This window comes from Ambystoma mexicanum, chromosome 11, assembly GCF_040938575.1.
Source record: "Ambystoma mexicanum isolate Mex_15411 chromosome 11, UKY_AmexF1_1, whole genome shotgun sequence".
NCBI lineage: Eukaryota > Metazoa > Chordata > Amphibia > Caudata > Ambystomatidae > Ambystoma > Ambystoma mexicanum.
The window spans coordinates 82,287,218-82,359,306 of NC_090934.1; positions in this window are offsets into that span (position 1 = coordinate 82,287,218).

Sequence of the window (72,089 nt, forward strand, 5' to 3'; positions counted from 1 at the left end):
ATGCACATGCCAAATCCCTTTGAAATACGGGACACCTCAAACCTAGGACCCCGCTGGACCATATGGCTCCGGGATTTCAAATTCTACGCTGGCGCCATAGGTTTAATGGACGATACAAGACTAAAAAATGCACTATTCATGGCAGTGGGACCGGCAGTTTGAGACATTGTGGGCGAATTGCTTAATGTAGACACCGTCACATATGGAGAACTTCATGCCAAATTGTCAGACTATTTCGCACCACACACGAATGTTGATTATGAACGCTACATATTTCACATGACCAGACAAGAAAAGGGAGAGTCCATAGACAATTTCGTAATGCGCCTTCGCATTAAATTGAAACACTGTGAATTCCACAAATACTCCAATGAAGAAGCGCTCAGATCGCAAGTGATCGCAGGATGCCTCTCACAACCATTCCGCAAACAACTCCTACAAAAGCAGAGGTCCCTGGAAGAAATCCTAGCACTGGCCCGCATGGAAGCCGCAGTTGACTCACAACTGGACAACCGAGGCAAAGTGTCCTTAAAACAACACGTCGAAAATACTGAAATAGTCAACAAACTGTACTCGAACCCTACTCAAGGAGGAAAACGCCCTGAGGCCACATACTACAAATGTGGGTACGAATACCCCTATGCGGGGGAATGCCCGGCCATAGGACAGCAATGCGCCACATGTGGGGGCATGGATCACCACAGGGCCATGTGCAAGAATGCACCGGTACATCTGCCAGAGCTCACCCAGGTCCAGAGGAGAGAGCGACCGAAAACCCACGAGAAGAGAAGACAGCGATCGGAAAATCCGCTACACTCGGGAGGACAGACGCTCATCCGAGGACACCAGACGCTCACACAGAAGGCGTTTCGTAAGATACATCGAGACATGGTCCCCCACCAGCAGCGACACCCCATCGTCAGAGGAAGATCAAAGGAAGAAGGGCTATGTGTGGGGCATAAACGACAACACCGCAGCTACCCAACACAGCCCCATACTGACGCTACATGTGAACGACACCCCGCTAAAATTTCTAATAGATACCGGAGCGACGGTCAATATCATCAGCGAACAAGCGTATGAATCGCTTGCACCGCCTCCAAAAATCAAGAAAGCCGCGGTGGACATTTACCCCTATGGCTCCACGACACCTTTGCCGTGCAAAGGCACGATCACGGATTGGTGCACTCATAAGGAACACACAGCAAGGATCCCTCTGCACATCCTAAAAACCGAAGCTAACAGCGGGTGCATTCTAAGTTTCAGAACAGCAGTAGACATAGGACTGGTACACATCTTATACCAGCTGATGGCTCATAAATATTTCGCCAAACCAGAAGCGATTGAACAAACTTTCCCGGAATTATTCACCGGCCTCGGGAAACTAAAGAACAGGAAGGTACACCTTCACATAAATCCACTCGTCAAACCCGTGGCCCAATATTACCGAGGAATTCTGTTCAATATTCAAAGGCAGGTGGAAGAGGAACTCGACAAACTAATCAAAATTAACGTAATTGAACCCATATCGGGACCCACACCCTGGGTGTCACCCATCGTCCCTGTCCCCAAGAAGTCACCGGATGGATCCATACGCCTGTGTGTCGACATGCGCAGTGCCAACATCGCCATTGAGAGAGAGAGGCACCAGACACCCAGGATCACGGACATGATCCATCTCCTCCACGGAGCAAGAAATTTCTCAAAGCTAGATTTGATGAAAAGTTACCACCAAATTGAAATCGCGCCTGAATCTCGATATATCAACACTTTTGTAACCCACCTTGGCCTTTTTCAATACAAAAGACTCTGTTTTGGCATCTCCTCTGCTACCGAAATTTTTCAAGAGGAGATTCATAGAATGATTCGACATGTCCCAAACTGAACTATTCAGACGATGTTTAGTATACGGCAAAACACAAGAGGAACACGACATGGCACTACACAGAGTGTGTCAGGCATTGGAGGAAGCAGGTCTAACGCTAAACAAAGCAAAATGTGAGTTTTTGAAGGGATCACTAAGATTCTTTGGCCACATTTTCTCGGACAAAGGAATGAGTCCAGATCCGGAAAAAGTCAAGGCACTCAATTCAGCCACCCCCGTAAACACGACGGACCTGTGCTCATTTCTGGGCTTGGCCAGTTACTGCTCCAGATACCTGAAGGACTACGCCACCGTGAGCAAACCATTACGCCTGCTCATGTGCAAGGACACACCATTCATATGGTCAAAGGAGTGCCAAGAGGCATTCGAAGCGATTCGAAGTGCCATATCGCAGGCGGAAGACATGGCATACTTCGATGCCAGCCGAGACACTGAAATAATTGTGGACGCCAGCCCCCGTAGGACACGGCGCCATACTTACCCAAAAGGACCCAGAAGAGCCACGCAACATCTACATACTGGCATATGCCAGCAGAAGCCTGACGGCCACGGAACAGGCGTACTCGCAAGCGGAAAAAGAAATCCTGGCAGTAGGATGGGCCTGTGAGTATTTTCATCTGTTTCTGTTCGGTAAGGAATTCACGATAGTCACCGATCACCAGGCACTGCTCACCATCTACGGTAACCCCAAAGCCAGGATGCCGCCAAGAATAACCAGATGGGGCCTGCGGGTACAAGACTATAAATTCACAGTAAAGCACCGACCCGAGAAAGAGGAAAACCCTGCGGACTACCTTTCCCGTCATCCTACGGCCTCAACCGCATCTCAACCATCCATAGCAGACGCATACATAAACTATGTCATACACCACCTACAACCACTGCCAGTCGGATGGGCAGAACTGTCGGTGCAGTCGGAATTAGACCCAGCACTCCGAATCGCAAGGCACTGCCTGCAGACAAACAAGAAGACCCTCATGAGACAGCAAGCAAGGGCAGAAACGGACATGACATGGGAAGACGTCAAGTGGCTCGTCCAAGTCTGAGAGGAATTAACGGTGGTAGAGGACAATGTACTGCTAAAAGGCTGCAAAGTGGTCGCCCCAAGAACTCTCCGGGAAAGGACAGTAAACCTGGCCCACGAAGGGCACCGAGGGGTGGCTGCCACGAAGCGCCTTCTTCGACAAAAGGTGTGGTTCCCGCAGCTTGACCGCCTAGTAGAAACCATCGTGGCGGGCTGCCACATCTTTGCACAGGTAGTCCCACCCCCACACCCAAATCCTTTACAGACGTCACCACTACCGAACCAAGTGTGGGAGGAGCTTGCAATAGACTTATTTGGACCGCTGAGCGATGGCACACATGTGGTTGTGCTCATGGATGAACACTCACGATATCCGGACGCTCAGATCGTGGAAAGCAGCGCAACATCAAGTGTCATCCCAGCACTCGACCGAATGCTATCAGCATACTGAATTCCCAAGGTCAGAAAGTCGGACAACGGTCCCACCTTCATAAGCCACAACTTCCAAAAGTTTGCAAATTATATGGGGTTTCAACATCGACGAATAACCCCTCGCAGGCCAGAGGCAAATGACATGGTCGAAAGATTCATAGCCAGTGTCAAGAGGACCTTACAAATTGCCCACGTTCAAAACAAACCATTTGAGCAGGCTCTCAACCAACTGCTCTGGGAATACGGACACACACCCCATAGCACAATGGGAATATGCCCCGCGGACCTGCTATTCCGGAGGCCGATCACCACGAGGTTACCAGAGGATCCAAGACCAAAAGAACCGACAATTATGGAACAAGAAGCAAGAGTCAACGATGAAACGAGCAAGGCAAAAACGAAGGAAATCACTGACAGGACGAGACGTGCCCGTGAGAATCTAATGCAACCAGGTGACGAAGTATGACTCAGACAACCAAAGAATCGAAAGGAGGAAACCACCTTCGCACCCACCCCCCTCATTGTAACACACAAGAAAGGTACCATGGTTACGGCACAGAGGAGTAACTGCTTGTCGGTGACCCGAAACAGCTCGCATTTCAAATGCGAGATAACGCACCAGGGAGATCGTTGGGAAATGGACAGAGACAGTGAAGAGGACAGAATCCATGAAGAACCCTACCACGGAGATGGGGAAGAGTCGGGAAGTGAAGCAAATACCTTGACGCCCGCGATGCAGAGGATGACCCCGGGCAAGTCGAGGCGTCCCCAGAGGAGCCGCATGAAACCACTTCGCCTCATAGAAGAAATGGGGTAAGAAGAAATACAATGGCCTTGCATGTTAAAAAGGGGGAGATGTTAGTTGGTCCACATCGTTGTGTGGGCGGGCCGCCGTTACGGCCTTGGCGCGAGAAGTCCAGGAGGTGACGTCAGGGGAAGGGGAGGGACGAGGGGAACGTTACGGCAGTTGCCGCCTGTAAGTTAATAAAGGAGGTTGTGTTCTGACCCCGGCTCCCGCGTATCATTGGCAGAGAAGCTGGCGCGCCGTGAGTCCCCAGGCGCGAACCTAACAGACTGTTGCCCAGAATGTAAAGCTAACACCAGGACTGGACTACCGCCTCGCCCAAACGGAATGGATGAATTGACATGTATGCCTTTTTAAACCTTGTAACATGCGTTTATTTCATGCACCGGGTGTCATGACTTAAGAGAGAAATCTCCCTGTGCGGAAATACTATTTTTTCACATGCCTTTCTCAGAAGCTCTACCTGCGAATGGCGTTTTTGGCCATACGTTTACCAATTTCTTCGCACGGGGGCCGTTCCTCTTAGCCTTCCCTATTTTCCACCCTCTCCTTCTTTCATTTGTTTTCATTTGACCCCTTCCCCCACTGCCCAATATATCTGTTTTAAACGGAAGAATTCTGGCAATGTTTTTCTGAAAGGTGTTTTTTAAATGCGATTTCCATACAATACTGAGAGAACCTGCTGGCAAAACCCTACTCAGAATTTGGTTAAAATGCAGCAGGTTTCAGGGCCCTGCTGCAGCGGTGCTCTAAAGCAGCAGGCCAAGCACTCTTCGGCTGGCTTCAAAAAGAAACATGGCCCAAGGCCTTCTGCAAGTCATGTGACTTTGGAAGGCGTACGTACATTGTTTCCAACCAGCAAGGGCGGCGTTGGGGCTTTTCCGATCTTTCTTTTGAAATGGACCCCAAGCTTGGGGGGCGGGTAGCAGCTTCGCCCCCCCCCCCCTCCACCCCCGTGTTGCGGCAATCTTAACTCAACGTACTTTAGATGTGTGCTTTTAGCACACAATTTACAGGCTGAGGTTGCTGGTGCCCTCGCGCCATCACCTCCCTGGGGACTCTTGGGGTGTGCGCTTTTGGCCTTTTGGTGTTCCTACGCACGGCTGGCTGCCGGCCCCGTGATAATCTGCTACCATTAACCCCCTTGCTGCATTCCTTTGTCTCCATTATAAATGAAGCACCCCACGGATGTCTTGCGCTGTTTTTTTCACACCTATAAGCATCGTGGCCCCTAAACATCAAGTTGAAATAGGCCTCTAGCATCCATGGCACATCTTCAGCCTGCCCTGCCAGGCAGCAATGCCTTTAACGTAAAGCGTGAATCATCAGACGGCGACAGACATACATTAAGGGGAGGTGTGAATAGCTCACATGGTCATGGCGGGGATGTGGGGGTGGGCTTGCATGGCGTTGGAAACCCCATGCAACCCCCATCCATAGCTTCACCACCCCACCTACTATGCCGCATGCCACGCGGCAGGCAGGCGGAATGTGCGATGGAAGAGTGGAGCTTCCGTTGCTATGGAGCCCTCGTGACATCGGCAGGGAGATACAGTGGTGTGGCGTTGGAAGTCTCCCCCTCCACCATACACCTTCAGCAGCAGCAGCCCAGCACATCTGCCCAAGGTAGCGCTAGTTCTGCAGCGCCACGAAGAGGGCCAACTTTCGATAACCCTTCCAGCGGCGCCCAGGAAACCCGGCTATCCGACTGCGAAAACCCTGCCACTCAGGTACATTAAGAAGAAGTTAGCCCATCCTGGGACGCTGAGCTCGGCTCTGCCATTTAGCCTTTCTCAGTGGTGTTGCTAGGCCTGGAAAAGACCCGGGGCTACGCTAATGTCAGAACTGTCAGGAATGGGGGCTAGCTAGCCTTATGGTTGTAGCTCCCGAGATTCTATCCGGGGCTACAACCAAAAGACCTGGGGCTATAGCCCCCTCAGCCCCCCCCTAGCAACGCCTCTGGCCTTTCTGTAGTCAATCTGTTGTGGACATGGGCTGGCTCATCGTGGGATGCCCAGATGTGGTCTCTCCTTCACCCTTGCTACTGTCTGGTCTTCGGTAACAGGCTTCAGCTCATGCCCAGATGTGGTTTCTCGTTCACCCTTGCTATTGTCTGGTCTTCATTAATAGGCTTCAGCTCATCCTGGGATGCCCAGATGTGGTCTCTCCTTCACCCTGGCTATTGTCTGGTCTTCATTAAAAGGCTTTAGCCTATCATGGGATGCCCAGATGTGGTCTCTCCTTCACCCTGGCTATTGTCTGGTCTTCATTAAAAGGCTTTAGCCTATCATGGGATGCCCAGATGTGGTCTCTCCTTCACCCTGGCTATTGTCTGGTCTTCATTAATAGGCTTCAGCTCATCATGGGATGCCCAGATGTGGTCTCTCGTTCACCCTGCTACTGTCTGGTCTTCAGTAATAGACTTCAGCTCATCATGGGATGCCCAGATGTGGTCTCTCGTTCACCCTGCTACTGTCTGGTCTTCATTAAAAGGCTTTAGCCTATCATGGGATGCCCAGATGTCATCTCTCCTTCACCCTGGCTATTGTCTGGTCTTCATTAATAGGCTTCAGCTTATCATGGGATGCCCAGATGTGGCCTCTCCTTCACCCTGGCTATTGTCTGGTCTTCGGTAGTAGGCTTCAGCACATCATGGGATGCCCAGATGTGGTCTCTCCTTCACACTTGCTACTGTCTGGTCTTCATTAAAAGGCTTTAGCCTATCGTGGGATGCCCAGTTGTGGTCTCTCCTTCACCCTGGCTATTGTCTGGTCTTCATTAAAAGGCTTTAGCCTATCGTGGGATGCCCAGTTGTGGTCTCTCCTTCACCCTGGCTATTGTCTGGTCTTCATTAAAAGGCTTTAGCCTATCATGGGATGCCCAGATGTCATCTCTCCTTCACCCTGGCTATTGTCTGGTCTTCATTAATAGGCTTCAGCTTATCATGGGATGCCCAGATGTGGCCTCTCCTTCACCCTGGCTATTGTCTGGTCTTCATTAATAGGCTTCAGCTCATCGTGGGATGCCCAGATGTGGTCTCTCCTTCACCCTTGCTACTGTCTGGTCTTCGGTAACAGGTTTCAGCTCATGCCCAGATGTGGTTTCTTGTTCACCCATGCTATTGTCTGGTCTTCATTAATAGGCTTCAGCTCATCGTGGGATGCCCAGATGTGGTCTCTCCTTCACCCTGGCTATTGTCTGGTCTTCATTAAAAGGCTTTAGCCTATCATGGGATGCCCAGATGTGGTCTCTCCTTCACCCTGGCTATTGTCTGGTCTTCATTAATAGGCTTCAGCTCATCGTGGGATGCCCAGATGTGGTCTCTCGTTCACCCTGCTACTGTCTGGTCTTCATTAATAGGCTTTAGCCTATCATGGGATGCCCAGATGTCATCTCTCCTTCACCCTGGCTATTGTCTGGTCTTCAGTAATACACTTCAGCTCATCATGGGATGCCCAGATGTGGTCTCTCGTTCACCCTGCTACTGTCTGGTCTTCATTAAAAGGCTTTAGCCTATCATGGGATGCCCAGATGTCATCTCTCATTCACCCTTGCTATTGTCTGGTCTTCATTAATAGGCTTCAGCTTATCATGGGATGCCCAGATGTGGTCTCTCCTTCACCCTGGCTATTGTCTGGTCTTCATTAATAGGCTTCAGCTCATCGTGGGATGCCCAGATGTGGTCTCTCGTTCACCCTGCCACTGTCTGGTCTTCATTAAAAGGCTTTAGCCTATCATGGGATGCCCAGATGTGGTCTCTCCTTCACCCTGGCTATTGTCTGGTCTTCATTAATAAGCTTCAGCTCATCGTGGGATGCCCAGCTGTGGTCTCTCCTTCACACTTGCTACTGTCTGGTCTTCATTAAAAGGCTTTAGCCTATCATGGGATGCCCAGATGTGGTCTCTCCTTCACCCTGGCTATTGTCTGGTCTTCATTAATAGGCTTCAGCTCATCGTGGGATGCCCAGATGTGGTCTCTCGTTCACCCTGCTACTGTCTGGTCTTCATTAAAAGGCTTTAGCCTATCATGGGATGGCCAGATGTGGTCTCTCCTTCACCCTGGCTATTGTCTGGTCTTCATTAATAGGCTTCAGCTCATCGTGGGGTGCCCAGATGTGGTCTCTCCTTCACCCTGCTACTGTCTGGTCTTCATTAATAGGCTTCAGCTTATCATGGGATGCCCAGATGTGGTCTCTCCGTCACCCTTGCTATTGTCTGGTCTTCATTAATAGGCTTCAGCTTATCATGGGATGCACAGATGTGCTCTCTCCTTCACCCTTGCTATTGTCTGGTCTTCAGTAATAGGCTTCAGCTCATCGTGGGATGCCCAGATGTGGTCTCCCCTTCACCCTTGCTATTGTCTGGTCTTCATTAATAGGCTGTAGCTTATCATGGGATGCCCAGATGTGGTCTCTCCTTCACCCTGGCTATTGTCTGGTCTTCATTAATAGGCTTTAGCTTATCATGAGATACCCAGATGTGGTCTCTCCTTCACCCTGGCTATTGGCTGGTCTTCATTAATAGGCTTTAGCTTATCATGAGATGCCCAGATGTGGTCTCTCGTTCACCCTTGCTATTGTCTGGTCTTCATTAATAGTCTTTAGCTTATCATGGGAGGCCCAGATGTGGTCTCTCCTTCACCCTGGCTATTGTCTGGTCTTCATTAATAGGCTTCAGCTTATCGTGGGATGCCCAGATGTGGTCTCTCGTTCACCCTTGCTATTGTTTGGTCTTCATTAATAGGCTTCAGCTCATCGTGGGATGCCCAGATGTGGTCTCTCGTTCACCCTGCTACTGTCTGGTCTTCATTAAAAGGCTTAAGCCTATCATGGGATGCCCAGATGTGGTCTCTCCTTCACCCTGGCTATTGTCTGGTCTTCATTAATAGGCTTCAGCTCATCGTGGGGTGCCCAGATGTGGTTTCTCGTTCACCCTTGCTATTGTCTGGTCTTCATTAATAGGCTTCAGCTCATCCTGGGATGCCCAGATGTGGTCTCTCATTCACCCTGCTACTGTCTGGTCTTCATTAAAAGGCTTTAGCCTATCATGGGATGCCCAGATGTGGTCTCTCCTTCACCCTGGCTATTGTCTGGTCTTCATTAAAAGGCTTTAGCCTATCATGGGATGCCCAGATGTGGTCTCTCCTTCACCCTGGCTATTGTCTGGTCTTCATTAATAGGCTTCAGCTCATCGTGGGATGCCCAGATGTGGTCTCTCCTTCACCCTTGCTACTATCTGGTCTTCATTAAAAGGCTTTAGCCTATCGTGGGATGCCCAGTTGTGGTCTCTCCTTCACCCTGGCTATTGTCTGGTCTTCATTAATAGGCTTCAGCTCATCATGGGATGCCCAGGTGTGGTCTCTCCTTCACCCTTGCTACTGTCTGGTCTTCAGTAACAGGCTTCAGCTCATGCCCAGATGTGGTTTCTCGTTCACCCTTGCTATTGTCTGGTCTTCATTAATAGGCTTCAGCTCATCCTGGGATGCCCAGATGTGGTCTCTCGTTCACCCTGCTACTGTCTGATCTTCATTAAAAGGCTTTAGCCTATCATGGGATGCCCAGATGTGGTCTCTCCTTCACCCTGGCTATTGTCTGGTCTTCATTAATAGGCTTCAGCTCATCGTGGGATGCCCAGATGTGGTCTCTCCTTCACCCTTGCTACTGTCTGGTCTTCGGTAACAGGTTTCAGCTCATGCCCAGATGTGGTTTCTCGTTCACCCTTGCTATTGTCTGGTCTTCATTAATAAGCTTCAGCTCATCGTGGGATGCCCATATGTGGTCTCTCCGTCACCCTGGCTATTGGCTGGTCTTCATTAAAAGGCTTTAGCCTATCATGGGATGCCCAGATGTGGTCTCTCCTTCACCCTGGCTATTGTCTGGTCTTCATTAATAGGCTTCAGCTCATCGTGGGATGCCCAGATGTGGTCTCTCGTTCACCCTGCTACTGTCTGGTCTTCATTAAAAGGCTTTAGCCTATCATGGGATGCCCAGATGTCATCTCTCCTTCACCCTGGCTATTGTCTGGTCTTCAGTAATACACTTCAGCTCATCATGGGATGCCCAGATGTGGTCTCTCGTTCACCCTGCTACTGTCTGGTCTTCATTAATAGGCTTCAGCTCATCGTGGGATGCCCAGATGTGGTCTCTCCTTCACCCTTGCTACTGTCTCATCTTCGGTAACAGGTTTCAGCTCATGCCCAGATGTGGTTTCTCGTTCACCCTTGCTATTGTCTGGTCTTCATTAATAGGCTTCAGCTCATCGTGGGATGCCCAGATGTGGTCTCTCCTTCACACTTGCTACTGTCTGGTCTTCATTAAAAGGCTTTAGCCTATCATGGGATGCCCAGATGTGGTCTCTCCTTCACCCTGGCTATTGTCTGGTCTTCATTAATAGGCTTCAGCTCATCGTGGGATGCCCAGATGTGGTCTCTCCGTCACCCTTGCTATTGTCTGGTCTTCATTAATAGGCTTCAGCTTATCGTGGGATGCACAGATGTGCTCTCTCCTTCACCCTTGCTATTGTCTGGTCTTCAGTAATAGGCTTCAGCTCATCGTGGGATGCCCAGATGTGGTCTCCCCTTCACCCTTGCTATTGTCTGGTCTTCATTAATAGGCTGTAGCTTATCATGGGATGCCCAGATGTGGTCTCTCCTTCACCCTGGCTATTGTCTGGTCTTCATTAATAGGCTTTAGCTTATCATGAGATGCCCAGATGTGGTCTCTCGTTCACCCTTGCTATTGTCTGGTCTTCATTAATAGTCTTTAGCTTATCATGGTAGGCCCAGATGTGGTCTCTCCTTCACCCTGGCTATTGTCTGGTCTTCATTAATAGGCTTCAGCTTATCGTGGGATGCCCAGATGTGCTCTCTCCTTCACCCTTGCTATTGTCTGGTCTTCAGTAATAGGCTTCAGCTCATCGTGGAATGCCCAGCTGTGGTCTCTCCTTCACCCTTGCTACTGTCTGGTCTTCATTAAAAGGCTTTAGCCTATCATGGGATGCCCAGATGTGGTCTCTCCTTCACCCTGGCTATTGTTTGGTCTTCATTAATAGGCTTCAGCTCATCGTGGAATGCCCAGATGTGGTCTCTCGTTCACCCTGCTACTGTCTGGTCTTCATTAAAAGGCTTAAGCCTATCATGGGATGCCCAGATGTGGTCTCTCCTTCACCCTGGCTATTGTCTGGTCTTCATTAAAAGGCTTCAGCTCATTGTGGGGGGCCCAGATGTGGTTTCTCGTTCACCCTTGCTATTGTCTGGTCTTCATTAATAGGCTTCAGCTCATCCTGGGATGCCCAGATGTGGTCTCTCATTCACCCTGCTACTGTCTGGTCTTCATTGTAAGGCTTTAGCCTATCATGGGAATCCCAGATGTGGTCTCTCCTTCACCCTGGCTATTGTCTGGTCTTCATTAAAAGGCTTTAGCCTATCATGGGATGCCCAGATGTGGTCTCTCCTTCACCCTGGCTATTGTCTGGTCTTCATTAATAGGCTTCAGCTCATCGTGGGATGCCCAGATGTGGTCTCTCGTTCACCCTGCTACTGTCTGGTCTTCATTAAAAGGCTTTAGCCTATCATGGGATGCCCAGATGTCATCTCTCCTTCACCCTGGCTATTGTCTGGTCTTCAGTAATACACTTCAGCTCATCATGGGATGCCCAGATGTGGTCTCTCGTTCACCCTGCTACTGTCTGGTCTTCATTAAAAGGCTTTAGCCTATCATGGGATGCCCAGATGTCATCTCTCCTTCACCCTGGCTATTGTCTGGTCTTCATCAATAGGCTTCAGCTTATCATGGGATGCCCAGATGTGGTCTCTCCTTAACCCTGGCTATTGGCTGGTCTTCATTAATAGGCATCAGCTCATCGTGGGATGCCCAGATGTGGTCTCTCGTTCACCCTGCTACTGTCTGGTCTTCATTAAAAGGCTTTAGCCTATCATGGGATGCCCAGATGTGGTCTCTCCTTCACCCTGGCTATTGTCTGGTCTTCATTAATAGGCTTCAGCTCATCGTGGGATGCCCAGCTGTGGTCTCTCCTTCACCCTTGCTACTGTCTGGTCTTCATTAAAAGGCTTTAGCCTATCATGGGATGCCCAGATGTGGTCTCTCCTTCACCCTGGCTATTGTCTGGTCTTCATTAATAGGCTTCAGCTCATCGTGGGATGCCCAGATGTGGTCTCTCGTTCACCCTGCTACTGTCTGGTCTTCATTAAAAGGCTTTAGCCTATCATGGGATGCCCGATGTGGTCTCTCCTTCACCCTGGCTATTGTCTGGTCTTCATTAATAGGCTTCAGCTCATCGTGGGGTGCCCAGATGTGGTCTCTCCTTCACCCTGCTACTGTCTGGTCTTCATTAATAGGCTTTAGCCTATCATGGGATGCCCAGATGTGGTCTCTCCTTCACCCTGGCTATTGTCTGGTCTTCAGTAATAGACTTCAGCTCATCATGGGATGCCCAGATGTGGTCTCTCCTTCACCCTTGCTACTGTCTGGTCTTCATTTAAAGGCTTTAGCCTATCATGGGATGCCCAGTTGTGGTCTCTCGTTCACCCTGCTACTGTCTGGTCTTCATTAAAAGGCTTTAGCCTATCATGGGATGCCCAGATGTGGTCTCTCCTTCACCCTGGCTATTGTCTGATCTTCATTAATAGGCTTCAGCTCATCGTGGGATGCCCAGATGTGGTCTCTCCTTCACCCTTGCTACTGTCTGGTCTTCATTAAAAGGCTTTAGCCTATCATGGGATGCCCAGACGTGGTCTCTCCTTCACCCTGGCTATTGTCTGGTCTTCATTAATAGGCTTCAGCTCATCGTGGGATGCCCAGATGTGGTCTCCCCTTCACCCTTGCTATTGTCTGGTCTTCAGTAATAGGCTTCAGCTCATCGTGGGATGCCCAGATGTGGTCTCCCCTTCACCCTTGCTATTGTCTGGTCTTCATTAATAGGCTGTAGCTTATCATGGGATGCCCAGATGTGGTCTCTCCTTCACCCTGGCTATTGTCTGTTCTTCATTAATAGGCTTTAGCTTATCATGAGATGCCCAGATGTGGTCTCTCCTTCACCCTGGCTATTGTCTGGTCTTCATTAATAGGCTTTAGCTTATCATGAGATGCCCATATGTGGTCTCTCGTTCACCCTTGCTATTGTCTGGTCTTCATTAATAGTCTTTAGCTTATCATGGGAGGCCGAGATGTGGTCTCTCCTTCACCCTTCCTATTTTTTGTAATTTTTTATTCTTGTGTTTAATCATTTAAGATTTTGAAGAAGAAACCAAGCTATTTTGTTATTAGGACACCACTTACTTAATCGAAACACAGTCTATTTTTAGAAAATCGTCCACAGAATAAGAATAGAAGAGTAAAAGAGGAGAGGATGGATCAAGGAGCTGATGTTTCTGGCAATGTCATTTGTTGTTTAGTCTTTTTGAGGGCCAGATCCAACAGTTTGGCAGTAGTCATGGTCCATCTAGCGTTTTCGCCAGCCATTAAGCATCTCCAGAGACTTCCTCTACCATGATGATCGAGTCTGACAAAAGTGGTGCTAAGTGTGCCGCTCTCTCCTTGCTCATTTGGGGACAAGACATGAGGATACTTTCTGGTTGTTCAGGAGTTTCACACATTCGACACTGGTTTGAGGTCACTGATAGTCTGATGGCCAGACTTCCTGAGACGGGAGTAAATTTAGGCGCGCTGTAATAAAAAACTTCCTCACGGGTTTGTCGTGGAATTTATCACAGTACTTCAAAGGAGTTTTTAGTTTGTTAAATGATGGAGGAAGATGTTTTAGCAGTTTATTGGCTATGGCTTTCTCATTTGTGATAATCCAATCTTGATTCTCTATTTTGGACTTGACTCTTTGAGGATTGCCAATAAGTATGTCTTCTGTGCAAGCTAAATCATTTAGTTTGTCTTGGAGGATCTTTACCCAGCCATTAAGAGCATTGCACCGGCCACTCTTAATTTCTGCAGCCACCACCTGGTATACTGGTAGCCTGTCCACCAGCAGAGTCTTTCTGTACAGTTGCATTGAGCTCAGCTCATCATTGGATGCCCAGATGTGGTCTCTCGTTCACCCTTTCTATTGTCTGGCCTTCATTAATAGGCTTCAGCTCATCATGGAATGACCAGATGTGGTTTCTCGTTCACCCTTGCTATTGTCTGTTCTTCATTAATAGGCTTAAGCACATCATGGGATGCCCAGATGCGGTTTGTCATTCACAGTTGCTATTGTCTGGTCTTTATTGATAGGCTACAGCTCATCATGGGAGGCCCAGATGTGGTTTCTTGTTCACCCTTGCTCGTCTGGTCTTCATTAATAGGTTTCAGCTAGTCATGGGATGCCCAGATGTGGTCTCTTGTTCACCCTTTCTATTGTCTGCTCTTCATTAATAGGCTTCAGTACATCATGGGAGGCCCAGATGTGGTCTGTCGTTCACCCTTGCTATTATTTGGTCTACATTAATAGGCTTCAGCTCATCATGGAATGCCCAGATGTGGTTGTTCGTTCACCCTTGCTATTGCCTGGTCTTCATTCATAGGCTTCAGCTCATCATGGGATGCCGAGATGTGGTTTCTCGTTCACACTTGCTATTGTATGGTCTTCATTAATAGGCTTCAGCTCATCATGGAAAGCCCAGATGTGGTTTCACGTTCACCCTTGCTATTGTCTGGTCTACCTTAATAGGCTTCAGCTTATCATGGGATGCCCAGATGCAGGTCCACCCTTGCTATTGTCTGGTCTTCATTAATAGGCATCAGCTTATCATGGGATGGCCAGATGTGGTTTCTCGTTCACTCTTGCTATTGTCTGGCCTTCATTAATAGGTTTCAGCTCATCATGGGATGACCAGATGCGGTTTCCCGTTCACCCTTGCTATTGTCTGCTCTTCATTAATAGGCTTCAGCACGTCATGGGATGCCCAGATGTGGTGTGTCATTGTCAGGCTGGTACTTAGCTGTTGATCTGCAGAAGCTGCTGAACCCCACCAGACCCTCAAAAGCGTGAGACACCCAACTACTTATTTACCAGCTAAGCATCGAACGCCCTCAGGGGTAAGGTGGAAGTGGAGAAAACAATAAAAGAACAGACTCCTTCCGGACCTCTGGACCATTAGGATGATCTGCAGTAAAGAAGGGAAGCCGAGATTAAGGCATACACCAAACAGACTTGGTACATTTCCAAAACATTCAACATTATAACTCCATATACCTGTTTATCCTCTGCACCAAGCCAAGAGGATTAATTAATTCCTGCACTGGTATTGTTGCTAATAGTTTTTCAACCGAAAACATCAGGTGTGCAGATTCACTCCAATAAGTCTGATACTTGACAAGTTCTATTAATGACTAATCCCCCACACTAACGTGTGATGGGAGGGAAATGCACAGTGCGAGTCTGCACTGGTCACGTGCCCGAACTCCTGTAAAAAGGAAAAAACGGAAACCATCGGGTGTTATTCCCAGAGGTGTAATATTATGATGCAATCTCCCCCAAGGATGGCGGGAAGGGGAATAAGGGGGAAAGGACTCTGGATAATTATCAATGCCCCGTAAATGTAAGGTTGAGAAAGAAATCTGGGACCACTGTCCCCTCAAACCCTGAGGTCTGAGTCATGTCAGGCTGACTGGCCACTAAGGGAATCAGGGGAAGGAAAAACTAAGCACATTGTCCATAGCAAAACAGTACTTATACAGTACTACGAACCCTCAGGTATACGAGTGGTGCTTATCACTACTACAAACGTTGTGTGGTTTGAGGTGTTCACTTATCGATCTCAGCAGGATAAAAGACTGATGTAGACCTTTCCAAAATTAGGAACCTGAATCAGTAGGATCAGCACGGATATGAAAACAGCACTCTATTTGCTGCACTATAGAAAAAAAATATATATTTATATATATATGTATAACTAAAGAGGTTAAGCAACGCTCATGAGGGTACAGAAGCCTGCTTGTACTCCTCGAGCAGAGGAGAAGTTGCAACACACTGTTAGATGGTTAGCTGAACCATAGGCCATGCTTTGGGAGGAAAACCATGGGGCAGGCGCCATAATGTTTATTTGGCAACTCGTCTATCTGATACCATGAAGTGTTTCCAAACACTCCATCCAAGTAAAACATGGTTGCTCAACTTGTCATGCAACAAACTGAACAGTTACCCTCGAGCTGACCCCGTCTCCACCAAAAACCAATAGAATAATGAATGTCCAATGGGACAAAAGTAGGGGAGAAAAACACGTCCCCACTAAAGAGAGCCTTAAGCCCTGCATACCTCAATAGAGGCATAACGCATCATCTTTTTTTCTTCCTCATGTTGAGAGAAAATACTGTAGCTTAATCAGCACGGGTATTGGGTGGAGCAATTGAGGTCGGGAATCAAAACCTAAGGAAAGGACTGAGTTGTCCTGAAACTAACTAAGGTAAAGGGCGACAGAATTTTTAACTAAAAGACGAAGGATAACATCAGAGAGATGGTTAGAGAGGAAGGTACAACCCCCCATATGGGTCTATTTACAACCACTTCCACACACTCTTTTCTTTAAAGTACTTAATAAATAAAGAATATATAATATATTAAAATATATAATATATCCAAAGAAGAGGGGTTACGCCCTCACAGGGGTCCAAACCCCCGGCCCTTATATAAGCTGATTCTCACTGAGCTATCTGGGCCACTGACAATTCTGAAAAATGCAAATGTGTTCCAGTCAACACTTAAACATATTGTTTATCAAAAAGCGTACACTGAGCAAGTGTACCTCAACTGCTCACCCCAGCAGGGTGAGGCAACCAATAGTACACGAGGGAGCACCTCGCAGTAGAAACCAGGCAAAGCCTGAAACCGAGCAGGTTACTGCACGCCTACAAGAATAAACGATGGCGTCAGCCATATGCCGCACCTAAACAAAGCTGCCGACCTTAAGGGAGGAATACACTGAGCAAGTGCACCTCCAACTGCTCGCCCGAGCAGGCCGTGATAATCAGCAGTACACGAGGGGGTAACCTCGCATTAGAACTCAGGCAGAACCTGAAACCGAGCAGGTTATGGTGCACAACAGTTAGGGTAATCACCCAAGTTGCCGACTTTAAGGGAGGAAACACTAAGCAAGTGTACCTCAACTGCTCACCCTAGCAGGGTGTGGACCCAGCAGTATACGAGGGGACCCCTCGCAGAAAACCCAGGCAACCTTGCCACCGGGCAGGTGACTGCACCTTTCCAGGGAAGATAATGACATCTGCCACCAGCAGCACCCAAACAAAAGAAAACTGTCAAGTTTAAGGTAGGATACACTGAGCAAGTGCACCTCTAAATGCTCGCCCGAGCAGGGCGTGATAATCAGCAGTACACGAGGGGGTAACCTCGCAATAGAATCAGGCTGAACCTGAAACCGAACAGGTTATGGCACCTACAGTGAAGGCAAATCCCCTAACTTAAGAAATAAATAAATAAATAAATAAACAAAAAAGATAAAAACTGCAGACTGGCAGTGCATCGGGCCCTTGCGCTGGATGGTCAGACTTTGACCTAACAAATACACAGTCTATCAGTATACATTCTTTCTTTCCAGCACTAAAGGTAAGGAAATGTATTGTGTCACCAGGGATACGAAATTACAAACATTAGACAAAACCACATTTTTAATATTAAAATGTTTGTGCTATAATCTTTCTCAAGAAGTTATGAACCAACCAAATGCACAGTAGGAAATCCATGCTCAACTGAGCGAAAAAGGTGACAATCAAATACCTCCATTGTAAAATATAAGTATTTAAAATATAATAATTAAAATATCTAATCTTAAAATATATATTCTAAAATACATAAAAACACGCTTTATTTGGTCGGCCACGAACCCGGGTCTTCCAGCATGGGAGACCTGCAGCTCTATCCTTGAGCTAACTTGCCTCAGAACTGAAACAGAGGCTTTTGCTACGAACATAAGCCACAGGGACAGGCCAAACCCAAAGCCTGCAGCACCTGGAATCCCCAGGCGACCATAAATCTCTCAAGGGGCATGAATTCAAACAAGAGCCCCGTGCACGCTGGGTCTCAAGCAACAGCTTCTTTCTGACCGGCGCGCAACGGGAGCCTAAAGGGCGTCACGCCCAATAAACTATTACGCCTGGAATTCACAGGCGAAACGAAAGAGGGAACAGTGTAAACAACACTGCTCACGCCGGGAGAGAAGCCGGGCTTCTGCTCGAACGACGACGCGTGCAAGTTCAAATGCCCCAAATACATTTTACAAGCCTAGAAACACCTGAGTTTACAAGCACAAGAGATTTTTAAAGAAGAAATAAATTAGATAGCTCCCTCGAACTCACGTCCTCATGGACTGTAGTACGAAGTTCAACCATTGCACCAATGCTTTAGCTAAAACATGAGGTATAAACGTAATACATAATTTCTTGCAAACATTCTGAAAGACACCAAAATGAAACCAACGGCCGCACGCAGCTATCCAGATACAATGTATCAAACATACAAATTCCTTTATAATAAAGGTAATTAACACATATTTACAATATATACCATATTTAAACTAATAAAGCCTACTACTGACAAAAAATGCGAGACACAACTGAAAGGGGTGACTTAACTCTGTGGTGCCAGCAGCAAAGAAAGAGGAATTGGGATTAGAGTAATGGACTTATATAAGGAAGGGTCCCTGCTCATTGGTCGCCTGCAGGGCATGACCTGTCCTCCATGATGGATTGGGGAGCTCCCCTACATTGACATTGAACTCTATTTAGTTCTGTTCTTTACAACTTTTTTGTTTGTAAAAGTTTTTTTGTTTGCTGCTGTGGTTTCAGAGTAAAGATTGTAATGCATAATATGAGCCTCCTGTCTTGCCATAGAATTGGCTTTTGGCATTTTGATTTCAAGTTCTGTTGTATGACTGTAGTTTTTCATTTATCAGACTTTCAAATGCCCTCAAGAAACAGTTGCTTCAAACTTGCCTTTAAAAGAGTTCATAAATCTTGCCCATAGTCTCATACAATTCCCGCTCCTGTCTCCAGTGATGAGTTATAGTCGCTGTGCAAAACTCTTTACACTCTCAAAACAAACAAAGTCTTGGTCCTTGCAGCCTGCTGCTGCTTTAATGACTTTCAAGAGTTTCTCCAAACAAGAACCGTAAAAACAATCTGGCTGCCTGCCTACTTCCCCTTTCAAACTTTAAATAAGGGAAGTTTAATACTTTCAATTACTTTTGCTAACAACTTGAGATGAACATAATAAAACGTTAATAAAAAATCCAGAGTTACAAGAATAACAGATTTCTAGTCTCTCTGCGATTAACATAGAGAGATACAAATATTTTTGGTGTGGGCGGTGAAGGCAACTAGAAAAATAAATTCAAGAAATCTCTCCGCAACGATTCAAGGTTGACGGAGAACAGCTGATCTCAGCTTGCAGCTCACTGCGGATACACACGGTAGAACTGAGTAAACAAAGACACGCTCAATTAGTACAGAGCAAATGTCTTCTTAAAAACAGTTGCGCATGCGGTGAACTAACAGAGATTGCCGGCAGTGACACGAGCTGACAAGGAACTCTCACTTCACTCAGACGCTCACGCTTTGAACACGTTACCTAATGAATTTTATATACAGTCACTTTCAATAAAGTTTTAACCCAATAAAGTAACACATTAAACTTCAATCTTACAGTCAAAGAAATATGTTTTCAAAATCAAAGTTCTGTAGCTCTTCCAAATTTTCACTATTAGAAATTGAAGGTTAAAAACGTAAATTGTACAACACTTAGCTTGCCAGTTGATTTATTCCAGTTATTATTCCTTCCAACTTCCCTGCTCTTTGTTTTAGTTCTTCGGTGCAAAATTCCCAGGAGAGATCTGAGTACTAGGCCCAAACTCAGGAGCTCCACAACACAGGAACAATTCAGCAGATGACAAAAGATGAAAGGCAGTTGAGAATTCCTTTCCTTTGAACAAAAGGACTTCTCAACCAATCAAATCTCTAGCAAGATCCTCCATCTTGGCTTGGACTGCTGTCAATGCTCTAAGCACAGTGTAAAGGCAAACCCTCATTAATTATTTCTGAAAACTCTACCAATCCCATAATAAACTTGCCCCTGCCCTAGCTACAACCCCGACAGTACCCCCTCCTTAAAGCCCTGTCTCAGGGCCTGGCTTGAAAGGAAACTTCTTATGAAACTTAGCAATTAACATTGGGGAATGAACATCATTGATCTCCTCCCAAGTACCCTCCTCTGGACCACACCCAGCCCAATCAATGAGATATTGTAATTTCCCTCTAGTTATCCTAGAATCCAAAATGTATTTTACCTCAAACTCTTCTACCCCCTCTTCAACCAAAATTGGACCCGGTGGAATCCTTAGCCTCGTCCCTTTTTGCACAGGTTTCAACAGACTCACATGAAATGTGGGATGGACCTTTAGACTAGCTGGCAACCTCAGTCTCACAGCAACAGGGTTTATCACTCTCTCTACCTCAAAAGGACCTACATACCTTTGACTGAACCTATTCCTCCCTTTGATTCTCAAATGTTTAGTTGATAACCAAACTAACTCCCCCTCTTTAAACTGGGGACTTAATCGTCTTTTTGCATCCGCAAACTTTTTGTACTTAACCTTACTCTCCCTTAAAACTCTTTTAGCTCTCTCTAAATTCTTAGTCATAGCCTGCAAACGAATTCCAACCTCAGGATTTTTCTCCTCCTTCTCAATATAATCAGAAAGGAACCGTGGATGAAAACCCCTTCCCAAGAAAAACAGAGACAAAGAAGTGGAATCCCTTTCACAGTTATTGTACGCAAACTCAGCCAACCAAATCAAATCCATTCACTCAGAATCCTCGTTTAAATAACATCTCAGATATTTTTCCAGCTTCCAGCTCTTGGTTCACCCTCTCAACCTGCCCATTCGTCTCGGGATGGTAACCTGATGTTAAACTAACCTCCATTCCTAATCCCTTACAAAAGGCTTTCCAGAATGTATAGATAAACTGAGCTCCTCTATCAGAAATGATTTTTCTGGGTAAACCATGCAGCCTAGCCACCCCTTGAAGAAAGTTCTGAGCCAGGGTTTCTTCTGTAACCTCTCCCTTTATAGGAATACAATGTCCCTCCTTTGATAAAAGATCAACTACTACCAAAATAGAAAAGCAACCCTGCCTGATTCCTTGGTAGATCAGAAATAAAATCCAAAGCTGCAGTGTGCCACGGCCGAGGAGGAATTGGAAGCGGTTTTAATAAGCCCATGGGTTTCCCAGTTGAATGTTTTGCCTGAGCACAAACTGAACAAGTTCTCAGAAAATTCTAAGTATCCTGCCGACTTCTTTCCCACCAAAACTCCCTTCTTACAAACTCCAAAGTCTTTCTGAAACCAGGATGTGCAGAGAGCATTGACTCATGACAATCTCTTAACACACACTCTCTCAATTCCAAAGAAGGTAAATATAATCGATCATCAAAGTATGGCAGGCCACTCCAAATGCTACGAACAGGATCTTGACGCTCCCATTTCTCCATCTTTTCCATTGACATCACTTTCTCAATTTCATCCGCCAGACTCCAGGCAATTTGAGTACCAGCCAAAACGAACCGCTCAGGAGCAATTAAAGGTTGAGGAACACTCTCACTCTTAATGGATTCACTTCCCGAGAATTGGCGAGACAAAGCGTCTGCTTTTCCATTAAGTTTTCCTGGCTTAAATGTAACTACAAAATCATAATCCGCAAAAAATAAAGACCATCTTAATTGTCTTGGAGTTAGTGTTTTGGCTGATTTCAGAAAAAGTAGATTACGATGGTCTGTTAACACCGTTACAGTGTGCCTTGCCCCCAGCAAATGATGATGCCATTCTTCGAATGCTGCCTTGATTGCTAAGAGTTCTCTATCTGAAATTGTATAATTAATCTCAGCTGCTAAAAGTTTCTTAGAGAAAAATGCCACAGGATGAAGTTGTCCCGTCTCAGAATGCCTGCAAGACAAAACCGCCCCCAATCAATCATAGGATTATGGTAAGTAAGCCACGGCATACCCAAAATGATCTTTAATTGAGGAGCATCTATTAGCTCAAAAGAAATGACCTCTCTATGTCCCCCAGCAAGAACCATGCATAATAACTCAGTCTCATGGGTGATTGGACCTGAAGAAAGTGAAGTACGATCTACTGCTCTCACCTGCTCCACCACCTGCTTTCTTTTTAACTGAATCCCCAAAGCCTTAGCCACTCACCAATCCATGAAGTTCCCTGTTGCTCCCGAATCTATAACCACTGGCCCAGAACCTTTTAGTTCAGCTTTCCCCAACAAGGATACATTCACAGTAATGTGTGGTACTGCAGCTTTCAGAGTATTCGCCACTTGCTGTTCATTAATGCCCGAAGAACCAGATCTTTTTGGAGTATAGGGGCAATTTCCTAAAAAGTGGCCACTCTTATTATATATATCACCAAAAGAAGAAACAGATTACCCCTCTCTCTGCCTATAAATATCGGGTTGTGTGGTAGTTTCTATCATACAATACAGAACATCATATTTTCTTCAACCACCAGACTGTATCACAATTGTCACAGAGCATACCAGAGCATAGTTAATGGAACTGATAAATCACTCTCCACTAAATTACTCATCACAAAATACTTTTTAATCAATCTTACAAAAGACATATTTATACATAAAAACGGAACAATTATTTCCAGAACACTTAATTAGACATAGTAAAAACACAGAAACATCTGTGATGGGGTTTTTTGTCACACATACAACACACCACATGAATTTATGGCAGTTCAGATGAAAGACTAGAGTTGTTTTTAAGTCTTTTACAATAGTCTACATGTTTCGTCCCTTGGGTAAAGTTGAGCACTATTCCTAGTGCTTGTCAAACCCTCGATTATATGGCCTTCTTCAGGACAAGTATATTTCTTCCAAGTAATATGATTGATTTTTATGTCCCCCAAATACAAGAATAGCATATATCTACAAAAAGACATTTAAAAACAACAACATTTTATCTTGTGACAGTGATTTCACAACACCAATGCATACCCTTTAAATTAATTTTGTTCATCAGTTAATTGATTTTTCTAACATGCTGGTATACATGTTTTATTTTATCTCCTAGGAGTAATCAAATTCAGACAGTCTACGTGGAAGACTAAGACACGATAAAAGAACAAACATTTACACACTATGTATTGGATTTACACAATGTTCTAACGTGCAAAATTTGTGTCTAAATGACACGTCTCTAAATAATATACACATATCACACAAACCTTACTTACATTTAAATATAGGCGTGAGTGCACCTCGGCTTAATTCTAGCCTGTGCTCCTTTCCAAATTTCAGAAATTGTAGTTCTTCAGTAACCATATAATTTCAAATCTTGGTTAAGTGCGTAGTTCCTCCCACAATCAAATTTCTTATGGCATCTATGTCTAGTACAGATCTGAATGGGGGTTTGGAGAGAGAGAATGGATATATCTCACTTATCACACTTTATTTTCTCAGAAGAATTCCACCAATACATTTTTGTTTTGGAATTACGTTTTTATCTATTTTTATCAGAGGCGAACTCTATATAAGTTCAGGGTTATATAGCAATTATTCAATTCAATTTAAGAAGACTTACCTTTATACATTTGTACAAAGGAAGTCAGACACATCTTGTGTTTAATAATCACACGTGGTCTCTCAACACGGCCAGGGGTAGGCGAGGCGTTGGTACGTAGTTCGGGCCCAATGCACCCCACTATAATAAGGACAAAATATAATGTCTTAGCAATTTCTCAAAGGAGCTTTTCTACATTATTTACGGCCCCATGCCGGCATTTCAATGTGCCGATCCCACAAGTATAGACTAAAGCAACTTTGAACAGTTGTGGTGCTTGTACGGCTCTCGCGGGATGAAAAATACCATGTATCCCACAGAATGATATTTAAAAACAAGTTTGGAGACATACTGGAGAACAGATTACCCACTTCTCTCAGGGTTACTAAACCCGAGCTAATTCCTGCTCGTGGAGGCCCGACGGAGAGGGAATATCATTTTACGCCTACCTTTTAGTCCCGGACTTCAATGTTCTATCGTGACATTTTCCAAAGGTTTCCAACGAAACATGAGTCCGCAGAAGGTTCCAAACGAAAGGCTTCCCGTCCTACGTCTGCCATGTTGCAGTGGCGGTATGTTATCCGGAGGAGGGACTCGACAAAACATCCGGCAACTGCCTTTGTTTATATTGGATTGCTTCTTTTATCACGTGTTCAGGTCGAAATCAAAGTCTTCTTTTTGTTAAAGGGCAAGGTGCATATTTCGTATACCCTGAGCGAATCAGATCCTTTGTATCTAAAAGTAGGAATATCTTGCTCCAATATGTATAATTATTTACAGAACCATAAGAGGATCAACCCAACACAATAAAGAAAAAGGCTTTTATTGGGATTATGTTTGTGTATAGAAGGGGTTGTTAAATGCAGTATTTTAACAAACGCAGTACCTTAGGCAAAATTTGCAGTACCTTGGGCAAAATTTCCATCAACACAACTATCCACCAGACAAGGTCTGTGGATCTGAAGTGTCTCCTCGGTCCCTCTCTTTACCTGAACACAAAGGGGTAAGGAAAGTGCCCTTAAGTGCTACAGCACAAACCACATACCTGATTTGCAAAACAGAATCTTGTGTGCAAAAAGTGGCATCATGAAGTTTCAAAATCATCCCAGGAGAGAGTTCCACTCCACAGCGACATTTCAACCGCAGGTTGCAGTATTAAGGTAATAGTACTGAGCAGTCTTTCCCTATTTCCTCCTCTTTCTGTTGAGGGGATTAGTTGGAGTATAAACCAAAACAAATCGGTGTACTTGTGTTTCAGTGTTTCGTAATGTGCCACCAACGGGTTATTAGCCACTTTGTTTTTCAAACACGATTTTAAACGCTGTCTCACACTTCTTTTTGTTTTACCTATGTATATTAGGTTACATGGACACCTAATGGCATAAATAACCCATGAGGACGCACAGTTGGAGAAATCGCAGAGAATCCAGTTTTTTCCATTAAGTTCGATAGATTTTAGGTTACTGGTAAACGGACACGCCACACAATGGCCAGATTTAAAATGGCCAGTCACTGGGGGAAGATTCCACAGAGTATTTTGGCCCCGTTTTTCTACTTTCTTGGGGTATGTGTGTACCGATAAATCACTCACATTATTTTGGCGCTTAAAAACAAACCATGGTGTGATGTGATTGAAATCAGTTGTTTGTAAAATGTGCCAATTTTTCTTAATGATCTTTCTCAATTTATTACTAATTGGACTAAATGTAGTTACACACGTGATTTTATCCTCTTTCACTTTCTGTTCAGGGTTAAGGCACCGCTCCCTATTTGAGTGTTGAGCTTGTTTGAAGGCCGAGTGGATAACTTTTTTAGGGTATCCTCGCATTTTCAAACTTAGTTTCAAATCCTTTCCTTCTCTAATGTAGTCTGACATATTTGAACAATTTCTTCTTATCCTTAAAAATTGTCCCACCGGAAGGTTGTCGCGTAGGGCCAACGGGTGAAAGCTGTTATATCTCAAAATGGTATTTTTATCAGTTGGCTTTCGATATAACTTGGTGAAAAGGTGTCCCGTATCTGATCTACAGATCAGTAGGTCCAGAAACGGAATCTCTGTTTCGTTTGCAGACATTGTACATTTTATGTGTTCACTCTGGCCATTCAGCCAAAGTAGAAAAGCGGACAAGGTGGTCAAGTCGCCCTTCCATACCATGAACACATCATCGATGTATCGATACCATTGGCCTATTTGTTCTTTAAAAGGGTTTTTGATGTCATAGATGGATCGATTTTCGTAATTGTCCATGAACAAATTTGCCAGATCCGGGGCAAAGGTGGCCCCCATGCTTGTTCCATGGATTTGGCAATAAAAAGTACCCTCAAACAGAAAAAAGATTTCTGTTAACGCAATTCTTATGCATTACAGTATGAATGCAGTTGGTACCTTTTCAAAGGTGGTGGTCCGTTTGTTCAGATATTCTTCAACAACTTTTAGGCATTCGGTTTGTGATATACTCATATACAGTGCTGTAACGTCTAAGGTCACCAGTAGAATATTATTTTCATATACCTGGTTCTGGATAATGTTGACCATGCTTGCAGTATCTTTTACGAAAGATTTCATGGTTCTCATGAAAGGTCTCAGAAACCAATCTGAGTAGACAGACAACGGTTCAAGAATTGAGTTTATCGCCGAGACTATTGGTCTGCCTGGGGGTATGTGCTCATTCTTATGGACTTTGGGAAGTAGGTAAAATGCAGGAATGGTGGGGTTAATATTTATCAGATACTGATGTTCTTCTGATGATCCATGAGACTTTTAATTTCATCTCTGAGCCGTGATGTCGGGTCCCTGTCCAGTTTCCGGTAGAAAACTGGGTTTTGAAGTTGTAGACTGGCTTCATTCTCATACAAAACCTTATCCCACAAGACAATTCCACCCCTTTATCTTCTGGTTTTATGTGGACCATCTGTTTGTCCTGTAATGTTATCAGAGCATCCCTTTATCTACCCGAGACATGTTGTCTTTATGGCGGTTCTTATGTTGCAGCAGTTTTCTACTTTCCTCAGTGATCTTATTTTCGAATGCTACTATTGCTGGGGAAACCATATTATTTAAAGGAGTGAAGGTCAATGGAGGTTTTAGACCGGTTACATTTGGAGTTTTATTCAAGGATGATTTATCCTTGAAGATGTATTTTAAACGGATGAGCCGAAACAATTTTTGCAGTTCGAGCTGTGTTTCGAAGTCTTTCGCCTTGCTCGTAGGTACGAAGCTCTGTGCGTTTTAGACAATGGGTGGACCAATTGAAAACTGGAATTACCAAGTCGAGGGGCCTCTCCAATTGCGAGTTTGCATTCGAGCCCCCCCCCCCCTGACTTGGTAATTCCAGTTTTCAATTTGTCCACCTCCACTGAGTACTAGGCCTAAACTCAGGAGCTTAACAACACAGGACCAGTTCAGTAGATGACAAAGGATGAAAGGCAGTTGAGAATTCCCTTCCTTTGAACAAAAGGAATTCTCAACCAATTAAATCTATAGCAAGATCCTCCATCTTGGCTTGGACTGCTGTCAATGCTCTAAGCAAAGAGTTATGGCAAATCCTCATTAATTATTTCTGAAACCTCTACCAATCCCATAATAAACTTGCCCCTGCCCTAGCTACAACCCTGACAGTCATTCACTGTTGCTATTGTTTGATCTACATTAATAGGCTTCAGCTCGTCATGGGATGCGCAGATGCAGTTTCTCGTACACCCATGCTATTGTCTCATCTTCATTAATAGGCTTCAGCTCATCATGGAATGCCTAGATGTGGTTTCTCGTTCACCATTGCTATTGTCTGGTCTAGGTTTCTCGTTTACCCATGCTATTGTTTGGTCTATATTAATAGGCTGCAGCTCATCATAGGATGCCCAGATGTGGTCTCTCGTTCACCCTTGCTATTGTCTGGTCTTCATTAATAGGCTTCAGCTCATCATAGTATGCCCAGATGTGGTCTTTTGTTCACCCTTGCTATTGTCTGGTCTAGGTGTCTCGTTCACTCTTACTATTGTCTGGCCTTCATTAATAGGTTTCAGCTCATCGTGGGATGACCAGATGCGGTTTCTCGTTCACCATTTATATAGCGCCTTATATACCATTTGTATGGTCTGAAGGCGCTGGTAGGTTGAACGCCCTTGGGAACCGAAGTTCAGATCAGTAGAGAGAGTAGAGAGAGTCAAAAGGTGCGTGTGAGCACCGGGTATGTGTGCGCTCCAGTCCGTTCCATGCACTCCTATCCACTCCATGCACCCCAGTCTGCTCCATACACTCCGGTCTGCTCCACGCACTCATGCATTTCAGCCCGCCCGCGCGCTCCAGTCTGCCCTGCGTGCTCCAGTCTGCCCCACGCATGCACTCTTGTCTGCTCCACGCATGTACTCTTGTCTGCCCCACGCATGCCCTCCTGTCTGCCCCATGCTCTACACATTCAGCAGCTCTACGCACTCATCAGTACTGGATACAATCTGTGCTTGTTCGTTCTACGCATTCGTCCGCTGTACGCAACACGTCTGTTCACTCTGGGCACTCGTTCGCACCAGGCACTCGTTTGCTCCAGGCACTCGTTTGCTTTATGCACTCACCCCCTCTACGCACTCATCCCCTCTACGCACTCATCCCCTCTACGCACTCATCCCCTCTGCACACTCATCCCTCTACGCACTCATCCCCTCTACGCACTCATCCCCTCTACGCACTCATCCCCTCTACGCACTCATCCGCTCCCCGCATTCATCCGCTTTAAACACTTGTGCTTTTCCCGCATTCAACAGCAATATCCTGTTCTATATATTCATCTCTACACTCATCTGTTCTATACCTTCATCTGCTCTGTACACTCATCCTCTATACACTCATCCGCTCTATCCCCTCATCTGCTCTATCTGCTCATCCGCTCTATCCGCTCATCCAGTCTATCCACTCATCCGCTCTATACACTCATCCGCTCTATATACGCGTCCGCTCTATCCACTTGTCCACTCTATCCACTCGTCCGCTCTATCCACTCGTCCGCTCTATCCACTAATCTGCTCTATACACTCATCCGTTCTATACACTCATCCGCTCTATACATTCGCCAGGTCTGTACATTCATCTGCTCCGGCGATCTACACACTCTCCGCACTTCCGTATTCATCCACTATCCACACTCATGGGCTCTACATACTCATCCGCTCCACATACTCATCTGTTCTACACACTCATCCGGTGTACGCTCATCCGTTCTGCACATTTATCTGTTTTACACACTCATGCGTTCTACTCGCTTCTCTGTATTTACGCACTCATCCGCGCTACACACTCGTCTGCTCTACACCCCCAGCCGCTCTACACACTCATCCGTTCAACATGTTCATCCATTCTATACACTCATCCGATCTACATATTCATTCGATTTCCACACTCATTCAAACTATATAGTTATCTGTTCTTCCACTCATGCATTCTTCCACTCAGCGCATTCATCTGTTCCACCTGCTTCATCCATTCTAACTATTTCATCCACGCCACTCACTTTGTTCACTCCTCATGCATTCTATCCATTTCAAGAGTTTAAATCTCTTTACTGTTTCCGTATGATTTACTCTTATTAACCATTTCACTGCTTTGATCTACTTTATTCGTTTAATTCTGTTTGTCCTTCTAGTTTATATTAGGGGTTATTAGCTGTCAATTTCTGGCATCAGGTAGTTTGTTGGATTGGTGTCATTGAGTTGCTGTTAGTCTGTTTGGGTTAGTTTGGTACGGGTTGGTTTTAGGGGAAGAGCCAGGTTTTCAGCAGTTTGCGGAAAGACGTTAAATCCTCAGTTAGGCGGATGTGGGTTGGGAGTGAGTTCCATAGCGTGGGGGCCAAGGCTGAGAATGATGATCCGCCTAACCTGACTGAGTTTGTCTACGGTATGACTAGGAGGCTGGCTGAGCTTGATCTTAGGGTGCGTTGGGGGTGATAGGGTTTTAGCTTGTCTTGAAGATATCAAGGTCTGGTTTTATGCAGTGCTCGATGGGAGATGCATAAGGTTTTCAAAGTCACCCTTTGGGCTACTGGAAGCCAATGCAGCGTCTTAAGGGCTGGGGAGATGTAGTCTCTTGGGCCGAGCGCAAGTAGCAATTTGGCTGCCGCGTTTTGTGCCCTTTGGAGTTTATTCAGTTGGTATGCGTGGACTCGGAGGTATAGGGGGTTTGCGTAGTCCAGTCTTGATATAACGATTTATTGGACCGCTGAGAGTCTGTTGGGAAAGGGGAGATATGGAAAGATGCGCCTAAGGGTTTTAAGGTGGTAGAGGCAGGACTTTGCGACGTTGTTGACTTGGCGCGAGAGTGTTAGGTCAGAGTCAAGGGTGCATCCAAGATTTTTCACTGAGTTGGAGGGGGTCGGTGAGTTGCCCATGGCGGATGGCCAGGGTAGTGGGTGTGGAAGAAGTTCGGAGTTGCCACATACGATGATTTCCATTTTGGAGGGGTTTAACAAGAGGTGGCTTTGGGTCATCCAGAGTTCTATGTCAAGGAGGCAAGCGGCGAGGTCAGGTCGGGAGTTGGGTTTTGAGCTCAGGAGTTTTAGAATTAGTTGAGTGTCGTCGGCGTAGTTGTAGCACAGGATGTTGTGTGAACGAATTATTGGTGGGAGGGTGATCAAGTAGAGATTGAACTGGAGGGCAGATAGGCATGCTCCTTGTGGGACTCTCGTGTCGACTGGTCGGGCTTGGGAGGTATAGGTGGAGAGTATCGTTATTTGGTACCTATCTTTGAGGAATGAAGCTATCTATTGAAGAGCGGTTCCACGAATTCCTAGGTAGTGGAGGCGGTCTAGGAGGATTGAGTGATTGATTGTGTCAAAGGCGGCGGATAGGTCAAGAAGGATTAGTGCGGCGCATCCCGCAGAGTCTGCCGTCATTTTAAGGTCATCCCAGTTTGAGGTTAGGGTGGTTTCAGTTCCGTGACGGGCTCTGAAACCTGATTGGGCGGGGTCTAGGAGATTGTTGGCTTTTAGTTGGGAGTAGGCGGTTCAGTCAATGAGTTTGGCAAGGAACCTGGTGTTTGAGATGGGGCGATAGTTTTTGGGCTCGAGAGGGTCGAGCGAAGGTTTTTTAATTAGAGGTTTGACATGAACCGTTTTGAATGCGTCGGGAAAGATACCAGAGGAAAGGGAGGCATTTATGATGGATCTTGCGTGTTCTCCTGCGCAGGTGGAAGCGAACATTTCTTTTTTGAGGGTTGTGGCTGGGCAAGGGTCCAGCGGCGAGCCAGATGGTTTGCGGGCAGATAGAAGTTGGAGAAATTGCTCTGGTGATATGGGACTAAAGGATTCGAACATTGGTTGCGTAGTGGTCGCAGTTGGTGGGCTGGCCGGTATGGGGGGAGAATTGCCTGGTGGATGTAAGAGAGCCAGTTTGGTGGCTAGAGTATTTCTTCTTTCGAGAGCCGTGGTGTAAAAGTGGAGGGAGAGTGAGTCGCACAGTGATTGTGAGCGGGTCGGGACGGTCGTGGTGCAAGCCGGATTGGTGAATTCGGAGATGATTTTGTGGAGTTCTTTGCTTGGGTTTTTGCAGTTTAGGATTCGGGAGTTGTAGTGGGCTTTTTTTGCTTTCCGGATTTCGGCCTTGTACTGATAAAGGTGTCGGGCCAAGGTGGCCCTGCTCTCCTGGGTTTTGTCTTTCTGCCATTTGCGTTCTAGGTATTTATATAGTTGTTTAGTGATCTTCAACTCAGGAGTGAACTATCTGGGGAAGAGGCCACGTCGGGTTGATGGTTTGCAAGGGGGTGTGAGCCGCATCAGAGATGCGTTGATCCGTGAGTCAAAGGCGTCAGGGGTTAGTTTGTTGAGTTGGCAGGTAGGTGGTGGAGACTGGAGGAGTGCGTCAGCTAGGTCAGGGATGTTTATTAGTTTTTTCCAGCATTTGCATAGATTCAGAGGTTCAGATTCGAGTACGGGAAGGGGAGCGAATGGCGAACGAGAGAATGAAGTGATCGAACCAGATGATAGGGGTGGGGGGCTTTAAATGAATCAGGGTGTTGGAGCTAAAGATGGCATCAAGAGTGTGTCCTTTATAGTGAGTCGGGCCATTTATGTGGGGTTGGTGGTTAATTGCGTCTAAACCGTCAACCAGAGAGTGTGTCATAGGGATGGTGGGGATGTCAAGCCATAGTCTCCAAGAAGGGTGAGGTTGGGATGGTTTAGTTGAAGGGTGGCAATGGAGTCGCTGAGGTTGTTTGCGAATTGTCTATCATAGCCGGGGGGCCTGTAGATTATTAAGAAGCTGTGTGAGAGCGACGGGGAGAGGGATAGTTTAACGAGGAGAGATTCACAGGAAGGAATGGAAGGTTGGTTGTCGATGATTGAGCCCTGGAAGAGAGACTTGAAGACGAATGCTACTCCCCCTCCTCTGGAGGGACGGTCCAGTGGGATGAGGGAGTAGTCAGGGGGGAAGGCTTCATTAGCGATTGGGGCGAAGTCGTCAGAGAACCAAGTTTCGGTGATGAAAACCAGGTCTGGTTTGTCAGAGGCGAGGAGGTCAAAGATGCAGTGTCTGTTTTTTGCTACGGATCTGGCATTAAATAGGATGCAGTTCACATCGGCAGGCGAGGTTGGTCTCGGAGCTGGAGCGGAAGGGGGTGGTGGCGGAGAGAGTGGAGACTGGGGAGGGAGAGTGGTAGGGTGGGTGATGCCCGATGGGAATAGTGGGCGAGCAGAAAAATTGGCGGGCTTCGGGCGGGATTGGGTGGCTGCGTGTTTTAGGATGATCGGGTTTGGTTTGGGGGATTTGAAGGTGGAGTGTGGGCTGTTAGGAGTTTCAGTTGCAGTTGATGAGAAATCGAGGGAGAGGGGTTTCAGGAAGGGTGAAGCCACGGGGAAGGAGGTGATTGCGGGAATGAGGTGGTGGGTTGAGATAGGGGAGGCGAAGAGTGCTGAGAGATTGAGGGTGACCAGGTACGTTTCCTCTTTAGTTTCTTTGTTGCGATTGGAGTATGAGAGAGGGTAGGGGTCAGAGGGGGAGAGGGATGCAGCTTCGGCTCTTGCTAGGGCTAGGCGTGCAGTTTTTAGGAAGGGGAAAGGGTGCGGTCGGGGGGGGAAAGTAGCCGGGTTTGTGGGCAAGGCAGGGGGTGGATGATTTCAGGGCGGGTGTGCCTGTTATGATAGGGGGGCGGGCATGGTTAACATTGGCTGGTCGGTGGTAGGGTTCGGGGAGGAGTGGTCTTAGGGTGGTTGGCTCTCCATCGTGCCCCTTTGGCTTGGTGTTTGGAGAGGGTAATGGTAGGGAATGCGAAGGGGGTGGGATGATTTGGGCAGGGGGGGATGGGAGGGAAGGCAGATCGGGGAGTGGGGGCGGTCCACGGTGGTCGTTTCCGACAATCTCTGGTGGAGTGGGTGTACTCATGCTTGGTACGAGCTTTTAGGTGGAATTTAGGAGGCACACTTCCAGGTTCAATTTGCACAGAGATGACATATTAGGTACTATTGGGTACACTTCTAAATTCAACTGCACACAGAGATGGTATTAGGTCTACCTCGAGATTCAATTTTGTATATAGATGTTATTAGGTCTATCTCTAGATTACATTTTTTGTGTAGAGGGGATATTAGACTATTAGGCACACTTCTCTCAATTCGACTTTATACAGGGAGGGTATTAGGCATGATTCTAAAATCAACTTTGTACAGAGAGGGTATTAGGGAGATCAGTCGATTCGACCAGGCACGATATTAGACTAATAGGAAATTGGGCACACTTCTAAATTCAACTTCCGCATTGGGTATTTTGGGTGCCCTTCTACATTTAACTTTCCCTCAGAAGCTATTGGACATTTAACTTTCCCTCAGAAGCTATTGGGCACACTTCTAAATTCAACTTTCACATAAAAGCTGTTGGGCACACTTCTAAATTCAACTTTCACAGAGAGGCTATTGGGCGCGCTTCTAAATTCAACTTCTAAATGCACTTCTAAATTCGACTTTCACATAGAGTCTATTGAGCACACTTCTAAATTCAACTTTCACAAAGAGGCTTTTGGGAACACTCTAGATTCGATTTTCACAGAGATGCTATTGGGTACACTTCTAAATTTGACTTCTAAATGCACTTCTAAATCCAACTTTCACCTGGAAGCTATTGGGCACACTTCTAAATTCAACTTCTAAAAGCACTTCTAGATTCAACTATCACAGCGGGGATATTGGGCACACTTCTAAATACAACTTTCACAGAGAGGCTATTGGGTACACTTCTAAGTTCAACTTTCGCGGAGGGGCAATTGGGACACTTCTAGATTCACAGAGAGGTTATTGGGCACACTTCTAAATTCAACTTCTAAATGCACTTCTAAATCCAACTTTCACCTAGAAGCTATTGGGCACACTTCTAAATTCGGCTTCTATTGCACTTCTAAATTCAACTTTCATAGACAGTCTATTGGGCGTACTTTTAAATTCAACTTTCACAGAGAGGCTATTGGGCGCACTTCTAAATTCAACATCTAAATGCACTTCTGAATTCAACTTTCACCTAGAAGCTATTGGGCACACTTCTAAATTCGGCTTCTATTGCACTTCTAAATTCAACTTTCATAGACAGTCTATTGGGCGCACTTTTAAATTCAACTTTCACATAGAGTCTATTGAGCACACTTCTAAATTTGACTTTCCACAGAGAGGCTATTGGTCATACTTCTAAATTCAGCTTTCACACAGAGGCTATTGGGCACACTTCTAAATTCAGCTTTCACAGAGAGGCTATTGGGCACACTTCTAGATTCAACTTTCACAGGGATGCTATTGGGCACACTTCTAAATTCAACTTTGCACAGAGGTGTTACAGGGCACACTTCTAAATTCACAGAGGGGTTATTGGGCACATTTCTAAATTCAACTTTGCACAAAGGTGTTACAGGGCACACTTCTAAATTCACAGAGGGGTTATTGGGCACATTTCTAAATTCAACTTTGCACAAAGGTGTTACAGGGCACACTTCTAAATTCACAGAGGGGCTATTGGGCACACTTCTAAATTCGATTTTCACAAGGAGGCTATTGAGCACACTTCTAAATACAACTTGCAATGAGCGGCTATTGGGCACACTTCTAAATTCAACTTTGCACAGAGGTGTTACAGGGCACACTTCTAAATTCACAGAGGGGCTATTGGGCACACTTCTAAATTCGATTTTCACAAGGAGGCTATTGGGAACACTTCTAAATACAACTTGCAATGAGCGGCTATTGGGCACACTTCTAAATTCAACTTTGCACAGAGGTGTTACAGGGCACACTTCTAAATTCACAGAGGGGCTATTGGGCACACTTCTAAATTAGATTTTCACAAGGAGGCTATTGGGCACATTTCTAAATACAACTTTCCATGAGCGGCTATTGGGCACACTTCTAAATTCAACTTTGCACAGAGGTGTTACAGGGCACACTTCTAAATTCACAGTGGGGTTATTGGGCACACTTCAAATTCAGATTTCCATGAGCGGCTATTGGGCACACTTCTAAATACAACTTTGCACAGAGGTGTTACAGGGCACACTTCTAAATTCACAGCAGGGTTATTGGGCGCACTTCAAATCAGGGGCGTTGCTAGGGGGGGGGCTAAGGTAGCTATAGCCCTTGATCTTTTGGTTGTAGCCCCAGATAGAATCTCAGAAGCTACAGCCAAAAGACTAGCTAGCCCCCAGCCCCAACAGTTCCAACATCAGCATAGCCCCGGGTCTTTTCCAGACCTAGCAACTCCCCTGCTTCAAATTCAACTTTCCATGAGTGGCTATTGGGCACACTTTTAAATACAACTTTCCATGAGAGGTTATTGGGCACGCTTCTAAATTCAACTTTGCACAGAGGTGTTACAGGGCACACTTCTAAATTCACAGCGGGGTTATTGAGCACACTTCAAATTCAACTTTCCACGAGCGGCTATTGGGCACACTTCTAAATACAACTTTTCATGAGAGGTTATTGGGCACGCTTCTAAATTCGATTTTCACAAGCAGGCTATTGGGCACACTTCGAAATACAACTTTCAATGAGCGGCTATTGGGCACACTTCTAGATTCAACTTTGCACAGAGGTGTTACAGGGCACACTTCTAAATTCACAGAGGGGCTATTGGGTACACTTCTAAGTTCAACTTTCACAGAGGGGAATTGGGACACTTCTAAATTCACAGAGGCGTTTTTGGGCACACTTCTAAATTCTACTTCTAAATGCACTTTTAAATTCAACTTTCACAGAGAGGCTACTGGGAACACTTCTAAATTCAATTTCTAAATGCACTTCTAAATTCGACTTTCACAGAGAGTCTATTGGGCACACTTCTAGATTCAACTTTGTATAGCGAGGCTACTGGGCACGCATCCGAAATCTTGAGTGGTAGGGTAGTATGGCGAGAAGTAATTGCTTCTGTCCCCGCCCTTGCCACACTTACTTGTTGGTGGCTTCTTGCTTTTCCTGCGGATACCTGAAGATATGACCTGGGTCTGTCTTTGTAGGAGCCGTCCTTTGCCTTGTGGTTCTTAGCACAGGGCTGCCCTGGGGGTCGGAGATAAGCTGAGTAGAGGATAGCTGGACCAATCAGGGCACGGTGGGCGGGCCGGGAGAAGGGGAGAGCCCGAAATTTAGCGGCCAAAAGTTAACGTTGGCAAGGCCCAGTAGGGTCTGGGGGCACAATCCACTCACCTCACCAGATGGATGGCGTCAAAGGAGGGGAGCGGGAGTTGGAGCGGGCGGTAGGCCTGCTAGGCTCACTGGAAGGGACCAATCAGGGCACGGTGGGCGGGACGGGAGGAGAGGAGAGGGGAAGGAACCAGGAAGAGGGGCCGGAGAAGCAGAGGCAGCGCAGGGGAGCTGGGGCTTGAAATTTAGTGGGCAAAAGTTAACGTTGGCAATGCCCAGTAGATTCTGGGGGCACAATCCACTCACCTCACCAGATGGATGGCGTCAAAGGAGGGGAGCGGGAGTTGGAGAGGGCGGTGGGCCTGCTAGGCTCACTGGAAGGGACCAATCTGGGCACGCTGTGTGGGACGGGAGAAAGGGAGAGGGGAAGGAACCAGGAAGAGGGCCTGGGGAAGCAGGGGCAGCGCAGGGGAGCTGGGGCTTGAAATTTAGCGGCCAAAAGTTAACGTTGGCAAGGCCCAGTAGGGTCTGGGTGCACAATCCACTCACCTCACCAGATGGATGGCGTCAAAGGAGGGGAGCGGGAGTTGGAGCGGGCAGTAGGCCTGCTAGGCTCACTGGAAGGGACCAATTAGGGCACAGTGGGCGGGACGGGAGGAGGGGAGAGGGGAAGGAACCAGTAAGAGGGGCCAGGGAAGCAGAGGCAGCGCAGGGGAGCTGGGGCTCGAAATTTAGCGGGCAAAAGTTAACGTTCGCAAGGCCCAGTAGGGTCTGGGGGCACAATCCACACACCTCACCAGATGGATGGCGTCAAAGGAGGGGAGCGGGAGTTGGAGTGGGCGGTAGGCCTGCTAGGCTCAATGGAAGGGACCAATCACGGCACAGTGGGCGGGACGAGAGGAGGGGAGAGGGGAAGGAACCAGGGAGAGGAGGCGGGGAAGCAGAGGCAGCGCAGGGGAGCTGGGGCTTGAAATTTAGCGGGCAAAATTTTACGTTGGCAAGGCCCAGTAGGGTCTGGGGGCACAATCCACTCATCTCACCAGATGGATGGCGTCAAAGGAGGGGAGCAGGAGATGGAGCGGGCGGTAGGCCTGCTAGGCTTACTGGAAGGGACCAATCAGGGCACGGTGGGTGGGACGGAGGAGGGAAGAGGGGAAGGAACCAGGAAGAGGGGCCGGGGAAGCAGAGGCAGCGCAGGGGAGCGAAATTTAGCGGGCAAAAGTTAACGCTGGGGCTCGAAATTTTGCAGGCAAAAGTTAACGTTGGCAAGGCCCAGTAGGGTCTGGGGGCACAATCAATGTGGTGTGTCATTCACCATTGCTATTGTTTGATCGACATTAATAGGCTTCAGCTCATCATGGGATGCCCAGATGTGGTTTCTCGTTCACCCTTGCTATTGTCTCATCTACATTAATAGGCTTCAGCTCATCATGGAATGCCCAGATGTGGTTTCTCGTTCACCCTTGTTATTGTCTGGTCTAGGTTTCTCATTCACACTTGCTATTGTCTGGTCTTCATTAATAGGCTTCAACTCGTCATGGGATGATCAGATGTGGTTTCTCGTTCATCCATGCTATTGTCTGCTCTTCGTTAATATTCTTCAGTATACCATGGGATGCCCAGATGCGGTTTGTCGTTCACCCATGCTATTGTTTGGTCTACATTAATAGGCTTCAGCTCATCATGGGATGCCCAGATGTAGTTTCTCGTTCACCCATTCTATTGCCTGGTCTTCATTAATAGGCTTAAGCTCATCATAGAATGCCCAGATGCGGTCTCTTGTTCACCCTTGCTATTGTCTGGTCTACGTTTCTCGTTCACACTTGCTATTGTCTGGTCTTCTTTAATAGGCTTCAGCTCATCATGGGATGCCCAGATGTGGGTCTCTCGTTCACCCTTGCTATTGTCTGTTCTTCAGTAATAGGCTTCAGCTCATCATGGGATAACCAGATGCGGTTTCTTGTTCACCATTGCTATTTTCTGCTCTTCGTTAATAGGCTTCAGTACACAATGGAATGCCCAGATGCAGTTTGTCATTCTCCCATGCTATTGTTTGGTCTAAATTAATAGGCTTCAGCTCATCATGGGATGCCCAGATGTGGTTTCTCGTTCACCCATGCTATTGCCTGGTCTTCATTAATAGGCTTCAGCTCATCATAGGATGCCCAGATGTGGTCTCTTGTTCACCCTTGCTATTGTCTGGTCTACGTTTCTCGTTCACACTTGCTATTGTCTGGTCTTCTTTAATAGGCTTCAGCTCATCATGGCATGCCCAGATGTGGGTCTCTCGTTCACCCTTGCTATTGTCTGGTCTTCAGTAATAGGCTTCAGCTCATCATGGGATGACCAGATGCGGTTTCTTGTTCACCATTGCTATTGTCTGCTCTTCGTTAATAGGCTTCAGTACACCATGGGATGCCCAGTTGCGGTTTGTCGTTCACGCATACTATTGTTTGGTCTAAATTAATAGGCTTCAGCTCATCATGGGGTGACCAGATGCGGTTTCTCGTTCACCCTTGCTATTGTCTGCTCTTCGTTAATAGGCTTCAGTACACAATGGAATTCCCAAATGCAGTTTGTCGTTCTCTCATTCTATTGTTTGGTCTAAATTAATAGGCTTCAGCTCATCATGGGGTGCCCAGATGTGGTTTCTCCTTCACCCTTGCTATTGTCTGGTCTTCATTAATAGGCTTCAGCTCATCATAGGATGCCCAGATGTGGTTTCTTGTTCACCCTTGCTATTGTCTGGTCTAGGTATCTCGTTCACACTTTCTATTGTCTGGTCTTCTTTAATAGGCTTCAGCTCGTCATGGGCTGACCACATGTGGGTTTCTCGTTCACGCTTGCTATTGTCTGGTCTTCACTAATAGGCTTCAGCTCATCATGAGATGCCCAGATGTGGGTCTCTCGTTCACCCTTGCTATTGTCTGGTCTTCGTTAATAGGCTTCAGAACATCATGGGAGGCCGAGATGTGGTTTTTCGTTCACCCTTGCTATTGACTGATTTTCATTAATAGGCTTCAGCACATCATGGGATGCCCAGATGTGGTTTCTCGTCCACTCTTGCTATTGTTTGTTCTTCATTAATAGGCTTAAGCTTATCATGGGATGCCCAGATGTGGTTTCTTGTTCACCCGTGCTATTGTTTAGTCTCTACATTAATAGGCCCCAGTACATCATATAATCCAGAAGGGTAGACATTGAAGATTGCTATGGTCAATCGATCATGGACAGGTGTGTGCTGGTCTTGCTTTGTTGAGCTGTCGTTTCCCTAGAGGTTTGTTAAAGTCAGGTCTTCAGCTTCATAGATATGTCTTAGCTCAGAGTGTGATATAGTCCATCTGTTTTCAGCATGGACTGGCTCATCATCGGATGCCCACATGTGGTTTCTCGTTCACCCTTGCCATTGTCTGGTCTTCATGAATAGGCTTCAGCTCATCATGGGATGCCCAGATGTGGTCTCTTGTTCACCCTTGCTATTGTCTGGTCTAGGTTTCTCGTTCACACTTGCAATTGTATGGTCTTCATTAACAGGCTTCAGCTCACCATGGGATGACCACATGCGGTTTCTCATTCACCCTTGCTATTGTCTGCTCTTCGTTAATAGACTTCAGTACACCATGGGATGCCCAGATGTGGTTTGTCGTTCGTCCATGCTATTGTTTGGTCTAAATTAATAGGCTTCAGCTCATCATGGGATGCCCAGATGTGGTTTCTCATTCACCCTTGCTATTGTCTGGTCTTCATTAATAAGCTTCAGTTCATCATAGGATGCCCAGATGTGGTCTCTTGATTACCCTTGCTGTTGTCTGGTCTAGGTTTCTCGTTCACACTTTCTATTGTCTGGTCTTCTGTAATGGGCTTCAGTACATCATGGGATGCCCAGATGTGGGTCTCTCGGTCACCCTTGCTATTGTCTGGTCTTCAGTAATAGGCTTCAGCTCATCATGGGATGCCCAGATGTGGGTCTCTCGTTCACCCTTGCTATTGTCTGGTCTTTATTAATATGCTTCAGCACATCATGAGATGCCCAAATGCAGTTTCTCGTTCACCCTTGCTATTGACTGGTCTTCATTAATAGGCTTCAGCACATCATGAGATGCTCATATGCAGTTTCCCGTTCCCCTTTGCTATTGTCTGGTCTTCGTTAATAGGCTTCAGTTCATCATGGGATGCCCAGATGTGGTCTTGTGTTCACCCTTGCTATTGTCTGGTCTAGGTTTCTCGTTCGCACTTGCTATTGTCTGGTCTTCATTAACAGGCTTCAGATCATCATGGTATGCCCAGATGTGGTCTCTTGTTCACGCTTGCTATTGCCTAGTCTACATTAATAGGCTTCTATTCATCGTGGGATGCCCAGATGTGGTCTCTTGTTCACCTTTGCTATTGCCTTGTCTACATTAATAGTCTTCAGCTCATCATGGGATGTCCAGATGCGGTTTCTTGTTCACCCTTGCTATTGTCTGCTCTTCATTAAGAGGGTTCAGCTCGTCATGGGATGCCCAGATGCAGTTTCTCGTTCACCCATGCTATTGTCTGGTCTTCATTAATAGGCTTCAGCTCATCATGGGATGCCCAGATGTGGTTTCTCGTTCACCCTTGCTATTGTCTAGTCTTCATTAATAGACTTCAGCTCATCGTGGGATGCCCAAATGTGGGTCTCTCGTTCACCGTTGCTATTGTCTCGTCTTCATTAATAGGCTTCAGCTCATCATGGGATGCCCAGATGTGGGTCTCTCGTTCACCCTTGCTATTGTCTGGTCTTTATTAATATGCTTCAGCACATCATGAGATGCCCAAATGCAGTTTCTCGTTCACCCTTGCTATTGACTGGTCTTCATTAATAGGCTTCAGCACATCATGAGATGCTCATATGCAGTTTCCCGTTCCCCCTTGCTATTGTCTGGTCTTCGTTAATAGGCTTCAGCACATCATGGGATGCCCAGATGTGTTTTTTTTTGTTCACCCTTGCTATTGACTGGTTTTCATTAATAGGCTTCAGCACATCATGGGATGCCCAGATGTGTTTTCTCGTCCACCCGTGCTATTGTTTGGTCTATGCATTAATCGGCCCCAGTACATCATATGATCCAGAAGTGTAGACATTGAAGATTGCTATGGTCAATCCATCATGGACAGATATGGGCTCGTCTTGCTTTGTCGAGCTGTCGTTTCCCATGAGGTATGTTAAAGTCAGGTCTTCAGCTTAAAGTCAGGTCTTAGCTCAGAGTGCGATATAGTCCATCTGTTTTCAGCATGGACTGGCTCATCATGGGATGGCCACATGTGGTTTCTCGTTCACCCATGCCATTGTCTGGTCTTCATGAATAGGCTTCAGTTCATCGTGGGATGCCCAGATGTGGTCTCTTGTTCACCCTTGCTATTGTCTGGTCTAGGTTTCTCGTTCGCACTTGCTATTGTCTGGTCTTCATTAACAGGCTTCAGATCATCATGGTATGCCCAGATGTGGTCTCTTGTTCACCCTTGCTATTGTCTAGTCTACATTAATAGGCTTCTGTTCATCGTGGGATGCCCAGATGTGGTCTCTTGTTCACCTTTGCTATTGCCTTGGCTACATTAATAGGCTTCAGCTCATCATGGGATGTCCAGATGCGGTTTCTTGTTCACCCTTGCTATTGTCTGGTCTTCATTAAGAGGGTTCAGCTCGTCATGGGATGCCCAGATGCAGTTTCTCGTTCACCCATGCTATTGTCTGGTCTTCATTAATAGGCTTCAGCTCATCGTGGGAGGCCCAGATGTGGTTTCTCGTTCACCCTTGCTATTGTCTGGTCTTCATTAATAGGCTTCAGCTCATCGTGGGATGCCCAAATGTGGTTTCTCGTTCACCCTTGCTATTGTCTCGTCTTCATTAATAGGCTTGAGCTCATCATGGAATGCCCAGATGTGGTTTCTCGTTCACCCTTGCTATTGTCTGGTCTATATTTCTCATTCACACTGGCTATTGTCTGGTCTTCATTAATAGGCTTCAGCTCATCATGGGATGACCAGATGCGTTTCTCGTTCACCCTTGCTATTGTCTCCTATTCGTTAACAGGCTTCAATACACCATGGAATGCCCAGATGCGGTTTCTCGTTCACCCATGCTATTGTTTGGTCTACATTAATAGGCTGCAGCTCATCATGGAATGCCCAGATGTGGTCTTTTGTTCACCCTTGCTATTGTTAGATCTACATTAATAGGCTTCAGCTCATCATGGGATGACCAGATGCAGTTTCTTGTTTACCCTTGCTATTGTTAGATCTACATTAATAGGCTTCAGCTCATCATGGGATGCCCAGATGTGGTTTCTCGTTCCCCCTTGCTATTGTCTCGTCTTCATTAATAGGCTTCAGCTCATCATGGAATGCCCAGATGTGGTCTTTTGTTCACCCTTGCTATTGTTAGATCTACATTAATAGGCTTCAGCTCATCATGGGATGACCAGATGCAGTTTCTTGTTTACCCTTGCTATTGTTAGATCTACATTAATAGGCTTCAGCTCATCATGGGATGCCCAGATGTGGTTTCTCGTTCCCCCTTGCTATTGTCTCGTCTTCATTAATAGGCTTCAGCTCATCATGCAATGCCCAGATGTGGTTTCTCGTTCACCCTTGCTATTGTCTGGTCTAGGTTTCTCGTTCATACTTGCTATTGTCTGGCCTCCATTAATAGGCTTTAGCTCATCATGGGATGACCAGATGCGGTTTCTTGTTCACCCTTGCTATTGTCTGCTCTTCGTTAATAGGCTTCAGTATACCATGGGATGCCCAGATGCGGTTTGTCGTTCACCCATGCTATTGTTTGGTCTAAATTAATAGGCTTCAGCTCATCATGGGATGCCAAGATGTGGTTTCTCGTTCACCCTTGCTATTGTCTGGTCTTCAGTAATAGGCTTCAGATCATCATGGGATGCCCAGATGTGGGTCTCTCGTTCACCCTTGCTATTGTCTGGTCTTTATTAATATGCTTCAGCACATCATGGGATGCCCAGATGCGGTTTCTCATTGTCAGGCTGGTAATATCCACATTCAACGCAGGAGCTGCTGAGTCCCACGATCCCCCTAAGATGTCTAGCTCACAACTAAACTGAACAGCTGAGTACTAGACACCCCTGGGGGAAGGGGGAAAAGTGGATAAAATAACAAATCAGACACTGGATCTTCTATCTTCATCCGGTCTCTGCATGAATGAAAATTGTTAAGCATTAAATAATATTACAAAACTAAACAACTATTATTTTATGAATATCAACAATCCTACCTGAATACCCTCTGCAAAAAGCCCAGAGGATGATAATTATTTCTATATATTTTTTTAGTTTTGAAATAACTCCAACTCTTTTACTCTAAAAGCAAACTTTGGTGGTCATGTTTCATAACTGTGCTGCTGAAAACCAATGAACTGAATGTCATTACAAGTGACTAAACTGATGGAGGTTCCTTGTGGAAATAAATGAACTTGAAGAAAAGTAAATGTGTTTCCAAACAATGTCAATAAAACTGTGAACACAAACTCCAGAATGTCTCAAGAAGATGAGTCTTTTGAATGAAGCACACTTGAAAAAATAGTTGAAAACACAGAAATAATCTTTTGTTTTCCTTAAAATGATACTATTTCCTTAATCAGTTCATTCCATTTCATTTACCTCTCTTTATGGAAATAGTTCAACAACCAAAGGAAATACCATTTAATGTTGAGTGCAGTTTTAAAGTAAAGTTATTCCTCAAAAACGTCTTTACATGTAATGAGATGCATTTGGAAGATTCCTCATATAATATGGTAAACAAGTCTTATATATTTTCCTCTTTGTTAAAAATACCTTGGCTCAAAAATAAATATCCTTCTTTGTGCTGCTTTTAAAAAACAAGGTTGCCTGTGCAGTCTTTAACTTTAATAGCCTTTAAATATCATGTTTTCATGAATTAATCTCTGATGAATGAGTTTGCCATGTAAAAACACTGGCTTCACAACACAACGTCTTTTAATCCTTGCACTTCAGAGGAGAAAATAACAGAAGATAAGGCTAACTTTGGCAGTTCATTTAGATTAATTACATAAAAAGTACTTAGCTTATATTTTGCTTTAGAAGACCTCTCAGCGTTTTCTTCCACAGGGAAAATTAATTTCTTTAGAGTAGATGTAACTTGAATGAGTTGTTTCTTTTTCCTTTAGTGTTGAAGATATTTTCTTAAGAGTTTTCCAAGGCCCAAAACATAGGAGATAAACAGAAACGTGACCAGCTCAGGAAACTAAACTAATGAAAGGCAGTTTAGAATATTGGGAGTCACACCATTGTCAACCTGCCACCCAATCAGAACTCCTGCCTCTGCCCTCCATCTTGGCTTGGTGTATCTGCAGTACTCTGAATATGGAAGTTAAGGCCCAACCATTTTAACAGTGAAAGGGACTATATTTAGTTTTTAAACCTAACAATGAAATAAACAAAGAACATAAGGATAATAATTCTTTAATTACCACCTATTTACTATGGAACCTGACACTCATTCACCCTTGCTATTGACTGGTCTTCATTAATAGGCTTCAGCTCATCATGAGATGCCCAGATGCGGTTTCCCATTCACCCATGCTTTTGTCTGGTCTTCGTTAATAGGCTTCAGCACATCATAGGATGCCCAGATGTGGTTTTTCGTTCACCCTTGCTATTGTCTGTTCTTCATTAATAGGCTTCAGCACATCATGGGATGCCCAGATGTGGTTTCTCGTTCACACATGCTATTGTTTGGTCTCTACATTAATAGGCTCCAGTACATCATATGATCCAGAAGTGTAGACATTGAAGATTGCTATGGTCAATACATCAGGGACAGGTGTGGGCTCGTCTTGCTTTGGCGAGCTGTCATTTCCCATGAGGTTTGTTAAAGTCAGGTCTTCAGCTTCATGGATATGTCTTAGCTCAGAGTGCAATATAGTCCATCTCTTTTCAGCATGGACTGGCTCATCATGGGATGCCCACATTTCGTTTCTCGTTTACCCTTGCCATTGACTCGTCTTCATGAATAAGCTTCAGCTCATCATGGGATGCCCAGATGTGGTCTCTTGTTCACCCTTGCTATTGTCTGGTCTACGTTTCTCGTTCACACTTTCTATTGTCTGGTCTTCTTTAATAGGCTTCAGCTCATCATGGCATGCCCAGATGTGGGTCTCTCGTTCACCCTTGCTATTGTCTGGTCTTCAGTAATAGGCTTCAGCTCATCATGGGATGACCAGATGCGGTTTCTTGTTCACCATTGCTATTGTCTGCTCTTCGTTAATAGGCTTCAGTACACCATGGGATGCCCAGTTGCGGTTTGTCGTTCACGCATACTATTGTTTGGTCTAAATGAATAGGCTTCAGCTCATCATGGGGTGACCAGATGCGGTTTCTCGTTCACCCTTGCTATTGTCTGCTCTTCGTTAATAGGCTTCAGTACACAATGGAATTCCCAAATGCAGTTTGTCGTTCTCTCATTCTATTGTTTGGTCTAAATTAATAGGCTTCAGCTCATCATGGGGTGCCCAGATGTGGTTTCTCCTTCACCCTTGCTATTGTCTGGTCTTCATTAATAGGCTTCAGCTCATCATAGGATGCCCAGATGTGGTTTCTTGTTCACCCTTGCTATTGTCTGGTCTAGGTATCTCGTTCACACTTTCTATTGTCTGGTCTTCTTTAAAAGGCTTCAGCTCGTCATGGGCAGACCACATGTGGGTTTCTCGTTCACGCTTGCTATTGTCTGGTCTTCACTAATAGGCTTCAGCTCCTCATGAGATGCCCAGATGTGGGTCTCTCGTTCACCCTTGCTATTGTCTGGTCTTCGTTAATAGGCTTCAGAACATCATGGGAGGCCGAGATGTGGTTTTTCGTTCACCCTTGCTATTGACTGATTTTCATTAATAGGCTTCAGCACATCATGAGATGCCCAGATGTGGTTTCTCGTCCACTCTTGCTATTGTTTGTTCTTCATTAATAGGCTTAAGCTTATCATGGGATGCCCAGATGTGGTTTCTCGTTCACCAGTGCTATTGTTTAGTCTCTACATTAATAGGCCCCAGTACATCATATAATCCAGAAGGGTAGACATTGAAGATTGCTATGGTCAATCGATCATGGACAGGTGTGTGCTGGTCTTGCTTTGTTGAGCTGTCGTTTCCCTAGAGGTTTGTTAAAGTCAGGTCTTCAGCTTCATAGATATGTCTTAGCTCAGAGTGTGATATAGTCCATCTGTTTTCAGCATGGACTGGGTCATCATCGGATGCCCACATGTGGTTTCTCGTTCACCCTTGCCATTGTCTGGTCTTCATGAATAGGCTTCAGCTCATCATGGGATGCCCAGATGTGGTCTCTTGTTCACCCTTGCTATTTTCTGGTCTAGGTTTCTCGTTCACACTTGCAATTGTATGGTCTTCATTAACAGGCTTCAGCTCACCATGGGATGACCACATGCGGTTTCTCATTCACCCTTGCTATTGTCTGCTCTTCGTTAATAGACTTCAGTACACCATGGGATGCCCAGATGTGGTTTGTCGTTCGTCCATGCTATTGTTTGGTCTAAATTAATAGGCTTCAGCTCATCATGGGATGCCCAGATGTGGTATCTCATTCACCCTTGCTATTGTCTGGTCTTCATTAATAAGCTTCAGTTCATCATAGGATGCCCAGATGTGGTCTCTTGATTACCCTTGCTGTTGTCTGGTCTAGATTTCTCGTTCACACTTTCTATTGTCTGGTCTTCTGTAATGGGCTTCAGTACATCATGGGATGCCCAGATGTGGGTCTCTCGGTCACCCTTGCTATTGTCTGGTCTTCAGTAATAGGCTTCAGCTCATCATGGGATGCCCAGATGTGGGTCTCTCGTTCACCCTTGCTATTGTCTGGTGTTTATTAATATGCTTCAGCACATCATGAGATGCCCAAATGCAGTTTCTCGTTCACCCTTGCTATTGACTGGTCTTCATTAATAGGCTTCAGCACATCATGAGATGCTCATATGCAGTTTCCCGTTCCCCTTTGCTATTGTCTGGTCTTCGTTAATAGGCTTCAGTTCATCATGGGATGCCCAGATGTGGTCTTGTGTTCACCCTTGCTATTGTCTGGTCTAGGTTCCTCGTTCGCACTTGCTATTGTCTGGTCTTCATTAACAGGCTTCAGATCATCATGGTATGCCCAGATGTGGTCTCTTGTTCACGCTTGCTATTGTCTATTCTACATTAATAGGCTTCTATTCATCGTGGGATGCCCAGATGTGGTCTCTTGTTCACCTTTGCTATTGCCTTGTCTACATTAATAGTCTTCAGCTCATCATGGGATGTCCAGATGCGGTTTCTTGTTCACCCTTGCTATTGTCTGGTCTTCATTAAGAGGGTTCAGCTCGTCATGGGATGCCCAGATGCAGTTTCTCGTTCACCCATGCTATTGTCTGGTCTTCATTAATAGGCTTCAGCTCATCATGGGATGCCCAGATGTGGTTTCTCGTTCACCCTTGCTATTGTCTAGTCTTCATTAATAGACTTCAGCTAATCGTGGGATGCCCAAATGTGGGTCTCTCGTTCACCGTTGCTATTGTCTCGTCTTCATTAATAGGCTTCAGCTCATCATGGGATGCCCAGATGTGGGTCTCTCGTTCACCCTTGCTATTGTCTGGTCTTTATTAATATGCTTCAGCACATCATGAGATGCCCAAATGCAGTTTCTCGTTCACCCTTGCTATTGACTGGTCTTCATTAATAGGCTTCAGCACATCATGAGATGCTCATATGCAGTTTCCCGTTCCCCCTTGCTATTGTCTGGTCTTCGTTAATAGGCTTCAGCACATCATGGGATGCCCAGATGTGGTTTTTTTTGTTCACCCTTGCTATTGACTGGTTTTCATTAATAGGCTTCAGCACATCATGGGATGCCCAGATGTGTTTTCTCGTCCACCCGTGCTATTGTTTGGTCTAAACATTAATCGGCCCCAGTACATCATATGATCCAGAAGTGTAGACATTGAAGATTGCTATGGTCAATCCATCATGGACAGATATGGGCTCGTCTTGCTTTGTCGAGCTGTCGTTTCCCATGAGGTATGTTAAAGTCAGGTGTTCAGCTTAAAGTCAGGTCTTAGCTCAGAGTGCGATATAGTCCATCTGTTTTCAGCATGGACTGGCTCATCATGGGATGGCCACATGTGGTTTCTCGTTCACCCATGCCATTGTCTGGTCTTCATGAATAGGCTTCAGTTCATCGTGGGATGCCCAGATGTGGTCTCTTGTTCACCCTTGCTGTTGTCTGGTCTAGGTTTCTCGTTCGCACTTGCTATTGTCTGGTCTTCATTAACAGGCTTCAGATCATCATGGTATGCCCAGATGTGGTCTCTTGTTCACCCTTGCTATTGTCTAGTCTACATTAATAGGCTTCTGTTCATCGTGGGATGCCCAGATGTGGTCTCTTGTTCACCTTTGCTATTGCCTTGGCTACATTAATAGGCTTCAGCTCATCATGGGATGTCCAGATGCGGTTTCTTGTTCACCCTTGCTATTGTCTGGTCTTCATTAAGAGGGTTCAGCTCGTCATGGGATGCCCAGATGCAGTTTCTCGTTCACCCATGCTATTGTCTGGTCTTCATTAATAGGCTTCAGCTCATCGTGGGATGCCCAGATGTGGTTTCTCGTTCACCCTTGCTATTGTCTGGTCTTCATTAATAGGCTTCAGCTCATCGTGGGATTCCCAAATGTGGTTTCTCGTTCACCCTTGCTATTGTCTCGTCTTCATTAATAGGCTTGAGCTCATCATGGAATGCCCAGATGTGGTTTCTCGTTCACCCTTGCTATTGTCTGGTCTATATTTCTCATTCACACTGGCTATTGTCTGGTCTTCATTAATAGGCTTCAGCTCATCATGGGATGACCAGATGCGTTTCTCGTTCACCCTTGCTATTGTCTCCTATTCGTTAACAGGCTTCAATACACCATGGAATGCCCAGATGCGGTTTCTCGTTCACCCATGCTATTGTTTGGTCTACATTAATAGGCTACAGCTCATCATGGAATGCCCAGATGTGGTCTTTTGTTCACCCTTGCTATTGTTAGATCTACATTAATAGGCTTCAGCTCATCATGGGATGACCAGATGCAGTTTCTTGTTTACCCTTGCTATTGTTAGATCTACATTAATAGGCTTCAGCTCATCATGGGATGCCCAGATGTGGTTTCTCGTTCCCCCTTGCTATTGTCTCGTCTTCATTAATAGGCTTCAGCTCATCATGCAATGCCCAGATGTGGTTTCTCGTTCACCCTTGCTATTGTCTGGTCTAGGTTTCTCGTTCATACTTGCTATTGTCTGGCCTCCATTAATAGGCTTTAGCTCATCATGGGATGACCAGATGCGGTTTCTTGTTCACCCTTGCTATTGTCTGCTCTTCGTTAGTAGGCTTCAGTATACCATGGGATGCCCAGATGCGGTTTGTCGTTCACCCATGCTATTGTTTGGTCTAAATTAATAGGCTTCAGCTCATCATGGGATGCCAAGATGTGGTTTCTCGTTCACCCTTGCTATTGTCTGGTCTTCAGTAATAGGCTTCAGATCATCATGGGATGCCCAGATGTGGGTCTCTCGTTCACCCTTGCTATTGTCTGGTCTTTATTAATATGCTTCAGCACATCATGGGATGCCCAGATGCGGTTTCTCATTGTCAGGCTGGTAATATCCACATTCAACGCAGGAGCTGCTGAGTCCCACGATCCCACTAAGATGTCTAGCTCACAACTAAACTGAACAGCTGAGTACTAGACACCCCTGGGGGGAAGGGGGAAAAGTGGATAAAATAACAAATCAGACACTGGATCTTCTATCTTCATCCGGTCTCTGCATGAATGAAAATGGTTAAGCATTAAATAATATTACAAAACTAAACAACTATTATTTTATGAATATCAACAATCCTACCTGAATACCCTCTGCAAAAAGCCCAGAGGATGATAATTATTTCTATATATTTTTTTTGTTTTGAAATAACTCCAACTCTTTTACCCTAAAAGCAAACTTTGGTGGTCATGTTTCATAACTGTGCTGCTGAAAACCAATGAACTGAATGTCATTACAAGTGACTAAACTGATGGAGGTTCCTTGTGGAAATAAATGAACTTGAAGAAAAGTAAATGTGTTTCCAAACAATGTCAATAAAACTGTGAACACAAACTCCAGAATGTCTCAAGAAGATGAGTCTTTTGAATGAAGCACACTTGAAAAAATAGTTGAAAACACAGAAATAATCTTTTGTTTTCCTTAAAATGATACTATTTCCTTAATCAGTTCATTCCATTTCATTTACCTCTCTTTATGGAAATAGTTCAACAACCAAAGGAAATACCATTTAATGTTGAGAGCAGTTTTAAAGTAAAGTTATTCCTCAAAAACGTCTTTGCATGTAATGAGATGCATTTGGAAGATTCCTCATAAAATATGGTAAACAAGTCTTATATATTTTCCTCTTTGTTAAAAATACCTTGGCTCAAAAATAAATATCCTTCTTTGTGCTGCTTTTAAAAAACAAGGTTGCCTGTGCAGTCATTAACTTTAATAGCCTTTAAATATCATGTTTTCATGAATTAATCTCTGATGAATGAGTTTGCCATGTAAAAACACTGGCTTCACAACACGACGTCTTTTAATCCTTGCACTTCAGAGGAGAAAATAACAGAAGATAAGGCTAACTTTGGCAGTTCATTTAGATTAATTACATAAAAAGTACTTAGCTTATATTTTGCTTTAGAAGACCTCTCAGCGTTTTCTTCCACAGGGAAAATTAATTTCTTTAGAGTAGATGTAACTTGAATGAGTTGTTTCTTTTTCCTTTAGTGCTGAAGATATTTTCTTAAGAGTGTTCCAAGGCCCAAAACATAGGAGATAAACAGAAACATGACCAGCTCAGGAAACTAAACTAATGAAAGGCAGTTTAGAATGTTGGGAGTAACACCATTGTCAACCTGCCACCCAATCAGAACTCCTGCGTCTGCCCTCCATCTTGGCTTGGGGTATCTGCAGTACTCTGAATATGGAAGTTAAGGCCCAACCATTTTAACAGTGAAAGGGACTATATTTAGTTTTTAAACCTAACAATGAAATAAACAAAGAACATAAGGATAATAATTCTTTAATTACCACCTATTTACTATGGAACCTGACACTCATTCACCCTTGCTATTGACTGGTCTTCATTAATAGGCTTCAGCTCATCATGAGATGCCCAGATGCGGTTTCCCATTCACCCATGCTTTTGTCTGGTCTTCGTTAATAGGCTTCAGCACATCATAGGATGCCCGGATGTGGTTTTTCGTTCACCCTTGCTATTGTCTGTTCTTCATTAATAGGCTTCAGCACATCATGGGATGCCCAGATGTGGTTTCTCGTTCACACATGCTATTGTTTGGTCTCTACATTAATAGGCTCCACTACATCATATGATCCAGAAGTGTAGACATTGAAGATTGCTATGGTCAATACATCAGGGACAGGTGTGGGCTCGTCTTGCTTTGGCGAGCTGTCATTTCCCATGAGGTTTGTTAAAGTCAGGTCTTCAGCTTCATGGATATGTCTTAGCTCAGAGTGCAATATAGTCCATCTCTTTTCAGCATGGACTGGCTCATCATGGGATGCCCACATTTTGTTTCTCGTTTACCCTTGCCATTGACTCGTCTTCATGAATAAGCTTCAGCTCATCATGGGATGCCCAGATGTGGTCTCTTGTTCACCCTTACTATTGTCTGGTCTAGGTTTCTCATTCACACCTGCTATTGTCTGGTCTTCATTAACAGGCTTCAACTCATCATGGGATGACCAGATGCGGTTTCTTGTTCACCCTTGCTATTCTCTGCTCTTCGTTAATAGGCTTCAGTACACCATGGGCTGCCCAGATGCGGTTTGTCGTTCACCCATGCTAATGTTTGGTCTAGATTAATAGGCTTCAGCTCATCATGGGATGCCCCAATGTGGTTTCTCATTCACCCTGGCTATTGTCTGGTCTTCATTAATAAGCTTCAGCTCATCATAGGATGCCCAGATTTGGTCTCTTGTTCACCCTTGCTGTTTTCTGGTCTAGGTTTCTCGGTCACACTTTCTATTGTCTCGTCTTCTTTAATAGGTTTCACCTCGTCATGGGATGCCCAGATGTGGGTCTCCCATTTACCCTTGCTATTGACTGGTCTTCAGTAATAGGCTTCAGCTCATCGTGGGATGCACAGATGTGGGTCTCTCGTTCACCCTTGCTATTGTCTGGTCTTTATTAATATGCGTCAGCACATCATGGGATGCCCAGATGCTGTTTCTGGTTCACCCTTGCTATTGACTGGTCTTCATTAATAGGCTTCAGCACATCATGAGATGCCCAGATGCGGTGTCCCATTCACCCTTGCTATTGTCTGTTCTTCATTAATAGGCTTGAACTCGTCATAGGATGACCAGATGCGGTTTCCCATTCATCATTGCTATTGTCTGCTCTTCGTTAATAGGCTTCAGTACACCATGGGATGCCCAGATGTGGTTTCTCATTCACACTTTCTATTGTCTGGTCTTCTTTAATAGGCTTCAGCTACTCATGGGGTGCCCAGATGTGGATCTCTCGTTCACCCCTGTTATTGTCTGATCTTCAGTAATAGGATTCAGCTCATCATGGGATGCACAGATGTGGGTCTCTCATTCACCCTTGCTATTGTCTGGTCTTTATTAATATGCTTCAGCACATCATGGGATGCCCAGATGCAGTTTCTCATTCACCCTTGCTATTGTCTGGTCTTCGTTAATAGGCTTCAGCACATCATGGGATGCCCAGCTCTGGTTTTTCATTCACCCTTCTTATTGACTTGTTTTCATTAATAGGCTTCAGCACATCATGGGATGCCCAGATGGGGTTTCTCGCCCAACCTTGCTATTGTCTGTTCTTCATTAATAGGCTTCAGCTTATCATGGGATGCCGAGATGTGGTTTCTCATTCACCCGTGCTATTGTTTGGTCTCTACATGGCCCCAGTAAATCATATGATCCAGAAGTGTAAACATTGAAGATTGCTATGGTCAATACATCATGGACATGTGTGCTCGTCTTGCTTTGTCGAGCTGTCGTTTCCCATGAGGTTTGTTAAAGTCAGGTCTTCAGCTTCATGGATATGTATTAGCTCAGAGTGCAATATAGTCCATCTGTTTTCATCATGGACTGGCTCATCATGGGATGCCCACACATGGTTTCTCGTTCACCCTTGCCGTTGTCTCGTCTTCATGAATAGGCTCCAGCTCATCATGGGAGGCCCAGATGTGGTCTCTTGTTCACCCTTGATATTGTCGGTGTAGCTTTCTTGTTCACACTTGCTATTGTCTGGTCTTCATTAACAGGCTTCAACTCATCATGGGATGACCAGATGCGGTTTCTTTTTCACCCTTGATATTGTCTGCTCTTCGTTAATAGGCTTCACTACACCATGGGATGCCCAGATGCGGTTTGTCGTTCACCCATGCTATTGTTTGGTCTAACTTAATAGGCTTCAGCTCATCATAGGATGCCCAGATGTGGTCTCTTGTTCACCCTTGCTATTGTCTGGTCTAGGTTTCTCGTTCACACTTTCTATTGTCTGGTCTTCTTTAATAGGTGTCAGCTCGTCATGGGATGCCCATATGTGGGTCTCTCATACACCCTTGCTATGGCCTGGTCTTCAGTAATAGGCTCAGCTCATCATGGGATGCCAAGATGTGGGTCTCTCATTCACCCTTGCTATTGTCTGGTTTAGGTTTCCGTTCACACTTTCTATTGTCTGGTCTTCTTTAATAGGTGTCAGCTCGTCATGGGATGCCCAGATGTGGGTCTCTCATTCACCCTTGCTATGGTCTGGTCTTCAGTAATAGGCTTCAGCTCATCATGGGATGCCCAGATGTGGGTCTCTCATTCACCCTTGCTATTGACTGGTCTTCATTTATAGGCTTCAGCACATCATGAGATGCCCAGATGCAGTTTCCAGTTCACCCTTGCTATTGTCTGGTCTTCATTAATAGGCTTCAGCTCATCATGGGATGACCAGATGCAGTTTCTTGTTCACCCTTGCTATTGTCTGCTCTTCGTTAATAGGCTTCAGTACACCATGGGTTGCCCAGATGCGGTTTGTCGTTCACCCATGCTATTGTTTGGTCTAAATTAATAGGCTTCGCCTCATCATGGGATGCCCAGATGTGGTTTCTCATTCACCCTTGCTATTGTCTGGTCTTCATTAATAAGCTTCAGCTCATCATAGGATGCCCAGATGTGGTCTCTTGTTCACCCTTGCTATTGTCTAGTCTAGGTTTCTCGTTCACACTTTCTCTTGTCTGGTCTTCTTTAATAGGCTTCTGCTCATCATGGGATGCCCAGATGTGGGTCTCCCGTTCACCCTTGCTATTGTCTCGTCTTCAGTAATAGGATTCAGCTCATCATGGGATGCACAGATGTGGGTCTCTCGTTCACCCTTGCTATTGTCTGGTCTTTATTAATATGCTTCAGCACATCATGGGATGCCCAGATGCCGTTTCTCGTTCACCCTTGCTATTGACTGGTCTTCATTAATAGGCTTCCGCAAATCATGAGATGCTCAGATGCGGTTTCCCGTTCACTCTTGCTATTGTCTGGTCTTCGTTAATAGGCTTCAGCTCGTGATAGGCTGACCAGATGCGGTTTCTCGTTCATCCTTGCTATTGTCTGCTCTTCGTTAATAGGCTTCAATACACCATGGGATTCCTAGATGCGGTTTGTTGTTCACCCATGCTATTGTTTGGTCTACATTAATAGGCTTCAGCTCATCATGGGATGCCCAGATGTGGTTTCTCGTTCACCCATGCTATTGGCTGGTCTTCAGTAATAGGCTTCAGCACATCATGGGATGCCCAGACGTCGTTTATCATTCACTCTTACTATTGTCTGGCCTTCATTAATAGGCTTTAGCTCATCCTAGGATGAATAGATGCGGTTTCTCGTTCACCCTTGCTATTGTCTGCTCTTCGTTAATAGGCTTCAGTACACCATGGGAGGCCCAGATGCGGTTTGTTGTTCACGCATGCTATTGTTTGGTCCGAATTAATAGGCTTCAGCTCATCATGGGATGCCCAGATGTGTTTTCTCATTCACCGTTGTTATTGTCTGGTCTTCATTAATAGGTTTCAGCTCATCATGGGATGACCAGATGCGGTTTCTCGTTCACCCTTGCTATTGTCTGCTCTTCGTTTATAGGCTTCAGTACACCATGGTATGGCCAGATGCGGTTTGCCGTTCACCCTTGCTATTGTCTGCTCTTCGTTAATAGGCTTCAGTACACCATGGGATGCCCAGATGCGGTTTGTTGTTCACGCATGCTATTGTTTGGTCTAAATTAATAGGCTTCAGCTCATCATGGGATGCCCAGATGTGCTTTCTCGTTCACCCTTGGTATTGTCTGGTCTTCAGTAATAGGCTTCAGATCATCATGGGATGCCCAGATGTGGGTCTCTCATTCTCCCTTGCTATTGTCTGGTCTTTATTAATGTGCTTCAGCACATCATGGGATGCCCAGATGCAGTTTCACGTTCACCCTTGCTATTGACTGGTCTTCGTTAATAGGCTTCAGCACATCATGAGATTCCCAAATGCGGTTTCCCGTTCACCCTTGCTATTGTCTGGTCTTCGTTTATAGGCTACAGCACATCATGGGATGCCCAGATGTGTTTTTTCGTTCACCCCTGCTATTGACTGGTTTTCATTAATAGGCTTCAGCACATCATCGGATGCCCAGATGTGGTTTCTCGTCCACCCTTGTTATTGTCTGTTCTTCATTAATAGGCTTCAGCTTATCATGGAATGCCCAGATGTGGTTTCTCGTTCACCCGTGCTATTGTTTGGTCTCTACATTAATATGCCCCAGTACATCATATGATCCAGAAGTGTAGACATTGAATATTGCTATGGTCAATCCATCATGGACAGGTGTGGGCTTGTCTTTCTTTGTCGAGCTGTCGTTTCCCATGAGGTTTGTTAAAGTTAGGTCTTCAACTTCATGGATATGTCTTAGCTCAGAGTGCAATATAGTCCATCTCTTTTCATCATGGACTGGCTCATCATGGGAGGACCACATGTGGTTTCTCGTTCACCCTTGCTATGGTCTTGTCTTCATGAATAGGCTTCAGCTCATCATGGGATGCCCAGATGTGGTCTCTTGTTCAACCTTGCTATTGTCTGGTCTAGGTTTCTCTTTCACACTTGCTATTGTCTGGTCTTCATTAACAGGCTTCAGCTCATCATGGGATGACCAGATGCGGTTTCTCGTTCACCCTTGCTATTGTCTGCTCTTCGTTAATAGGCTTCAGTTCACCATGGGATGCCCAGATGCAGTTTGTTGTTCACCCATGCTATTGTTTGGTCTAAATTAATAGGCTTCAGCTCATCATGGGATGCCCAGATGAGGTCTCTTTTTCACCCTTGCTATTGTCTGGTCTAGGTTTCTCGTTCACACTTGCTATTGTCTGGTCTTCATTAGCAGGCTTCCGCTCATCATGGTATGCCCAGATGTGGTCTCTTGTTCACCCTTGCTATTGTCAGGTCTAGGTTTCTTGTTCACACTTGCTGTTGTCTGTTCTTCATTAACAGGCTTCAGCTCATCATGGTATGCCCAGATGTGGTCTCTTGTTCACCCATGCTATTATCTAGTCTAAATTAATAGGCTTCAGCTCATCATGCGATGCCCAGATGTGGTCTCTTATTCACCTTTGCTATTGCCTTGTCTACATTAATAGGCTTCAGCACATCATGGGATGTCCAGATGTGGTTTCTCGTTCACCCTTGCTATTGTCTGGTCTTTATTAATAGGCTTCAGCTCATCATGCAATGCCCAGATGTGGTCTCTCGTTCACCCTGGCTATCATCTGGTCTTCATTAATAGGCTTCAGCTCATAGTGTTAAGAATGATGGCAAGGCACACACTTTGGTTCCCAGTCAGGTTTTCCTGCTGTAACAACAAATTGTCTTCTCCTCCAAACGTTTTCTTGACTCGATCAATCATCATGGAGGCTGTGTTTATTTTCCTTTTCAGGTGTGTCTAGTTACACTTCCTTTTCAGGTGTTTCAGGTTAATTCACATTGATGTCACTAAGGATTCTGGTACTTGTATTCACGCACTTTTTTCAATTGCAGGTGACTGGAAAACAACTCCCTCCAAAGCACAAATCTTACCCTTGATAGGGGGAGAAGGAAAATCATGTTTATGGCTCTCCATAGTAAGGCATGATGGCCCTGGTGCTGCAGCCTCTTGATCCTGGGACTCCTGGGACATAGTGTAAAAAATGATGAAAAGGCGCGCAATCTGGTTCCCAGTCAAGTTTTCCTGCTGTAACAACAAATTGTCTTCTCCTCCAAACGTTTTCTTGACTCCATCAATCATCCATCGTCACCTGCATTTGAAAAAAATGTAATAGTACAAGTTCCAGAATCCTTAGATACATAAATGTGAATTAACCTGAAACACCTGAAAAGGAAATTCAACTAGACACGCCTGAAAAGGAAAAGAAACACAGCCTCCCTGATGATTGATGGAGTCAAGAAAACGTTTGGAGGAGAAGACAATTTGTTGCTACAGCAGGAATGACTGGGAACCAGAGTGCGCGCCTTGTCATCATTTTTTACACTATGTTCCAGGAGTCCCGGTATCAAGAGGCTGCAGCACCAGGGCCATCATGCCTTACTATGGAGAGCCATAAACATGGTTTCTCCCTCCCCCTATCAAGGGTAAAATTTGTGCTTTGGAGGGAGTTGTTGCCCAGTCACCTGCAATTGAAAAAAGTGTGAGAATGCAAGTACCAGAATCCTTCGAGACATCAATGTGAATTAACCTGAACCACCTGAAAAGGAAATTCAACTAGACACGCCTGAAAAGGAAAAGAAACACAGCCTTCATGATGATTGATGGAGTTAAGAAAACGTTTGGAGGAGAAGACAATTTGTTGCTACAGCAGGAAAACTTGACTGGGAACCAGAATGTGTGCATTGTTATCATTTTTTACACTAGGCTTCAGCTCATCACTGGATGCCCCAATGTGGTCGCCTTTTCACCCTTGCTATTGTCTGGTCTTCATTAATAGGCTTCATCTCATCGTGGGATGCCCATATGTGGTTTCTCGTTCACCCTTGCTATTGTCTGGTCTAGGTTTCTCATTCACACTGGCTATTGTCTGCTCTTCATTAAGAGGGTTCAGCTCGTCATGGGATGCCCAGATGCAGTTTCGCGTTCACCCATGTTATGGTCTGGTCTTCATTAATAGGCTTCAGCTCATCATAGGATGACCAGATGCGGTTTCTTGTTCACCCTTGCTATTGTCTGCTCTTCATTAATATGCTTCAGCACATCATGGGATGCCCGGATGTGGTGTGTCATTCACCGTTGCTATTGTTTGATCTACATTAATAGGCTTCAGCTCATCATGGGATGCCCAGATGTGGTTTCTCGTTCACCCTTGCTATTGTCTGGTCTAGGTTTCTCGTTCACACTTGCTATTGTCTGGTCTTCGTTAATTAGCTTCCGCTCATCATGGGATGCCCAGATGTGGACTCTTGTTCACCCTGCTATTGTCTGGTCTTAATTAATAGGCTTCAGTTCATCATAGGATGACCAGATTCGGTTTCTTGTTCACCCTTGCTATTGTCTGCTCTTCGTTAATAGGCTTCAGCTCATCACTGGATGCCCCAATGTGGTCGCCTTTTCACCCTTGCTATTGTCTGGTCTTCATTAATAGGCTTCAGCTCATCATGGGATGCCCAGATGTAGTTACTCATTCACCCATGCTATTGTCTGGTCTTCATTAATAGGCTTCATCTCATCGTGGGATGCCCATATGTGGTTTCTCGTTCACCCTTGCTATTGTCTGGTCTAGGTTTCTCATTCACACTGGCTATTGTCTGGTCTTCGTTAAGAGGGTTCAGCTCGTCATGGGATGCCCAGATGCAGTTTCGCGTTCACCCATGTTATGGTCTGGTCTTCATTAATAGGCTTCAGCTCATCATAGGATGGCCAGATGCGGTTTCTTGTTCACCCTTGCTATTGTCTGCTCTTCATTAATATGCTTCAGCACATCATGGGATGCCCGGATGTGGTGTGTCATTCACCGTTGCTATTGTTTGATCTACATTAATAGGCTTCAGCTCATCATGGGATGCCCAGATGTGGTTTCTCGTTCACCCTTGCTATTGTCTCATCTTCATTAATAGGCTTCAGCTCATCGTGGAATGCTCAGATGTGGTTTCTCGTTCACCCTTGCTATTGTCTGGTCTAGGTTTCTCGTTCACACTTGCTATTGTCTGGTCTTCATTAATTAGCTTCCGCTCATCATGGGATGCCCAGATGTGGACTCTTGTTCACCCTGCTATTGTCTGGTCTTAATTAATAGGCTTCAGTTCATCATAGGATGACCAGATGCGGTTTCTTGTTCACCCTTGCTATTGTCTCCTCTTCGTTAATAGGCTTCAGCTCATCATGGGATTCCCAGATGTGGTTTGTGGTTCACCCATGCTATTGTTTGGTCTACATTAATAGGCTTCAGCTCATCATGGGATGCCCAGATTTGGTTTCTCGTTCACCCATGCTATTGTCTGGTCTTCATTAATAGGCTACAGCTCATCATGGGATGCCCTGATGTGGTTTCTCGTTCACCCTTGCTATTGTCTGGTCTAGGTTTCTCATTCACACTGGCTATTGTCTGCTCTTCATTAAGAGGGTTCAGCTCGTCATGGGATGCCAAGATGCAGTTTCGCGTTCACCCATGTTATGGTCTGGTCTTCATTAATAGGCTTCAGCTCATCATAGGATGACCAGATGCGGTTTCTTGTTCACCCTTGCTATTGTCTGCTCTTCATTAATATGCTTCAGCACATCATGGGATGCCCGGATGTGGTGTGTCATTCACCGTTGCTATTGTTTGATCTACATTAATAGGCTTCAGCTCATCATGGGATGCCCAGATGTGGTTTCTCGTTCACCCTTGCTATTGTCTCATCTTCATTAATAGGCTTCAGCTCATCATGGAATGCTCAGATGTGGTTTCTCGTTCACCCTTGCTATTGTCTGGTCTAGGTTTCTCGTTCACACTTGCTATTGTCTGGTCTTCATTAATTAGCTTCCGCTCATCATGGGATGGCCAGATGTGGACTCTTGTTCACCCTGCTATTGTCTGGTCTTAATTAATAGGCTTCAGTTCATCATAGGATGACCAGATGCGGTTTCTTGTTAACCCTTGCTATTGTCTGCTCTTCGTTAATAGGCTTCAGCTCATCATGGGATTCCCAGATGTGGTTTGTGGTTCACCCATGCTATTGTTTGGTCTACATTAATAGGCTTCAGCTCATCATGGGATGCCCAGATTTGGTTTCTCGCTCACCCATGCTATTGTCTGGTCTTCATTAATAGGCTACAGCTCATCATGGGATGCCCTGATGTGGTTTCTCGTTCACCCTTGCTATTGTCTCATCTTCATTAATAGGCTTCAGCTCATCATACAATGCTCAGATGTGGTATCTTGTTCACCCTTGCTATTGTCTGGTCTAGGTTTCTTGCTCACACTTTCTATTGTCTGCTCTTCTTTAATAGGCTTCAGCTCATGATGGGATGCCCCAATGTGGGTCTCTCGTTCACCCTTGCTGGGATGCCCAGACATGGTTTCTCCTTCACGCTTACTATTGTCTGGCCTTCATTAATAGGCTACAGCTCATCATGGGATGACCAGATGTGGTTTCCCGTTCACCCATGCTATTGTTTGGTCTAAATTAATAGGCTTCAGCTCACCATGGAATGCCCAGATGTGGTTTCTCGTTCACCCTTGCTATTGCCTTGTCTTCATTAATAGGCTTCACCTCATCATGGGATGACCAGATGTGGTTTCTCGTTCACCCTTGCTATTGTCTGCTCTTCATTAATAGGCTTCAGTACACCACGGGATGCCCAGATGCGTTTTAGCGTTCACTCATACTATGTTTGGTCTAAATTAATAGGCTTCAGCTCTTCATGGGATGCCCAGATGTGGTTTCTTGTTCACCTTTGCTATTGTCTGTTCTTCATTAATAGGCTTCAGCTCATCATGGGATGACCAGATGCTGTTTCTCATTCACCCTTGCTATTGTATGCTCTTCATTAATAGGCTTCAGTACACCATGGGATGCCCAGATGCGATTTGTCGTTCACCCATGCTATTGTTTGGTCCTCAGTAATAGGCTTCAGCTCATCATGGGATGCCCAGATGTGGGTCTCTCGTTCACCCTTGCTATTGTCTGGTCTAGGTTTCGCGTTCACAATTGCTATTGTCTGGTCTTCATTAATTGGCTTCCGCTCTTCATGGGATGCCCAGATGTGGTCTCTTGTTCACCCTGCTGTTTTCTGGTATTCATTAATAGGCTTCAGCACATCATAGGATGACCAGATGTGGTTTCTCGTTCCCCCTTGCTATTGTCTGCTCTTTGTTAATAGGCTTCAGTACACCATGTGATGCCCAAATGTGGTATCTTGTTCACCCTTGCTATGGTCTGGTCTAGGTTTCTCGTTCACACTTTCTATTGTCTGGTCTTCTTTAATAGGCTTCAGCTCATCATGGGATGCCCTGATGTGGGTCTCTCGTTGACCCTTGCTATAGTCTGGTCTTCAGTAATAGGCTTCAGCTCATCATGGGATGCCCAGATGTGGTTTCTCATTCACCCGTGCTATTGTTTGGTTTAAATTAATAGGCATCAGCTCACCATGGAATGCCCAGATGTGGTTTCTCGTTCACCCTTGCTATTGTCTTGTCTTCATTAATAGGCTTCAGCTCATCATGGGATGACCATATGCGGTTTCTCGTTCACCCTTGCTATTGTTTGCTCTTCGTTAATAGGCTTCTTTGCACCATGGGATGCCCAGATGCGGTTTGTCGTTCACCATGCTATTGTTTGGTCTAAATTAATAGGCTTCAGCTCATCACGGGATGCCCAGATGTGGTTTGTCGTTCACCCTTGCGATTGTCTGGTCTTAATTAATAGACTTCAGCTCATCATAGGATGCCCAGATGTGGTCTCTTGTTCATCCTTGCTATTGTCTGGTCTCGGTTTCTCGTTCACACTTCCTATTGTCTGGTCTTCTTTAATAGGCTTCACCTCTTTGTGGGATGCCCAGATGTGGTTTCTCGTTCACCCTTGCTATTGTCTGGTCTTCATTAATAGGCTTCAGCACATCGTTGGATGCCCAGATGTGGTTTCTCATTCACCCTTGCTATTGTCTGGTCTTCATTAATAGGCTCCAGCACATCATGGGATGCCGCAATGTGCTCTCTTGTTCACCCTTGCTATTGTCTCATCTTCATTAATAGGCTTCAGCTCATCGTGGTATGCCCAGCTGCGATTTCTCGTTCACCCTTACTATTGTCTGGTCTACATTAATAGGTTTCAGCTCATTTCGGGATGCCCAGATGTGGGTCTCTCGTTCACCCTTGCTATTGTCTGGTCTTTATTAATATGCTTCAGCACATCATGGGATTCCCAGATGTGGTTTCTCGTTGACCCTTGCTATTGACTGGTCTTCATTAATAGGCTTCAGCACACCATGAGATGCCCAGATGCAGTTTCCCGTTCACCCTTGCTATTGTCTGGTCTTCGTTAATAGGCTTCAGCACATCATGGGATGCCCAGATGTGGTTCTTCGTTCATTCTTGCTGTTGACTGGTTTTCATGAATAGGCTTCAGCACATCATGGGATGCCCAGATGTGGTTTTTCGTCCACCCTTGCTATTGTCTGGTCTTCGTTAATAGGCTTCAGCACATCATGGGATGCCCAGATGTGGTTCTTCGTTCATTCTTGCTGTTGACTGGTTTTCATTAATAGGCTTCAGCTTATCATGGGATGTCCAGATGTGGTATCTCGTTCACCCGTGCTATTGTTTGATCTCTACATTAATAGGCCCCAGTACATCATATGATCCAGAAGTGGTGACATTGAAGATTGCTATGGTCAATCCATCATGGACAGGTGTGGGATTGTCTTGCTTTTTCGAGCTGTCTTTCCCATAAGGCTTGTTAAAGTCAAGTCTTCAGCTTCATGGATAAGTCTTAGCTCAGAGTGCGATATAGTGCATCTGTTTTCAACATGGACTGGCTCATCATGGGATGCCCACATGTGGTTTCTCGTTCACCCTTCCATTGTATGGTCTTGGTTTCTTGTTCACTCTTGCTATTGTTTGGTCTTCATTAACAGGCTTCAGCTTATCATGCAATGCCCAGATGTGGTCTCTCATTCACCCTGGCTATTGTCTGGTCTTCATTAATAGGCTTCAGCCCATCAATGGATGCCCCGATGTGGTCTCCCATTCACCCTTGCTATTGTCTGGTCTTCATAAATAGGCTTTAGCACATCGTGGGATGCCCAGATGTGGTTTCTCATTCCCCCTGGCTATTGTCTGATCTTCATTAATAGGCTCCAGCACATCATGGGATGCCGCAATGTGGTCTCTTGTTCACGCTTGCTATTGTCTGGTCTTCATTAATAGGCTTCAGCTCATCATGAGATGTCCAGTGCGGTTTCTCATTCACCCTTGCCATTGTGTGGTCTTCATTTATAGGCTTTAGCTCATCGTGGTATGCCCAGCTGCGATTTCTCGTTCACCATTACTATTGTCTGGTCTACATTAATAGGTTTCAGCTCATTTCAGGATGCCCAGGTGTGGTTTCTCGTTCACCTTTGCTATTGTCTGGTCTTCATTTATACGCTTCAGCTCATTGTGGTATGCCCAGCTGGGATTTCTTGTTCACCCTTACTATTGTCTTGTCTACATTAGTAGGTTTCAACTCATTTTGGGATGCCCAGGTGTGGTTTCTTGTTCACCCTGCTATTGTCTGGTTTTCATTAATAGGCTTCAGCACATCATGGGATGCCCAGATGTGGTTTCTCGTCCACCCTTGCTATTGTCTGGTCTTCATTAATAGGCTTCAGCTTATCCTGGGATGTCCAGATGTGGTCTCTCGTTCACCCATGCTATTGTTTGGTCTCTACATTAATAGGCCCCAGTACATCATATGATCCAGAAGTATAGACATTGAAGATTGCTATGAACAATCCATCATGGACAGGTGTGGGCTCGTCTTGCTTTGTTGAGCTGTCATATCCCATAAGGTTTGTTAAAGTCAGGTCTTCAGCTTCATGGATATGTCTTAGCTCAGAGTGCGATATAGTCCATCTGTTTTCAACATGGACTGGCTCATCATGGGATGCCCACATGTGGTTTCTCGTTCACCCTTGCTATTGTCTGGTCTTGGTTTCTCGTTCACACTTGCTATTGTCTGGTCTTGATTAACAGGCTTCAGCTCATCATGGTATGCCCAGATGTGGTCTCTTGTTCACCCTTGCTATTGCCTTTTCTATATTAATAGGCTTCAGCTCATCATGGTATGCCCACATGTGGTTTCTCGTTCACCCTTGCTATTGTCTGGTCTTGGTTTCTCGTTCATCCTGGCTATTGTCTGGTCTTCAATAATAGGCTTCAGCTCATCATGCAATGCCCAGATGTGGTCTCTCGTTCACCCTGGCTATCGTCTGGTCATCATTAATAGGCTTCAGCTCATCACTGGACGCCCTGAGATGGTCTCCCGTTCACCCTTGCTATTGTCTGGTCTTCATTAATAGGCTTCAGCTCATCATGGGATGCCCAGATGTGGTTTCTCGTTCACCCTTGCTATTGTCTGATCTTTATTCATAGGTACGGAATAGGCTTCAGCACAACATTGGATGCCTAGATGCAGTTTCTCGTTCACCCTTGCTATTGTCTGGTCTTCATTAATAGGCTTCAGCTCATCGTGGGATGCCCAGATATGGTTTCTCATTCACCCTTGCTATTGTCTGGTCTTCATTAATAGGCTTCCGCACATCGTGGGATGCCCAGATGTGGTTTCTCGTTCACCCTTGCTATTGTCTGGTTTTCATTAATAGGCTTCAGCACATCGTGGGATGCCCAGATGTGGTCTCTCGTTCACCCTGCTATTGTCTGGTCTTCATTAATTGGCTTCAGCACATCATGGAATGCCGCAATGTGGTCTCTCGTTCACCCTTGCTATTGTCTGGTCTACATTAATAGGTTCCAGGTCATTTCGGGATGCCCAGGTGTGGTTTCTCGTTCACCCGGCTATTGTCTGGTCTTCATTAATAGGCTTCAGCTCATCATGGGATGCCCAGATGTGGCTTCTTGTTCACCCTTGCTATTGTCTGGTCTTCACCCTGCTATTGTCTGGTCTTCATTAATAGGCTTCAGCACATCGTGGGATGCCCAGATGTGGTTTCTTGCTCACCCTGCTATTGTCTGGTCTTCATTAATAGGCTTCAGCTCATCGTGAGATGCCCAGACGTGGATTCTAATTCCCCCTTGCTATTGTCTGGTCTTTACTGAAAGGCTTCAGGTCATTGTGGGATGCCCAGATGTGGTTTTTTCTCGATCACCCTTGCTATTGTCTGGGCTGCATTGATAGGCTTCAGCTCATCATGGGATGCCCATATGTGGTTTCTCCTTCACCCTCCTATTGTCTTGTCTTCATTAATAGGCTGCAGCTCATCATGGGATGCCCAGATGTGGTCTCTCGTTCCCACTTGCTATTGTCTGGTCTTCATTAATAGGCTTCAGTACATTATGTGATGTCCAGATGTATAGACATTGAAGATGGCCATGGTCAGCGCACCATGGACTGGTGTGGGCTTGTCATTCTTTGTCGAGCTGTCGTTTCCCATCGAGCCGTGTTACGGTCAGGGCATCCTCTTTATGGATATGTCTTAGCTCAGAATGTGATATACATCTCTGAAGCACACCCCAATCAAGCTGGCTATGCTCAGTACTTATGAAGAGTACTCGGCTCATTAGAAAAAGTGAAGCTGTGGAGCCATTGAGTCTTGCTAGCATCAATACTTCATGGACACATTTGAGCTTGTCTGGCTGTTGAGGTCCTTGAAGCTTTGCATAGTCGGGTCATCATGGAAAGGTTTTAGCTCATTGTAGCATGTCAGCTGCGGACTACATTGAGGCTTCCTAAAGTCAACCCTACATGAACAGGTTTTGGCTCCACTGACCCCACCAAACTTACTTTGGTTAATGTATCGTGGACAGGTGTAGGCTCATACTGCTTTCACTAGCTTTTGTTTCCTTTCGAGCCTTGTTAAAGTCATGTCTTCATGCATATTGGATCGCAGGTTGAAACCTGTAATTTCAGCCCTCAGCCGTGTTGAACGTAACCCACAGGCTACCTCCCCTGCCGCGGACATCCATCTCCAACACCCCCCCCTTACCACCCTTCCTTATCTTCTTTTTTCATAAATATCCCAACCCCCATCCCCACTAACCTTTGCCGGCCGCCATGGTCATAATGAGGGTCTCCGTATGGAGCCCCGCCTTCTATACCCATGGCGCACGTTTTGGTTAAGTATTTTCATTCATTCAACGGAGCGCACGTGGCGTCACTTTGAAAGAATGAAAACACTTTTTATTAGGACCCCGGGTTACCGCTTTGAAACTCAGGGTGCTAATAGTGTTAACGCCCCATTCCAAGGGCTGGAATGGGGGGTAACGGCCATTGCCCTTGTCATAGCCTCAAACGCATGCCCAGCCATTATCCCCCCCATTCCAGCCATTGGAATGGGGAATTAACGCTATATTGTTGTATTTCACTGAAGATTAAGATGTAAGGTAAGTGTAGATCAACTTTATTATTGTATGTAGAATTTAGAATCAAGCCATTTCAAACTAGAACAGATATGTCTTAGCTCATCATGTGATATCCAGCTGTGGAACCCAATCATGACACGCTATAGTCAGTGCTTATGGACAGGTCTTGGCGCATCAGAAAGGTGATACTCTAGAACCACTAAATCTAGAATCAATACTTTAATGGACATATGTTAACTTGTTGATGTCCAACTGTGGAGTCGTTCAAGCTTGGCATAGTCGGACCATTATGGAAAGGTCTTAGCCCACCTATGGACAGGTCTTGGCTCATCAGAAATCGTGACGCTGTGGGAACGTTGAGTCTTGCTAGCTTCAGTATTTCAGAGGCATGTTCTAGCTCATCGATCTCTGACTGTTGAGACCGCTACAGCTTCGCCTAGTCGGACCATCATGGAAAGGTCTTAGCCCACCTATGGACTGGTTTGGCTCATCAGAAATCGTGACGCTGTGGGAACGTTGAGTCTTGCTGGCTTCAGTATTTCATAGGCATGTTCTAGCTCATCGATCTTTGACTGTAGAGACTGCTACAGCTTCGCCTAGTCTGACCATCATGGAAAGGGGTTAGCTCCTTGTACAGCAGACATCATCTGCTCTAGTTATGGTTTCCTATCAGGGTTTGTTAAAGTCGGATCTTCGTGTTCAGGTCATAGGTTCTCAGGGGATGTCTCACAGTGGAGACCATCGAGTCTTGCTACAGCTTCATGGACAGGATTTAGTGCGTTGTATGACTGTTCAGCCCATGGACACTTGGCATAGTTGGGCCTGCAGCAACCGATGCTAGCTTCTCGCGAGCCTTCTAGATGACGAGTTAAGTCTTCAGGATAAGGTTTCTGCCCCATGTGAGATGTCCAGCTATGATGTCCTATTCGGATTCATCGTAATTTGGTGACTCCTATTGGACAGAGGTCCAATTTAGACAACTACTTGTCCCTGGAGATCGTAATTAAGGCTCAGACCCACTTATAATTAAAAATGTTCTTTTATAAAGTGCTTAATACCGGTGGCCAGTTTCTAAGCGCGAGTCCGGGATCCGAGCCTGTGTTGATATGTGTTGTCTTGCTTCCAAGACGAACGCGCTGCCCCTGAGCTATCCTCCCAGCCTATATGGATTTCATGGGCACTGTTTGGGCATGCGTAAGGCCTTGACCCCATCTGATGCCACTAAAAGGACTGTCCTTTTGGGGAGTTTTTAAAAACTCATTATATCCCTTAAGGGCTTAATTGGCAGGCCTCGCCCCTTATTGGGCTTCTGGCTGTAGAGACTTATTTTGGTGAACTGGTGTTTGCCTAACTAGTGACCCCCTCATCTGGGCGCTTTGTATAGATACTCATTCTGCTTCAAGCTGGTCTAAGTGCTAGTACGGGTGTTGGTGCTCCAGTCTTCTCTTAAAACTGGCCTGCAATTAAAAACATATTTATTGCAGGGCGTTTCCTACATTTTTTCTGCAATAGATGGGACAGCTCCCCCACGACCTGCTCCCTCCACTGCAAGGTGGGGGGGGGGGGGCTGCCTTACCACCTTACTTCCTTAACCCCTGAAACCCGGGCCCTACCTCGTTCTCTTTGTAGTTTTTTCCTTTCTCTATGCTAAAGCCCCATGTTTTGCCCCCTGCTGGTAGCCATCATTCCCATACCACCGCTCTCCTGAGCCCAGCCCCAGCCTGCTCACTGTCCCTGGTCCAGTCATGAGTCCTATCCTCATTGGTATCCTGTCCCGACCTTAGAGAAGCCCCCTATCACCTGTTTTCTGTCCTGGCTTTTACAGACTCCTTTTCCCTCAAGTTCTTTGTACCGACTTGGCCCCTTGGAACCTACCTCTTTTCTCTACCCGTTGCACCAGAAGGTTCTGCCAATTTAGCTGAAGTTATAAAGGATAAAAATCGGGTGTTGTGGATGAAAGACGCACTTCGTTTCTCTTAAATTGCTGTGGGAGGTAGTGGGGGGCGGGGGGAGGCACTGGGGGCAAAGGCGGAATGAATTTCAATAAATTTCTCACCAAAATAAAATATGCAGAGATGGTTCACTTTTTAAAAATCTAATCAAATATTAGAAGAATTAAGTAAAATATGAATCTTATTTACAACCATTGTTTTTAATGTTCTGCCAGCAGGGACGTGCAGTAGGTTTTTCAAGTTTTTCGTTTGTTCTTTTAGATCTTCATTGCCTCGCCGGAAGTTCTGCCGGAAGTGACGTGGTAATCCAATATGGCGTCCGAGGAGGAGATGGCATCCCAGGGAGAGATGGCGCCTGAAGGAGAGATGGCATCCACGGGAAAGGAGGTGGAAAAAAAAAAGAGCAGCGCACCCAAGGATGTGAAACAGAAGCTCAACTCTTCCCAGAGCAAGGAGCAAGGGGCTGGAGACGCTGGCACAGATCAGCTTGGAACCGATAAAGAGATGTTCATGCGGAGCGAGTACAAGGCGCTCACAGAGGACTTGGAAATGTTGGTGAGCAGATTGAGGGTCTTCTACCTGGACAATGACTTCCTGGACCAGGAGGCCAAGAGGGTCCAAGAGGAGAACAAGGAGTATGTCTCTTACCTGGCGAAGCACGCTCGGAGGACACAAGGCCTGATCATCACACTGAGCGACCAGAACCAGAAAGACCTGGAGGAGGTCCACATGGAAGCAGAGCCGCTGCTCGCGCAGTACAGCGAAAAGGAGAAGGCGCTGCAGGATGAGCTTCTCCAGAAGGAGAGCACCTTCGCTCTCGTGTTCAAAGAGATGGAAGAACTGCGGCCCCTGAAGAAGCTGCAGGCTGAGCAAATAGCCCATATAAAGGACCTGGAGCGGCAGGTGCTGCACATGAGGGTTATGTACGCAGACAGCGTCAAGACGGTGAAGCGCGCTTTCCTGCAGGACAAGGAGGCCTATGAGAAAAGCGCTCAGCAGGCGGTCCAGATAATGTCCAAGAAGGCGATAAAAGACGCCACGGGCGCTCTTATTGAGTTCACCCAGCAGGCCATGGAGGACAGTAAGAAGCTCCGCCACGAGATGCTGTGCCACCTCCGCCGACTGAACATCCTGAGGGCGCTCCAGCACCGGCTGCTGGCGCACAACAAGAAGCTTCTACAGGAGGTCCAGTACACCAGGGACCTTGCACAGGCACGCCGGCGACCACCCAATGAGCTTCAAGAGCAGCCAACCCCCAAAGAGTTTGAGCGCTGCAAAGACCTTGCTGGGCTGCATTACATTCTGAAGCACACCCCTGCCGGGCCGCCCACTGCACATATGGCCCAGGAGCACCATCAGTACAAAGCCCTGAAGTGCTTACTTGAAAAACCGCAGAGCAAAGGACCTAGGCAACAATGCAAGGCAAGGCTAGGCAAAAATATATACATTTCATGAACTCATGGTAGATTGAGATGAAATGTATGAGCTGAATTCCCAGGCCAGCACCACAGTAATAAGGTTAAGCATATCTCGGGACCGAAAGAGCATGTAGCATAGGGGTGTCAATTTAAAAACAAAAGGGAAAAACGAATATTCAGAAATTTCTGATTGTTGTGTGTAAGGATTGCTTTTAAAAGCCAACCTGTCTCCCTGGTCTTCTGAAGCGCCTGGCTTTGTTAAACCTGTTAAATAAAAGTCAGTACAAAATGTTCATTTGACTCCCTTATTATGCTTTTATTGTGAAACATTTATGAAAGCCCATGTACACGGGCCAAAGTGCGCGAGGAGAGACATTTCCAGAATGTTAACACATCTGGCCTTATATATTTCCTAAGGCAACAGCTTAATTCCTAAGGCAACAGCTCCCTCTAGCTGTGACAAAAGGCGAATTGGGCCGCCTCTACTGCGCATGACTGCATCAGACAAACATACATCTGGCCTTTTATTATATTGCATGATTCCTGTGCAGGAATGATGACCTGCCTCTGCGCTTCCCGGAGATACAGTAGTGGAGGCCTCCACCTTTGAGAGCTGACCAGCAAGTCTCTTCAACCTAAGTGTCGGCAGCGGATCATATGAAAAAAACACCTACCAAAAGCACAAGATCTGGCTTGTTTGCATTTTGAAAAGCGCAAATGTTTTTTTTTTTTTCATCTTTCCCCCGCTTTGCATTTAATATGTGCAGGGGGCACCTGCGCAACCCCCGCACCCCTTGTTTGGCATTTTGGGATTCGACATTTTCGCACATTCAGCATTTTTTACTGTTATTTTTGTCCAGTCCTGCCGGCAGCATGCCCTTTTTACTACAGTCTCTCTCCAAAGGGTTGATTCAAGAGTACTGTATTGTGTTCTCCATGTGGACTGCATGTGTGACTTGTGCGTGCATTTATTATATGTTTCTGTGCATGTCTGTGCAAGTGTTACTGTGTGTGCGGAGGTGAAACGTGTGTATGTATTTATCTGGCGGGGCAGCGGTGCATTATAACTCAAAAGTGAACACAATACACGTGATATAAAGCGGCAATGCTGCGGCTTACATCGGAGTCCTCAGCCAGAGTAGACAAGAGCCGATCGCTCTTACTTCCCCAAAGCAGCCGGCAAAGTCGTGTCTTCAGTTCACTTGCGATCGGCTCCAGTCTGCTTTTGGATTCTCCACTGGGGATCACTAGGCGCCATTTGACGACCTCCTGGGGCATTCTTTCTTGCCAGCCATCAGCATAGAAACGGCGGCGGTCCCTGTTCCACTTTACTGCACCTCCAGTACCGTTCAAGGCACAATTCCAGGCGAACAGCCTTGAATTAGACCATTAGGAGTCCTTTTGAGGACAAGAATTCCTTTCTTGGGCCACATTGAATACTACGTATTGAGTCCTGATGAAAACCATCACCTTTCAGGGACAAGGTTGAAACTAGTCATTTGAGTACTATTGTGATTCTGACCAAATGAGAACCAGGTTTGTTATCGTAGGTCCTTTCATGTTATTGTGTTGTGCTCTCTCTGTGTTGGATTAAGGGAAGTACTTGGCATTTACAAATTGTCCTTGGTATCTTATGGCCAATATTCTTGTATGCACTGTATTGTACATATACAAAATTATCGTTCTGTGGGACGTGACTAAACTGTTGTTTAGTATATCAAGAATA